General features: G+C 42.5%; 3 protein-coding genes across 3 annotated transcripts in view; 1 reads left to right on the forward strand and 2 right to left on the reverse strand.

Annotated features, from left to right (window-relative positions):
* Positions 1-21,581: 21,581 nt before the first annotated feature.
* tmem175 (transmembrane protein 175) lies at positions 21,582-29,000 on the forward strand. Its single transcript, XM_061259613.1, has 10 exons — positions 21,582-21,899; positions 22,398-22,436; positions 22,547-22,644; positions 22,929-22,980; positions 24,082-24,117; positions 24,762-24,845; positions 25,155-25,319; positions 25,538-25,616; positions 26,121-26,256; positions 26,898-29,000. Exons 1-10 carry the CDS (start codon positions 21,711-21,713, stop codon positions 27,565-27,567), a joined length of 1,548 nt encoding a protein of 515 aa, XP_061115597.1. The 5' UTR covers positions 21,582-21,710; the 3' UTR covers positions 27,568-29,000.
* Positions 29,001-30,059: 1,059 nt separating this feature from the next.
* Positions 30,060-51,225, reverse strand: cds1 (CDP-diacylglycerol synthase (phosphatidate cytidylyltransferase) 1). The gene is made up of 13 exons (XM_061259614.1): positions 50,725-51,225; positions 39,684-39,835; positions 39,405-39,501; positions 38,029-38,126; positions 36,996-37,135; positions 35,837-35,895; positions 35,338-35,420; positions 34,749-34,836; positions 34,280-34,348; positions 33,703-33,855; positions 33,002-33,121; positions 32,816-32,919; positions 30,060-32,580 (listed from the first exon to the last, which is right to left on the reverse strand). The coding sequence occupies exons 1-13, from the start codon at positions 50,791-50,793 to the stop codon at positions 32,454-32,456; spliced, it is 1,359 nt and encodes a 452-aa protein (XP_061115598.1). The 5' UTR covers positions 50,794-51,225; the 3' UTR covers positions 30,060-32,453.
* Positions 51,226-52,172: 947 nt separating this feature from the next.
* Positions 52,173-72,089, reverse strand: part of wdfy3 (WD repeat and FYVE domain containing 3) — an 80,711-nt gene continuing 60,794 nt past the window's right edge. The window contains exons 43-65 of the mRNA XM_061260110.1: positions 69,398-69,566; positions 68,795-68,958; positions 67,240-67,388; positions 65,254-65,374; positions 65,046-65,131; positions 64,663-64,743; positions 64,251-64,305; positions 64,030-64,149; positions 62,900-63,017; positions 62,702-62,808; positions 62,285-62,438; positions 61,800-61,891; positions 61,462-61,674; positions 60,832-60,979; positions 60,350-60,504; positions 59,395-59,553; positions 58,720-58,899; positions 57,911-58,093; positions 57,523-57,616; positions 56,984-57,289; positions 56,455-56,566; positions 55,478-55,675; positions 52,173-54,592 (exon numbers count right to left, since the gene is read on the reverse strand). Of these exons, the coding sequence (XP_061116094.1) occupies positions 54,472-54,592; positions 55,478-55,675; positions 56,455-56,566; positions 56,984-57,289; positions 57,523-57,616; positions 57,911-58,093; positions 58,720-58,899; positions 59,395-59,553; positions 60,350-60,504; positions 60,832-60,979; positions 61,462-61,674; positions 61,800-61,891; positions 62,285-62,438; positions 62,702-62,808; positions 62,900-63,017; positions 64,030-64,149; positions 64,251-64,305; positions 64,663-64,743; positions 65,046-65,131; positions 65,254-65,374; positions 67,240-67,388; positions 68,795-68,958; positions 69,398-69,566 (3,285 nt within the window). The 3' untranslated portion in view covers positions 52,173-54,471. The remainder of the gene's footprint in view (positions 54,593-55,477; positions 55,676-56,454; positions 56,567-56,983; positions 57,290-57,522; positions 57,617-57,910; positions 58,094-58,719; positions 58,900-59,394; positions 59,554-60,349; positions 60,505-60,831; positions 60,980-61,461; positions 61,675-61,799; positions 61,892-62,284; positions 62,439-62,701; positions 62,809-62,899; positions 63,018-64,029; positions 64,150-64,250; positions 64,306-64,662; positions 64,744-65,045; positions 65,132-65,253; positions 65,375-67,239; positions 67,389-68,794; positions 68,959-69,397; positions 69,567-72,089) is intronic.

Raw genomic sequence — 72,089 nt, forward strand, 5'->3', positions numbered from 1 at the left:
TTAATGTGGTTTTCATCAGACTGTCACTGAACCCAGACATATTTTCATCTCTGCTCTGAGGCAACATCACATTGTTTTCCTCAAGGCTCCATTTCCCCATAACATGTATCAAACATAATATTTTCTTGTGAAATACATTGTGAGAAAAAAATGGTTGAGTATGTTTTGTAAAATTTTATGATAATAAAAAGATCCACGCACACTGAATACTTGCAAAAAGTCACCTAAATTTATTATTTGTAAAAGCAAGCTGAGTTTTCAGTCCATGAACCTTGATCCAAGCTTTACAAATGCAAAGGAGTGGGTCAAAGATTCTGTATGCAAGGGGAGCGCTCCACCCAACAATTAATTCATGAAAACAAATTAAAGCAATCATGCCAAAACAGAAAAGTAATTACAGTGCTGGTTCTGAAGAAGCAATCTGTAGTGAAAGAGGTGTTGCTCTCCAGCTGGTGTGGGTTTATGGGATTACGTGTTTAATATTAATATTGAAAATGAGATGAGCTGGTCCACTCTGTGCCTATGACATCACAGAAGGGACACAGTGTTCTGGATCACCGTGACAACGTAGGGCAGCTTCTGACTCTACCTGGCTCTGCCGTCATCGTCACGGAAACTGTTACATGACCATGCAACATCATCTGAATCACCTTTTTGGAGTATTGAGGGCTCAGAGGTACAAGACTGCCAGTCCCTTGTGTGAGGAATTGAGATGGATTTGCAAATGCAAAATCCTGTGTCTGGTGTTAACACACCGTTAAGAATATCAGTTAAGATTCAGGAGTTGTTCCGTGAGAAAGTATCCATTTAAATTCCATATGTATTTAGTAAAACATACTATATCCAGTCTGAGCTTGAAATTCCCTCGAAGGCTTCCTGGAGAAAGTCAGAGTGATTGAAAATGGGAATGACCCTCAGAAGCGAAGCTGGCTCATAAATTCTTGGCATATCAAGCCAAACACAAATCTGGGGTGTCATGTCTTGTTTGACAGAACAATCCTGCGTGTGTTGTGATTTGTGGGTGCAGCTGACATCGAGGTCCAGGGCTCTAAATTCCCAGACTCCTCTCTGTCCTTAAACAGCGGGATACAGAGACGTTCTCCCCTCTCTGCCTGGCACCGCTGACACTCGGGCCTGGCACACACACACACACACACACACACTGCCCACGCTAACACTTACGGCTGGCACACACACTGCCCACTCACAAAGAGCTGGTACTGAGGCACAGCAGGGGGCCTTCTCTCTCTCTCTCTCTCTCTCTCTCATTCTCTCCCATCTCTGTCTCTCTCTCTCTCTATTGTTCTCTCCCTCTAACTGCCTCTCTCTCGTCTCTATCTCTCTCTTGCTCTCTTGCATGCTCTCTCTATCTCTTACATACTCTTTATTGCTCTCTCTTTCTCTTTCTCTCTCTCTGCCTCTGTCTGTTTTGCTCTCTTTCTCTCTCTCCCTCTCACTGTTCATCCTGTTGAATTACAAAAAAACTGAATAAAACAATGAGGCTCAGAATTAGTGGAGTGATATTTTTCAATGGGCTTTGGTGGATAGCCCCCTTTCTGTGGACCCAGAGACCCAGCGTTGGTGAATGAATGGCACTCTCTCTGGTTACTGCAGCTGATGCAGTCTGATGTTAGCGATAATTACAGAGAGTACAGGAGCTGCTGACTCACAAAGACTCAGCTAAGACCACAGACAAGAGGACGAGTGGGGGATTATAATTTTACTTTCATTATTAGAATGCTTTTGTGGAATTAGAAGAATACGATCGGGATTCAGATGGTGGGACACAACAGGAAAACAAAAAACAAAACAAAGGTTTGATTTAATTAAGTAACCCCAATTACCTCGGCCTCTGAATTAGCCAGGAAAATACGAGTAGAGCAATAATGCTACCTCAAATGGCATGATGTTGTGCCATAGCCATTTCATTAGCATATGTTTAGGGTATTTCCCCCCAGAACGGCTGAGAGAGTTTGACGGTTTGATTTAAAATGAGACAAGCCTGAATGAATTAGTACTCACTCTCCTACAGTTCTGTATCTCTGTTAATGGACAATATCACTGGCTCGCCGCATAAGTGCCTCAATCTGCCTAAATGAAAGGTTGGCATGTGGCGATTCATCGTTATGCAAATCGATTCATGCGTCACATCTACGCAGTTGTATCATGACGTGTGCATCGCAATACATTGATGTGTCAGTACTCCCCTAATCTTTTGTGATCTTTAGACAAATGTAGGGTAAACAGCAATGAATCAACAGGCACAACTGGCAATTATAATTGAATAAAATAATACAATTCTATATTCCCTCCAGTATGGGCTATGACGACACTGGTATTTCTGAACTTGTTTGAGAATCATTCAAGCCATTCTGCTTGTCCTTTTTCTTGTATAAATGGCAACAAACTAGTCGATACCAGACACACGATTACAGGGCCCAAGAGAGTAGTTAATAATGTAGAGGTGGGAGATGTTTGCTCTTGGGATTTTCTGTTTCAGGACCTGTGGAAAGAGGGGAAATATCAGTCAGACACTTACCATTGCTAGGAGTAATTATCATCGCATTGATGAAGTGTGTATGCTTACTTTGCATCATCCGAAGGCTCATTAAAATACAATACTAATTCTTCTATCTGTTTTTAATATTAGGCCTACATTATGATATTACCTGCACTTGGTTGTTACACTTTAAGAGGAAGGTTTGAAGATTTCTAACCAATCCAAAGCAATTTCCTGATTTTTTTCCTCCCCTAAATGCAAGATTTCCCAGGACACTGAAAACATCAACAGGGCAATGGTTTTGGCCTCCTCCAAGATTAGCTCTTTCCTTTCAGGACAACCTGGCAGGCAGGGCCTGTGGTGTGTGTTCCTCACTTTGGTCTTTTCTTACCATGTTCCTGAAGGTGTGGATGGGGGATGGAGATATCCTTCAGCTGTGTTTCTCTCCCTCACAAAAAAAGAATGAAAAATCACCCAGCCGAACAAAGGAAACACAGCTGAGCCCCGCCGTGACCTTGCGCTTAGACCAAATCACCCTCACGGAAAGTCATTTCACACACCTTTTCATTTTCCCTCTCTCCAGTGCAGTCAAACCTAGAGCAAAAGAACCATTAAATAAACCCATGGGGAGTATTCAAAGAAAGTCCAGCCAACATACTGCATAGGATTGAAATAAATCCTCCTCAATATTGTTGTTTTCTTGTCTAAATTAACCCTCTGACACGAGGCGAGGACAGCAAGCTGAGGACAGGAGTGTCTATCTGCAGCCTTGTTCAGCCTTTGCCGGGGCGTTCCTCTGGGAACTCTCCCCATGGTTAACCACTCCGAAATCTCCTCTACAGGACCTCGGCCTGCTGACCTGTGTCTCACCCCTGTTTCTGCACTACACTGGGGACCAGCCACCCACAGCCTACTATATCCACACACACCCAGTGAAAAGCCCCATAAGCCTGTGGAGCTTCAGAAGGGAGGCACGTAGCATCAACGCCCTGTACACAGCTTCCAGATGGGGCTTATGAAACAACTGTTTCAGATTTTAAAAAATCAGATTAAAATCACAATCAGTTGGAATTACCTGGGAAATTGTTTCCAAACAAAAAAAAGCAATTTCAGTGAAAACGTGAATGCAGTCCGACAAAAAGGTTTTTTAGCAATTCAACGGCCACGTCGGAGAAGCCCTGGCTCACGGACGCGGCACTGGGCAGACGCTGCAGATCTGCTCTGATCCATCGCTGCTCACTTCAGTGTGGACGGATTAGTTTTCCGCTAATTCCGCTCGCGCTCCTTAAAGACACTCCCGTTGTCTCCCCACCCCCTCTCTCACGCACTCATGTCATGCCAAGATTAAAGAGCAATTAAGAGCCACTCCGCAAATTACAGATTAATGGATGCTAATGTGAGCGCGACCTACTTCCGTTACTCTGCCTGTACATGGATAATACTGCTCTCCAGCTAAAGGAGCCATTTCTGGGCAGAAGGTGTGCCCAAATAAGTAAGCAAATCTGGGCTGGATCTGGCCCGATGTTACCACTGGCAGTAGAGAATTGGCACAGATCCTCAAGTATCTGGGCAGAGTTGGACTTTTCCACCTGCTGCATTGATAATTCTATAACATTTTGCATTTATCTGTAATAAATATCTGTGAAATGACTGCCATTGCTTTCCTGTGCTTCAAAGTAGAAATAAGTCAAAATAGAACAGATGGTGTCTCTGCATAATATGTCTCCACTGCAGAACAGGGAGTGCAATACATAATGCAGCCACTGAAATGCATGATATAAACGATGAACTGATGTTTTAGAGCATTTATGAGACGGGTGCGTGGGGGTTGGACCCAAAATGCACGACTCAGAAACAATAGTAATATAAAGACCCCTCAGGGCTTTATTCGGGACGAATCCCAGGAGAGTAGTCAACACAAGCAAAGTCCATACACGTAGATCCAGCCAAACAAATACAAAACAAACAAAAAGCACGGTGCCGAGGGAAGAGGCAATCTCGTAGTCGGTAGGCGTGCAGGGAGGTCCGGTAGCAGGAGAGCTGTCAGCGGGGCAGATGAACAGACGGACGGCAGGCAGAGGCGTAGTCGTGGACGAAGCGGGAGTCGAAACCATGAAACAATCAGCGGGGCAAAAGTACAAACACGGTAGGCGGGGACGTAGTCAAGAACAAAACGAAGGTCACAAAACAGAAATCAATAATCGATGGTCAGTAAACAGGCGTGGATCGTAACGTGTAATCAAACAGTAAGTAATGCTCAAGAGTTGCGTGAAAAAACAGAGGCAGACAATTTCGCAGTGAGCAGTTGCGCGACAGGGCTATAAATGCAGGTGTAGACAGGTGTAGACAATAGTAAGAGCGTAGCAAGGAAATGGAAAACAGGTGCGATGGATGACAAGTTTAACAAGGAGATTAGTAATCGTTAGTAATAAACCTATCCTGCCCTAGCATTAGTACATTAGTAAATGTCATGCACGAGAAACATAAGGTAACATGAACACATGATTAGTCTTGTTAGTTTCTACCCAATCCTGATCTAGCGTTAGTAGTTTTAGTAAATAGACAAATCGAACATTAGGGGAGTGAAGGACAGAACGAGAGAGAGAGAGAGAGAGAAAAGGCGGAACGCAAGGTTTGCGGAAAAACATGTAAAAGTGTATGCATAACCACGACCAGTTAACGTAACAATAAACATACATTGAAACATAACACAAAGCGGAACTAAGACGATAATCACTCAACATAACCAGGTAATATAATCGTATGAAAACATAACTAGACATGACAAGAAAATAAATCGTAACAAGAAATAAACTAAACAACATGACAAACCTAGACTAACATAATACATGATAAGACACTACGTGACTAAGACAACATGAATAAACATAGATCAACATAAAACATGGTGAGACAGACCTGAAACGTGACAATTTATATGCCATATGAGAAGGGTCGGCTATTTGATGACAGGCAAAACTATTATAATGTTATTAACTAATTATTAATGTTTATTAGGACTTAACAACATAAATATTTCATTTGCTAATTATTGAAAGTTACTTTCATAGAAATGATCACCTTTTTAGCATAGCGTTTAGAACTATCCCCTCAGAGTGTAGAAGTGGATGAGAGGTAGGCAGACTGAAATTATTGACAGATGGTTTTTGGGAGAAAAACACACAGGACACTGGTCAGTAGTGCCATAATCAGTATTCATCCTTATCCACATCTTTGAGGGAAAACTCTCGGAGAAACCATCAGTCAACGGCACATGAAGTGCTTTTTATAAGGCTTTCACCACCAGATCTTACAGCACAGCCATTACGTGAATACAGCAGCATACATATTCAAAACGCCTTCAGGCAGTTCAAAACCCCTGGGCTCTCCAAAGTTGCCTTTTGACTGAAAGCAGAATTCAGCGATTGAAATTAAAGACTAAACTGGCAGAAAAGCACCTATTCCCCATGTCACCACCATTAACCATCCTTTTTAGAGCTTGTTGTTTCAGTTGAGATCTGTTGATACAGTAGCTATTTATAGATGCAATTAATAATAATAATATGATTGATGATTATGATGATGGTGACGATGATTATTATTCCATAATAAAGCCATTCTCATGTTACAAGATCTTCATCTGTAAAATATGTATGAGATGTTCATCTAAACCCTGCATGGATAACTTTGAAAAGTATTTAAATCAACACTCAACTTATTTTGAACAATGTGATATTAATATAGAATGAGTGCTTGCAGCTGAATTCCATAATCCAGTTCAGAGGTGACCTCATCTAATCCATCAATGATCAGAATAAGTACTTTTTTATATTACATTGTGCAAATATAATTCCATCCTTCCACCCTACCTTGATGAATACTGCTGCTTTTGATATCCATTAAAAAACTGCCAACTGTAGCCTACCCAGCAGTAGCCTATATATTATTAAACAACAGTGAGATTTGTTGTAACTTAAATACATTGAACATAGGTTTAATGAATATATATTATAAATGTTTACCAGCATTAGCAAATAAGTCATTTGCATTGCATGTAGTTTTCTCGACAGTAAAGTACAACAATCTCCCAGGAGTAGCATAGTGTCACGCAAGCATTTGTCATATGCACTGGAATGAACATGTCAATTGTTTAAATTGAGGGAGAAAAATTGCACAGTTGGATTAAAGAAAGTGTTGATTGTAAACCTGTGTTGCTCCAGAACATTTAAATGCAGTCCTGCAGGTAAGCAACACTGAATCTGCTACTACTATGTGTCAGTACTGTGCAGAATGTATGATATGTATATTATCATATACATATAATGTTACATATATCCTATTATAAATGTACAGTATATTATGTAAATTCATAAAAGCTAGGGAAAAATAAAACGTTTCATGATTTAACCAATCAAATGATTGAAAATATTTATAGTAGATTCCTACATTCTTCAGCTTAAGTCCGATGAGATCAACTCCCTGGAGGAATATGGGACAGATACATACTGCTCAGGGACATAATGTATCATATCATCAATGTAATCCCCATACTGACTGTACACTATATTGACTGTACTAAATTTCATTTCACCACCGTTTGCTTCAGGCTGGTTTGGCACCGACTTTCATTTTTAAATCCTGCAGCAAAGAATCATTTCTGCAAACTTTTTGGAAAATTCCTGCTGTATATTATAAACTCTACTGCAAGAAAAGCACTTGACACAGTAATGCAGTACTTTTCAAAATTGTCTGATAGGTAGGTAATCACATTTGAAGCAAGAAGTCATAGATCACCATGGATACAAACATAAAAAGAAAATTCCGGGAGAGTGAAAACACCAGGTCATCCAGCTGCCTATGGCAGGCCACTTCATCTAATTACCCTGCACGGTCTTGAAAGAAAAAACTGTATCCAACTCCATATCCATATTGCAACAAACTCACTTCTGGAGAGCCACAGGGTGTGTTGGTTTTTTACTTAAACTAATTCAGACCCCAAAAACCAGGAGGGTTACTGTAACTGTGTAATCAACTGCTTTCACTGATCAATTAAGTGCTGAGTGAGAATGAAAACCAGCACTCCCTGGGGCTCTCTGGGAGTACTCTATAACCAGCACTCCCTGGGGCTCTCTGGGACTATACTCTATAACCAGCACTCCCTGGGGCTCTCTGGGACTCGTATACTCTATCTAAGTGAGCTGTCCAGGTGTGTACAGTCAGGACGAGCAGGTCTTCCTCGGTCCAGGAAGCAGAGGATGATTGAGAGGAAGCTTCAGCTGGTCTGACAGTGAGACAGCGCCGACTGGTGTGATATCTTTGTGGCGTGGCAGCCTAACCATAATTTAGCTGTCATATCAACTTGAGACAAATGACCTCCTGAGAAAGATGAAGGCATGGCATTAAAAAGAGGGTCCCCAGTTTTCTGCACCAAAGACAGTGACGATTGGTTTTGCTTCACCAGTGGAATGGGATATTTTGCCTTTGCATACATGTACTGTATAATACCCATCAGTATAGTTTGTCAAGACTGACATCTGTGTCGTTAAGGTCTCTCATGTAAAGTAAATTAGCCTAGTGCACTGCACACAGACATTTAGGGTCTTTCTGAATGCAGACAACTCATTTTGGTGCTGTCGGAGGCAATTATAAATGAGATCTTTGGAACGGAAAATACTGTGGATTTAACCCCCCCAGCCAGCCGGAGACAGCTGTGAAGCGTTTCTTTAAGACTACAGGAGACACGGACAGCTTGGAACCTCACTGTTGGCGTCTGAGTGATTGAGAGCCGCTGTGTGTGGCAGATTCACTAAATTCATCATCCTGACATATTCATACGCTTCATATCTGTGCTCATCTATCTGTCCTGCCCATGAGGTAAAACCCGAAGTGGAAAAATCAGTTTTGAGTCAGAATTTCTGTTCTGGTTGATTTTTAACTGCCAGATTTAACTGCCTGAAGGTTGAATGGTAGACCTGAGATCTTGTAAAGCGATATGTACCCATAGCCGCATTCATACCCAAACTATTGACTGTTACCAAATTAGAATGTTCACTCATTGCCAAGCAATTGGTTTCATTGACTGTAGGTTCTCTCCTCTTGTACATAGCTGTAATGCTTGAGATTTTACAGTGAAAGGAATTTTCAAGCAAAATGTGAAATCCATCGCTGTGCCACCTCCATACTGTAGACCATGGGTGCACAGCAAGGGCCGATCCGCTTCAGGATTTTATGCCAACTTCTGCTCTTAATTATTTAATTAGCTAAATAATGTCTCTATCAGACATTTGAATATGCCCCAGCTACAGCTGCAGACTGCAAGTGTATCCTAAAGATTGTACTGTGCTCAAGAAGAAGAAATGAAAGTAAGTGGTTGGAACAAAACCCAGCTCACAAACCTGCCCTCCAGGACCCAGCTGTAGACAAACAATACATTTACCTCACACCATATGACCTCTTGTAGCAGGTGTAGTTTGTTACTGAATGCAACCTAAGTTAACTGATATAGATTGAATGGAATTAATGCAGTTGGGGGTCTAAAATCAATTTAGAAATGACCTCTAATATGGCTTGACTATAAAATATAATTATATTGACATTATTCGGAGAGCAGGGATATTGGTTTCAGAATCAGAGTAAAGATTATGTAATTAAATATCAAATATTAATCAACATGTAATGTTGAGCTGCTGATTTTGATTTTGAAGGCTTTAGTTTTTTTACAGTTCTGAAAATGAAATATGAAAGCTATAATGTCCCTGCAAATTCAGTGAGGATACAGTAAAGAGTGAGACTGTTTATAATTGACGAGAATATAGATTAGTCTAGTCTAACATAGAGGCTCCTCTTAGGACAGGATGAAATAGACCTACAACCATAAAGCTCATTGATTGGTGTCATGTCCTTCATTGTGAAATATAGCCTATATTTCATTTCACCAACAAAATTCATTTTCACCACCGGAGGTGCTACTTGAACCCAGTAGGGGTTAACTGAATATCAAAGATCAAAGTGTTGTTTTGTGAAGGGCATGAATTTGCACTTGGCATACAAATTTTGAATATGAAACAGCACTGCCTCATCACTCACTAAGGTCTGAGGCTCAAACATGGCACAACCACCCCACATTGCTGCAGTCATGATATATTTCAGGCATTTTAGTCAAAATGGAACCCGTGTATATCTTTATCTCAAAAAGAACTTGCTAAAAACTTGCATCCACAAAGAGGACGTTACATTTTGGCTCTATACACTCTAAAAAATGCTGGGTGGTTTCTGTAAACACATTGCTAGGTTGACATGCTGGGTCATAATTCTGAGTTGTTTAGGTTTGTTCGCTGGGTAACTTCATGTTCCCAAAAACGTTCCGGAATCCAGCTGCTTCACCACACGGCTAATGTAAAATGGTAATCAGAGCTAAGTCCTCAAAATAGCCAATCAGGCTTGTCAAGGGATTTTACTTCCACAATTTAATTAAAATGCATTTACACTCATTTAAATGCATTTTCTTGTGACCATTTGTTTTGTTTTGTGGGTTTGGTAGCTATGTGTTTCACATGATGATAATAATAACAATAATAATAATAATAATAATAATAATTTGTTTTGATGAAAGTAGTGATTAGACCCAATGTTTGGTTAAGATTGGGAAAGATTTAACCCCGCAATCTACTTATTTTCACTCAATGCATAGGTCATAATCAACCCCAACAGTCTGGGTTAAAACACTGGCTAGGTAAATTTACCCATATTAACCCATTTGGGTTATTTTCAGCCCAGCCAGTTTTAGAGTGTACAGCATTTCACTTAACATTCAATTACAATTAAATAAAATATATCTTTTGAAAATATATTTCACGGCAACATGTTCTTGTCATCCAAAACCACTTGTATTATGTTTTTTTATGTTTTTATCCTGGGTCAATGATGAAATTGTTACGACAGTGTACTCTGCGGAGGTGGAAGTTGCTGACCGAAGCTGGATAGAGAGAGGCAGGCATTCTCAGGACAGCCTTGATAGGCTACGGCAGCCAAGATGGAATCTGTGTTGACAGACCATAGACTCGTGTGATTGAATTGACCTCGGTCTTTTCGATTTGCGCGCACACGGCTAACACATACATCAATAGTATCATCGGAGCTGGGAGAGGGAGACGCATATTGTCAACTCAGCAGCTCATAAATAAAGGTCACACGAGTGCCTACACCCGGTGACATCCCCGCGTATGTCTTCTCACCGAATACAAATGCCGGGGACAAGGGGCAGCCGGAAAGGGAAATGCAAGTCGAATCCGTTTGCTTAGACACACTCCGAACTCCGCTTTCAAAATGTCCTCTGTGATGAAAGTCCCGTCGGACAAACGCAGCCTGTACTCTGAGCCTCTTTCAATCTCCTGCGCTGATGAAAAACACACGGACTTAACGTCCCGTTTCAGCTGCTCTGACATTATAGCGCATATTGAAAAGTGTAGGCTACTGTAATTGGAAGTCTGACGCCTAAAAATATCACTATGTACTCCAGTTCTGCCCTTGATATGAACACTGAAAGCTGATTGAGGCTTAAAAAAATGGGTTCGGATGAAGGCAGGTCATTTCCATAGCAGCGTGTGACAGCAACCGATTACTTCTGGTGTTCCTGGGGCCATGGTGTTCCAGGGGCACCTCGAACAAGTTCATTAGCATAGTCCCCCAGGACGGTGAAATAATGAGCACCTTGTGCTCACTATTGTATAGTGAGGCTTCATAGACCGTGTCATACATTGGACACTTGCTGTCTGTCACTGGCTTGACCAATTAAGACTTTGGGTCTCCTTAAGAAAGTGCCAGGATTGATTTAGAGTGGCAAGTCTCTGATAAAAACATACAGTGTCTGTATCTCTGCAACATTGTGTGTCAGTCCCAGAGTGCACAGAATAGCATGTGTGAAGCATACATCTGAAATAGACATAGCTACATTCAGCCTGCAGTCAACTGAGCCAGGGTAATGCCAGGGCCAATTAGGGACCACCCCACGAGAATACTGGCCCCAGCTGAGCTTATTTCTTCAGCCTTACCATTGGGTGAAACCACAAACTGGAACAGAACTGTACTGTATATAAACAAGAGGATCTCCCAGCAGACCTTAACATGAAGATTTTTTACATACTGTACATCTGGGTATGCCACAGTAAGCATTTCCCCATAACCATGGTTTACAAAGAATTCAAAGTGTTAGTTTCGTCTTCACACAGTTTGGTGAGATATTTTCAGTGATTGTTGATCGTGCCAAAATCTGTAAGGAAAAACATCTTAAGCTTGTATTTATTTGATTTATTCTGTTGGCTGAATCCAGTCCATAGAAATGCATTGCACATGTTTTTGACTCTGACACTGGTCTCACCCTCTGGTTTCTGACAAGCCCCGTCTGTTAGCAGTTAGCCAGTGAGTCTGTGTAATAAACACACAGCGTACAGTAAGGACACAAAGCTTGGCTCTGGCCACCAATGCGCGTCTGGTCTTCAGCTTTGACTGTAATTGATAGGGAAGACTCATTATCACCAGAACCTGCTACAGATGATTTGGGGCATTAAAGGAAGCAGATGAGACGCACATTGAGAGCGTCCTCTGCTGGATGCAGTTACTGCCCCTGTGGACACTGTCTAATGACTGTGATGATAGGCCCATCTGAGCTTGACCAGTCTGGAGGCAACATGGACCCAGGGCTATGAGTGAGGGTCTGTGCCTGTAGGACCGAACAAATATCACCTGCCACCCGGCAGCCGGCGAGATTAACCCAGGGTGAGGGAAGAGGGGGAAGCAGTTTGTATTCCAGACATCTTCATTTTCTCCAGGAAAGCCAATTAAAGTGCCTCCTCGTAGCCGAGGAAGATGGAGCAAAAAAGCAAAAATGTGATCTTTCTAAAATGTTTTTTTCTGCATCAGAATACAAATGAGAGTGGGAAAAAACAAATTGTTGAATTTGAGCTGAAGATAAGGATTCAGTGGCATGCACACAGCATAGTAATAATGTTGTTAAAACTCTCAAATGCCCAGTGCTAAATTGCCAGAAATTGAGCATTCCACAGAACAAAATCCATTTCTAAAATTGTTGACTGCACTACATAGCAGGGATTATATATTTTCTTCCAATTTGACTGCTGGTGCATGTAACCCTTCAGTTAATTTCTTTTCACAAAATCTTCATTAAAAAAGGTTCATTAGATTTCAGCAGTATATAAATACTAATTAAGTTTGTGTAACCAGAATTAATTATTGGATGTAATCTCAGGTTATTGACAACCTCATCATTTATATAATTTTGTATCTGCAGTACTTAATGTTTAATTCAGTCAAAACACATTTATTTATTCTCTTTTGATTTGTGCTGAGTATCTTGTGTATGGTTGAGTTTGGCTGGCCATGACTGAATTCTCACTGCTGGTGAAATCGGGTTGAAAAGGTTTACTGATCAGATGGGAAAAATATACCGAGCTGGTCTGAACTTGTCAACCAGCTGTCAGCTGTTTCAAAACCAAGCTTGAGCTGTTTCTTTTCAGCAGGGATTAGATTCCTCTATTGCAGTTCTCTCACAAAAAAGTGGGAACAGCACAAGATCAAAGGACAAGAGCGGTTTCCCTGCAGAGGCCCAAGAGGAAGAAAAATACACAGAAATGAAAAACTGCGCACAGGGCTGAACACCCCCTCCTGTCACCACATGCGCTACCTCAGCACAACTAGTGTTCAAAATCCTCCACCTAGTGCAGGGCTCGTAACCCTGGTCCTGGAGAGCCGCAGGGTGTGCTAGGTATGGTCTTTACCTTAAAATCAGCAACTGATTCAGACCCAAGAAACAAGGTCAGGTGAGCTAACTATGTAGCCCACTGCTTTGGCTGATCAATTAAATGCTGAGTAACAACAAAAGCCAGCACGGCCTGTGGCTCTCCAGAACCAGGGCTGCCCACCTCTGACCCAATGTAATGAAGAGGGATAGCGGGATCAATCTCTCCCTCCTCTTACTGGAACACAGTATAGGCATAGCTACAGAGCTCTGGCATGCACAGTGCTCAAAATCTTTTGCTCACATGGTTTTGAAGATAACATCTATCTGATGCCTAATACTTTCAAACATCAAGTACTGAAAGACAATTATGTGCTTTGCTTCAACAATACAATTTGGATAAATGGCAAAAATGAGAAGTGAGGTCAATAATCTGAGGAAGGATGCAGAAGTACAGTCACTGAGCACTCTATTAGGTACAGCTGGACACCAGCTTGTTAATGCAAATATTTAATCAGTCAATCATGTGCCAGCAAGTAAATGCATAAAAGCATGCAGACATGGTCAAGAGGTTCAGCTTTTTTTCAGGTTAAGTGTTAGAATGGGGAAGAAATGTGATCTAAGTGACTTTGACTGGGGAATGATTGTTGGTGCCAGTCAGGGTGGTTTGAGTATCTCAGAAACTACTGATCTCCTGAGATTTTCATATGCAACAGTCTCTAGAGAGAATGGCCAGACTGGTCAAGGCTGACAGGAAGGTGACAGTAACACAAATAACCACACATTACAACAGTGGTTTGCAGAAGAGCATCTCTGAACAAATTACGCGTCAAACCTCTAAGTGGATAGACTACAGCAGCAGAAGAACCATAAGTAAAAATAAGTCTTATGATAAATACCTAATAAAGTGCTCAGTGAGTGTATTATTGTAATCTTCAAGCAAGTTATATGATCTTTTCCTTATTAAAAGCATATTTAATATCAAAGATAACCCAAGTTGTGCTCGCTTATTGCACTCATCTCGAAGTGTGGTTGCTGTGCACAAACAGACACGGACTCCAAAGCAGTTTCCATCTGGAATAAGGCTCAGGAAAGAATGGGAGCAAAGCAAGGGAGAGGTCAAAAATCCAAACACTGAACCATCCCTCATAAACAAAAGGCAAAGCCAACGTATTTAGCGGCTTATACTTTTGGCTTCTGCCTCTGAAACACATTGGCTTGGTTTGTTGGAAGAGGGCCTAATGTTTGGATTTTGGCCTTTTTCATGCCTGCGTAGGTGACACGTGTCACCATAATACTCACGAAAGGACACGTTTCAGCTGCTACAGCATGTATCAGTGTTTATCACCATTTCAATTTAGAGTTAGCTGAAACTGCAATGTTCCTGTACTTTGTTTGTCTGTTTATTGTTATTCTTGATATTTATGATTATTTCATATCTGGTTTATTCTGATCCATTACAGTCCATTGCATTCGTCGTCCCCTGTTATGTCTATGTCTGTATATTTTTGAGCCATATTCACTCCCCTGTCTGCGTGCTGCACTATTCGGGTGGTTTCGGTTTTCCTTCCCATTCCTTACTTCCTGCTTTCTCGCCAGTTAATGTTTTGTAGCACTATGCTTACTAATAACTACTAAAATAGTTATTGTACAGTACTAATTATATTAGGACACCTAACTAATTAAGACAGACAGTAAGTACGTAACTAATTTACTAACATTATCTCCCGTTTCAATTCTGCTCTGTAACTCAGCAAAGTTTCAGCAAAGTTTTCGCACCTGCCTCTCGCTATCACTATGTCTCCTAACTCTATGCAAATGTCCACTCCCTAATCTGGAGCCGTCTGTATTACGTGTTGATCTACGTGTACCCAGTTCCGCATTTTCATTTCCCCCTTGTTATTGTGTCATTACCCTATTATGTTCTTCACCTCAGTCCCGTCCCCCACCTAGTTTGTCACCTTCCCTCAAAACCTCAGTCTCTGCCTTGTTCATTGTCAGAACGTTGACCTTTATTCAGAGCTGAGTTACCAGTATGCCTGTTTATTGAAATTCCTTACGACAACCTTTTGCCTGATTCCGAGGTTGCTTAGCCCCTTTGTTTTGTTTGCTCATCTGATTATTTGGTTTTGGATTTGATTCTTCTACCTTTATCGACATCGATTTTGCCTTTCCCTTATGTACCTCTGCCTTCTGATTTTCTGGATTTTTGGCCCCTGCTTGTATACTCAAAAAAAGTTTAGGAAAGTTCTTAATCAACCTCTAGGTCTCCATGGGAAAAGTCTAAGCAAACCCAAAGCCCTAGTCATGCACAATGCATGTGTTATACTGGTATCAGAATCAGCTTTCTCTTCCTGGTTTTAGTATCTGAAACACCCACAAAACATTTGCAGACTGCATTGATGGTCAGCTCTCTGTGTTAACATGGACAGTGGCGAAAGTGTACCTTAAGTATACAATATCGAAGGAGAGGGAAGAGGGATCAAGGAGCAAAATAACTGGTAAATAACTAACAACTAATTTAGAAGATCAAGAAGGATCAAGATCAAGATCAAGCTTCTCAAAAGGTGTCCAAAGGCTTTTGGCTCGTTTCAAAGTGGCAGATTACATGGGCCCATAGGTTTATATTTAGCAACCTCATCCGATAATTATGCAACATGTGGAAAATCTTTTTAACAGCTTGGAAAAATTGCAGTTTGGTCCTAATACTTTCTCTCACAGTGCTCATGACGGCTCATGCTCATGTAGGAGCCAGGGTTGAGTGCAGAGTTCAGACACCCGGACAAACTGGTTTTCTAAATCATTAAGTCAACAATCTATTAAAATGCATAAAATGTTAATGATAATCACTTCATCAGAAATTAATGTTCTTCCCCTGCGGGTGGATCTTTGTACTACTCAGCATGAATATTTTCAATAACGCTCCATGATGCCAGCTCCCCCATCAGCACCCACAAGTGCCCATTAGTAGCACAGGGTGGACTTTATATTCAAAAGACTGTCAGGAAAAATCCAGGTATTCTAAAAAGACTGAAATATACATCCCCTAAGCCGCCAGGGAACAAATCACTTTTTAAAAGAGTCAGTATTTAATTTCCATTTTTACTAATAGTCATGAGGGTTTTTTTTCTTTTTGTAATACACAATGTATTTATAATTCAGCCCTCTTCTGTTCTCTCTAAGCTATGACAACCCAGTTATAAACTGGGTTAAGGCACTTTTACAGGATTATTCCTGTGTTCTTCTCATTGAGTTTATTGTAGTTATTAATAATACTCTTCACTGATCACATTGTCTAAAGCTAGTTGTCATTCATGGACACGACTTTCCATCGTAAACCTATAAAATGCAGCACGCCAGAAGCAAAGTAGTTATATTCATAGAAGCCATTCAGTGAGGCATGCTGCAGAAATAAACAGTGAAGTTAACCGTTGTGTTACTCTGATGTTCAGTGCCTTATAATCCCGCTCTGCTTAGGGCGGGAGTGCAGCCGTTATTTTAGAATCCTGGCGGGCAGCCTTTGAAGCTGGATGCATTTAGAGTGAGTGATTGATGGTAAAATGGACTTGTGTGTATGACAATGTTATGAAATCCTGTATGCACGACTATGTGTGGTACTGGGGCCAACTGTAGACACTGTCTGCAGCAGACTAGACAGAGTAAATAGCGATTAATTTAATTTAAAACTGTATTGAGTGGATCCTCTCATTGTTAAACTGGGCTATTATGTGCGGTTTTGTGGATAAAAATGTTTATGTTATAACAGGCCAAATTCAAAATAGGTATTCTTCTCTGTGTTCAAAGGACTGCATGCATATAACTTGGCTTTGCTCTAATATTATGTGTAATGATAGAGCACTGTACTTCATACACCCATCTCCCCAGGAGTACTGTTTAGTAATTCCTAACCATTTCATTACGGTATGCTTTTCTGTTTCTTCCAGGACTGTGTCCCACTGTGTATATGGAAATGATTTTCCAGTCAACTGTCACATCTTTCATTATTTTGTCTCCATTATTGTATGTTCATTTAGTTCAGATATTTCTCATTCCAGAGCACAGCAGCTTTGACAAATCAGGCCCCAAAGATGTTGAAGGTGAGCAGCTTCACTTGATAAATGTGTCCCTTTGGAGAGGTCAAATAGATTTCTCATTACACAGCGTCACCTTTGAAATGTTTTTTCCCCCTTCGGAATATCTTCTCATGTCTCTCTCCAAGTTCCTCAAATTAAATTATTGAATGAAATAATGGGAGGAATATCAGTTGGTCAGACCCAGGCTTGCGTCCAACCCCGGGCATCAGGAATATAGAACAGCCATTCCCACATGGATGGATTCCAGCTGTCTAACCCTGCCAAATGGAGCCCTCTTTCCCTCCACAATACTGCCACCAATTATGCAAGACTGACATCTATAGTTGACATCAGCACAGTCAGGATTCAATAGCAGATAATGGGCCACATAATGAACTTTATTATGAACATTATGAAGTCTACTTCACTCAATCCTCATGTTGAATGTCGTTCAACTTCCTCAGTGAAACACCATCTCTTTAGGTAATTATTCATTTGGTATAATGTCATGTACAGAGTGTGCTCCAAATACACATGGTAACAGTTGGTTAGAGCTGTAAGCATACTCGAAGGCAAACAGTATTTGACTCAAACAGATGAAAGATAGGGAAGACTCTTAGTATATAAGGCAGACTCCCTTGGGGTTGGCAGTGTCCCAGTAAAGTTATCTCATAACATTAGGCATCACAGTTTCCTTGAAGTCGTGCCAAACACTTCCTAAAACATTACTTGCATTCAAATGCAAGTCAGCCATCAGTAAAATCCATGTAGGCATTCATCAAATGCCTTATGCTTACCACCATCCCCCCCGGCACTGGATACGCATTTGCTTCCAAAGCCCCCAGAGCTTACAACTACACTATCTTCTCTCCATTCCAGTTTTGTGCCAGAGAACTTATACATTTTGACCTTTTTTGCGGGTGGACTTTCAGTTGGGTTTAAAGGGGAAAGTAAACACGTTCTTAATTGACATGTGAGACAGTGTGAGATAGAAGTGCTGTGTTGTCTGCTTTTGTAATCGTGTCCTGCAATGGGACTCCCATATCCCTGTGAGACCCAACTGCAGGATGGCATCTGACTGTCCTGAGGGACGCAGGCCTGTCCATATTTTCACCCCCCATCTTTACTGAGCTTGTGTGGCTCCACGTGTCATCGTGAGAAGAGGCTTTAGGCTTGGGAGAGATGAACTGTTCCTCTCTGAGGGACTGGTGTTAAACCAGAGCTAAGCATTCTGAGAATACTTCACCTGCATACTGTAAAGTCTCTCCACAGGGACCCCAGATCCAGGTATTTCATGAGTTCTGACTCAAGCCCACCTGGTACTATCAATGAAGTTGACCTTCCAATGAACCAATGAACCTCTGCTCGAAGAACAGTGGCATATTTACTTCATTTATGTATTGTGTGTGAAGCATTAAAACATAGCTGGAAATTTGCTAAAGAGGTGAAGGTTAAGCACTGTACCCCACACAAGCATATGGTGGCTGCGCCCAGTCTAAGAACCAAGCATGCAGTTAACAAGCCTATCTTTGCAGCCTCTATATCACACCAGTGTATTTACAATTCCAATGCATATCATTTCATATGCAAAAGAAACATGGCATGTAATAAAGGTTTATTAGACATGTAACGTGTAATATAGTCCAAATGTGTGCTGGAACCATATTGACCCTTTTTGACTTTCATAAGACAGTTGGTATTATAAACTCTAGTAGAATGTAGGTATGTATTCAAACAGGTGGATAGACCAGTCCAGATGAGGAAAAGAAGTGCCCACACCACGATCTGAGATTTGATTTCCCACCCCACTCCAAAAAGAACATAGATACAGATCCAGGATCAGAAAAAAAGGCTAAATAAATCAATTGGATCCCCTGTAAGAATTAGTTATTGAAAAAGCACTAAAAGACAACATTGAAGGCTTAATCTTCGGAGATAGAAGAGTGCGCCTCGAAATCGCATTTTCACATTTTATACTCATTAAGCATCCCAGCTTAGCGTGCCCAGATGATAAACATCACATGATCTTAATGGGGTCGTTTGTATTCCTGCGCTTACAGAAACTGTCACACATTTTATCCCACGTACATGATTCACTGTACACAAGCACAACTTTTTAATATGCATTAAAAAGGGAATGTACACATGGAAGTACACATTAAAAGAATCATTTAGGAAAATCAAAAACATTTTCATATAAAATAATTTAGTTATGAGATATGAGATGGTAATTAATATGCCTTTAGTAATTCATGCTAAAGGCATCATCAGTATGAATATGCTTGGGCATGTGCAAAGGAACATGGGAAAACTAAAATAATTATAAAAAATTATATTCTGTCCAGCTCTGAGAAGTCATCCTGTGGTATAGCTACTGCAGAACAGGTGTGAGCCTTCCCAATGTTTACTGGCTAACCCCATCAGTAACACTGTTCCATTAGCACATGAAAACCTCATCAACTGACGACGTCTCATTCTCAACATGTACAGTCCTTTAAACCCATTTCAGGAATTAATAAGGTGATGTCCAGCTTTTTTATAATGTTTGAGCAGGGACAGTCGTGTACAGAACAGTAAAGAAAGGCCACTTTAAACATTGTGGGGTCAATGTCTGTCTCCAAAATCTCACATGTGACTGATTTGGAGGGCGGAAGTTGGCAGCTATTAGTTGCTAGGCGACAATCCCATTTTCTTATTGCCCTCTCTTTTATTAGTGCTCTTCAGAAAGGGTAAAATTGAGTCCTTATGGGCCTCTCTTAGCAAATAACACTTTTCCCTTTCATGTCGTGATTGGTTGGCGCAGCAGAAATGTGACTTATAATAATGGCCATTCTGAAAATAACAGGGCCATTAAGAAGCCTTTCTGATTGAATCTGAAAGGCTATGCCCTGGAGTAACAGAACAAAAAAAGACATGTACAGTATATTTTCAGATGTGAAATGGTGTATTTGCATGCACGAGATGAGGTTGCCATTGATTAGACTACGACAATGCACAACATGTGCAGTGTACCTGATTTTGTTTACAGTTTTGCTAGGAATCCATGGAGAGATATAAACTGCGCCTTTCCGCTTTGCTCAAAACGAGCAGATTGTCAGTACTGTTCTTTGCAATTGACTTAGCAGCCAAATGTTTTTGCCAACCATAAATAATGTACAATCTATCTGTGCTTCCATTCTGAGGCTATAAAAATGCTTGTTCTTTAATATTTATTCATGTTAATATGTTTGGCACTGACTGTAACTAAATTAATAATTACCCAGAATACCCTGTTAGAATGTATTCAGTCAGCTACAGTCTAGCCTGGAGATATAGTTAAGTGGACCACTAGTGATTTGGCCAGGGGCAATGTCTGTGCAGCCCCCCACCAACCCCCCCCCCCCCCCCCCTTCATTCAGACAGCACAGACCCTCCGAGAACCCCCCCCTTCAAGTCATGGAGGGAGAGATCTGTTCCTATCAGCTTGTCTCAGTGGGCTCCCCCAAACCATTCAAGGGAGCAGGATCCAATCAGCACATTATTAGCCTTTGCCCCCTCCCCCCCTTACCCACCACCCTAACTTTAAATGCTACAGCAGCAATTTCCAAGCTTATTGGAGGAGTATTAATGCTATATTACAATTATCTGAAATTGTCCCGATTTACTGCTTCTGTGAAGATCGTAGCCTTCTGTGTTCTCGTTATTTGGGAAACAGCATCCTCTAGTGGTCCTTAGTAATTCCAGAACAATAATTACTTTCCATTACCCCATTTATTCCAGGTAAATTTTAAATATGTTGCAAATATGAATTTATACCCAGTGATCGTGAATTATCTAAAATATTCAACAGGTCTGAAAGCACCTGCTTTAATGCAGTGATGTCATTTTGAATGTAACCATAGTTATTTAGCGCTTTTTTCTAAAGGTCAGACAAATTAAACTTTAAACAAGAAACACAGCTGAACACTTTCTGGTCACTAAAACATGAATTATAAAATGTGGCTATTGACTTAGGATCGTGATATTTACAAGGGCCTTCATACGCTTATTTCTTTGATAATCATAAACATGTTAAATTGCAAGTTCCTCACATGCTTCCTATCAAGGCCAAAAGGCTCGGGCGATGAAGACATTTATATGGTGAAATGACATTTATGAGGGAAAACTGGAACTGAAGTCTTGTTCCAGTAATTTAACGAGTGAGTGCTGTATAGTTTTAATGGCATCATCACCACGACAATTCACCTGGCTCTTTAAGCTGAACATCACGAGGCTTTGATTGTGTCATTTCCTCCAAGAATCCTACTTCCCTGTTTTTGTATCAGCTAGGAAAAAATGTCGGCGGCATGCTTGTAGGTATACTGTACATCATGTTGAGAGTTTAGGTGCTTTCTGAGCGATCGTCATGGCGGAGAACGACAGAGAAATAACTGACTGCCTTGCAGAAGAAGAAAATGCAAGTCGGGTTTATGCAAGTACTCATTCCCATTTGGAGTCTCTCACTCCTTCGGACCGGGACGGAAACAGCACGCAGTCATCCCACCGTCTTCTTGCTTATAGTGATGCGCTTCTTTCTATTATAGCAACGGTTATGGTAGGAAACATTTCTTGAATGATTAGTTATAGCCTATATATTGTTTGATAAAGCATTGCATCGAAATAATTTGGTAGGATAATATCAATGTAAGATATGTGATTTCTTGGGGAAAAAAAAACATTTCTAATCGCGTAATTGTTTTGCTTACAAAAAACACTTGTTGAAACATTAATAGTGTTTGTGCACGTAGGCCACAATGTGTGGCAAGAGGCACAAGGTGTAGGTTGCATGTAATTACGTTGCAACAAAAGTACTTGCTTAAATGTGTGTGGTTACAGCTGTAGCACGTATTCACCTGTGCAAAATGCATTTATGCATATTATTTGTGTTACCCATCGCAGCCCTGGGCAATAACACTGTTTTTCTCTTAAAACTGTTTTTCCTTATAACCAGCCTTCGTAGGCATGTGAGCTTTTGTTCCTTTTCAAAAGTATCAATAATATTTGTGTTCTTGGAGAGTAATAATTTCTTTTTCAATATTATGCTCATTTTCAGATATTACCTGTTGCACATACTAAAGTTCAAGATGATGAGGTAATCAGTTCTGTTTTACAAATAAAAACCATCCTAAAAGACAATATATTTCGAACCTCCGTCATATCATGTATTGCCATGTCTCTCTTTCATCTTCTTCTGTGAATTAGGAATTGAATGAGAGTTTGCAGCAACTTCTTACTACAAAGATTGCTGTTTACCTGATGACATTTTTGATCGTCACAGTTGCATGGACAGCGCATATCAGGTAAGACATATCAGGTAATAACGTTCAGGACAACATGCGATCTTAAATGTTGCTGTAATGATGGCGATAAAGGACCCGATTTATCCCAAATTTAAACCTTTCTTTTCCCCTAAATGTTTATCTTTGCATACTGCGAATAGTCAGTGATTCATTTAAATAAACCAGTTTTATTGCACACACACACACACACACACACACACACACACATTGCCTTAACAGCAGATGCATAAATACGCACATTTTATTTTAGAGACGTTTTGACACACATCTACTTCCTTTTGTAGATTGTTTCAGGTAATTGAACAAATTGACGACTGCCTGGCGCTGTTGAATCTAGTAAGTTCCACGAAAGTGAGATTTTCTCATTATTACGCAAAATACTTAACAGTGAACATGTGATGAAAATGAATGACAACAGGACATCATTTTTATACAGTTGATCAAATTATTTTGTGTTTTTCACTAATCAGTCAAAGGGGCTGTTTGTAGGCATTGAAGTCTTTTCATAATAGGAGGATCAGTGGTCATTACATTACCTTACATTTTAATTGGCAGACGCTTTTATCCAAAGCAACGTACAAAAAGATGGTCATGCAATAGTCATAGAATATGACTGTCACTGCACTACCCTTTAAGCAGGACTCTTAATCTGAATTGCCACAGTAAACATCTAAGTGTATAAAAAGGATGCTATATAAAATACATACAATCAGTGGTTTGGAGGAAGCTAATGAGTAAGTGTCAATTGAGAGCAAGCTTCAGAGTTTAAGGCTGCAGGTTTACAGCCTAAGTGTTGCACCTATGAGTGTGGAATCTAAACCTAAATCGCCTCCTAAAATATACAGCTGCATACACGCTTCATGAAATAGACACGCGTATAATCTGAATGGTCAAAACAGTAGTAATAAATATTCTTTGTATAAAAGATGAAAGCATAATAAACAAAGATTATGATCTTATATTTCAGGTAAACCTACTTAAGGGGTTAGATAAACGAGTTATACTTGTTTTGCAAGCCTGTCATAGACCGTCACATCCAGATGACCCGTGTGCTTGATTACTCCTGCATACAGTAGCTACTTTAACCCCAGCAACTGTTGAGAAATTGTTCCATTGTGCTTAAAAACTCTTGGCCTAGAGGAGATTACACAGTTTTATTTTCAGTCACAATGACACACTGGGCTAATGGCCAGCTTGACCAAATGGAATTTTCTGTCGGTACACTGACAACAAGTCTCTCTCTCTCTCTTTCTTTCCCACCCTCTCTTTCATTCTCTCCCACCCTCTCTTTCATTCTCTCTCTCTCTCTCTCTCTCTCTCTCTCTCTCTCTCTCTCTCTCTCTCTCTCTCTCTCTCTCTCTCTCTCTCTCTCTCTCTCTCTCTCTCTCTCTCTCTCTCTCTCTCTCTCTCTCTCTCTCTCTCTCTCTCTCTCTCTAGGCATGCATGATGCTGATAACCTTTCTTCCATACACAGTGAGTATGACTAATAAAGAGGGGGACTGGTGATAGAGGAGCCTGACCTTTGATATGTTTACTGCATGCCTCAACCACCATTAATGAAAGAACTGCATTCTTATTTACAGGGAGACAAAGGCTCTGATCTACATTGGATTTGATAGGCAGAAAATAAGTGTCTGTAGTGTGAGTAGAGTCTGCACCTTGAGAAAGGTATTTTGGCAGTGGAGCCGCCCTCAGATTTATGACCGGTGTTATAAAAATAATTACAGTGCAGTAGATCCAGTAGAAGGGTGTGAATGAGACTCGATAAATCTGTGAAGTATAAAATGAATAAATTGAATTGTATTTCTCTGACTGGGTGCAGCTGCATCTTCCCCCAGCCTCAGACTCTCCCTGGAACTGTGGATAAAACGCAGCTGTAGCCCAGTTTACAACAAGCCCGTGTTTTTAACGGGACTGGAATGTCAGCATTCCAGGCTTCCCGGAATCTTGCAGATCTTGGTTCCAGGGCCCTGCCTCAAATACCTGCACCTGAACTACTACTGCAGTAGAGGAACATTCACTGCACACTTTGCACGAACACAGAGCTGGAAAAATGCTTGCACATATCGGTTTGAATGACTGTGTTTGGAATGTGTTTGGAAATCTCTCCTCTGTAGTTTTCCTTGATGGCGACCTTCCCAGAGAAGACCTTGGGAATCCTGCTCTTCTGCACCTGTGTCATCGTCATCGGCATGATCCAGGTAAGGCGTTCAGGCGTGTTTCCATGGCCAGGGTCCAGGATATGTCTCAGGGCCACATTAGCATTAGAGTGGCTGGATCTGCCTGATCTGTTTTCTCCACAACCATCTGTGGGCTAATTCATGTTCTTTTTCGAAATTTTGAAAACATTTCAGTTGTGCAGTATTCGTAGGTTGACAATAGCATTTTTGTTGATTTGTGATTTCCACCCTCCCCCTCTCAGTTTCCCCAGGTTAATTCACGTTTAGGGCCCCTGAAATGGGGCCCCGGCTCTGACCCGGTTCTGACCAGGCCCCCCTTCCCTCCCGCAGGCTATGATCGTGGTGTATGGATTCAGCCGTCCCTTCCTCCTGAACGAGCAGATCCAGTTATCTGACAATCGGCCATTTTATAAGTGGCACATCCTCAGGGTCATCTCGAAAGTGCCCGCCCTGTGCTTGTTCGCCATTGTCTTTTCCTTCATCTTCACTCCTGTGGTGAGTATGCATTCCTCTGCTCATTAAGGTTTTATCTCGAGGCAAATCAATAATGATTATTTATCAGCAAATGCCTGTTTTGATTCAAACCTGCATTGAAAACGTGTCGTAAATTTGATCGTCAACTCGTCATTTTATGACTGACAATGTTCTGTTCTATAAGTCCTTGGTTTTTATTTGCTTTTTTATGTGGACTGAAATTATTTTTTGTCTTCCAGTCATATATCTTGTTGGCCATTGTCATATTCCTTCCCTACATCTCTCAAACTGCGAGATGGTGTTATGGCAAAGCCACCGGTAAGAGCCGCAATGCTGTAATCCCTTTTTGTCTATGGATATGATGTTTACTTGCACACAAATTAAAGTTTCATAAGTTTTTATTATTAGAATTCTTCAGGTGGAAAAATAGTCTTGTTGTTAGACCTGGTTTGACTTGAATAATGAATAATTTCAGTTTTTGAGTGTGTACTGTGTTATATGTTGCATATTCTAAGATGGCAGACAGTACCTAATGAGTTGGTGAGGATTAAATCAAGTTCTGAAAAGCTACCCTACTGTAAAATCCAGCTATGTCAGCTCGAGAATTGAGCTGGTCAAGCTGGTCATAAGATGGTCTAGCTGGGTACAGTATGAGGTGGTCATAAACTGGTTTAGCTGGGTATGAGCTGGTCAACCAGCATGGCTGAGCTGGTCGTGAAGCTGGTCTAGCTTGGTATGAGCTAGTGCTGGTAGCTTGTCTACCATCTGTTTAAAAACCTAGCTTTAGCTGTATTTTACTGTAAGTTGTTTTGTTTTCTTCAGGTCGGCTGGAGCAGCCGGTAGACTCTGTGCTGTTCTACAGCTACCACCCCAACGAGCCGCTCAGTAAAGATCGAGTAGAGGCTTTCAGTGACGGGGTCTATGCCATCGTGGCCACTCTCCTCATTCTAGACATATGGTGGGTTTTCTCACTCCACATTTACATCAGCTCTATGTCAAAATAGAGAAAATAGAGAAAACTCTGTAGAAATAGGTCATTTGTCACGTGACAAATTGGGTTTCCTGAATTCCACTTGGCAGGGCATGTTAGAAAGAAATGAAACCATTGACCATTGTGTTGACTGCGTTTTCAGCAAGCTTTGAATTTCATGAAAAAACAATATTAGCGATTCTTAATGGCATTGAGTAATCACTGAATGTGTTTCCTGAGAGTAACAGAAGCTCTGTGAATGGGCCCCAATCCAGAGGCTCAATTGACCACAGCATTGGGCTGTGTACATTTGGGACTGACCCTGTTGTAGTGGGACAACCTTTATAGACCTCATAAATCCCTGTGCTGTGTGCTACACTGCAAAAAGTCTGTCTTAACAAGTGTTGTAAAAAATACTAGCTTGTTTTAGGTTAATGTTTGTTTAACAAGTGAAATGTTCTCATCGCATTGGCAGTATTTGCGTCTAATTATTTTAAGTCTAAATAAAAGGCTTAAGTACTTGTTGAGATGGACTTGCGTTTTGGTTTTTGCACAGTACAGAGGCTGTGACAGTGTGACAGCCCTTATAGACCTCATGACTCTGTGCCGTGTGTGTGCTCTGGGTGCAGTGAGGACAACGTCCCGGACCCTAAGGAGGTGCAGGACAGGTTCGGGGGGAACCTGGTGGAGGCGCTGAAGGGCTTCGGCCCGGAGTTCCTGGCCTACTTCGGCTCCTTCGCCACGGTGGGGCTGCTGTGGTTCGTGCACCACTCCCTCTTCCTCCACGTCACCCGGGCCACCAGGCTCATGGGGCTGCTGAACACCTTCTCCCTGGCCTTCGTGGGCGGGCTGCCCCTAGCCTACCAGCTGACCCACAGGTTCGCCCGGAGCTCACGCAACGAGCTGGAGGCGGTGCAGATCAGCTGCGTCATCATCTTCCTGGCCGGGCTGTTCCAGCTGGCCATCTGGGTGGCGGCCCTGTTCTCCCAGAGCTCCACGCTGCACCCCTACGCGCGCTACGGCGGGCGGGAGCACGCCTTCATGTTCGCCAAGCTGGCGCTGTACCCCTGCGTGACGCTGGGCACGTACACGCTCACCTGCATCCACAGCCGCTTCAGCGCGTCCATCTTCCACCTGATGGAGGTGTCCGTGCCCCTCGCCTTCCTGCTGCTGCGGCTGGCCGTCCGGACCGCGCGCGGCCTGCTGGGGCTCCTCCTCTCCGCCGTGAGGGGCGCCAGGCGGGGAGGCGTCCCGGAGAACCAGATCTCCCGCCGGCCGCTCGGGGAGGAGGAGACCTAGCTTGGGTTGGGCGGCGCGGTGCCGCAGTGGATAGCGCAGTGAGAATGTCCTGGGTTGCTATGTGTGGAGTTTGCATGTCCTCCCTGTGCCAGAATGGGTGTCCTCCGGGTACTCTGGTTTCCTCCCGCAGTCCAAACACACGCAGGTTAGGCTACTTGGAGGCTCATTAACATTGCTGCAAAAGAATATCCACGCTCACTCAACTTACACAGTATAAGATATACAGTTTCTATGTGTTAGCTTGTCAGTCAAAACTTGTGTGGTCCAATCAGAAAGCTTAGCGCTCCATGGCTAGTCATTTTGGGCACATAGTGGCTCGACCCATTTTAGGGTCCTTAAAATCTCACTCTCATGTGACTTGCTGAGTACTAAATACTAAATACTAAATACTAAAATGCTAGTGCTTTGAGTGGCTTGCCTTTTAATGCCTTCTGCGTTCTGATTGATAAAAAATTTTAAAAAATGATGGTGTTCACCTGGATGGAATTACTTGTAATTATTTAATTTATTTTTTTTATGTTTAATTTTAATATTTTTGGGTGTGAGCTGAATATGTGGAGAGGAGTATACCTACTGGGTTAGTAAGGTATAAGTGCATTTATATCGGAGTACTTGAATGAAAAGCTCCATTCCCAAATGAAAATGCCACTTCTATCGTTAGTTGCAGATGGGTATGGTATATATTTTTTAATTACTCATTGTAAGTGCCTGTATATGTGCCTGTATATTTTCTGTAGTGACCAATATGAGCTTATTTACAAGTCTGGTGTGGGAACACTCCAGTAAGAATGTGTAAACTCACCGGAATGTATTTCTTATTGTGAGCCAAGCAGGGAACTGACAAATGATTGCACTTCTTTTGTAAGAAATGGTGGAGGGTATTTTGCACTTTACAAGTTTAACAGTAAAAGTACAGTTTGAATGCCATAATGTTTTGATAACATTTCAAAGCTGGTGCCAATAGCAGTAAGTGTGTCCACAAGTGTAGATTATCATCACCAGATGCCTTCAGTAGAATACACATCTGTCCACAATGGGGCGCTATCACTCACAGCCCACAGACTGCAATGGCAGTTGGGTAACAGAATCATTTGATGCAATATTTTATTTCTTTAAATGTCCATGTTTTCATGTAACTAAATTTACTGCCATTTGACATGTTATTTGAGGAGTTGGGAATATTTTTCAGACCATTATTTTTTATTTTATTAAGGTTTTTTTGGAATACATATGTTTTTTACACTGGAATTTACATACGCTTCACTCCGTGGGGAAAGAACTGTGTCGTATTTACATAATAAACGCCCCGAAGCTGCTTGAGCTGGTGCCTAAACCACAGAAGAAGAATGTGTGTTATGTATTTCTAACTTGTTTGCCGAGTGTATTCTTCATGCCAGATGCCACAGAATAAATATTACACTGGTGAAATGCGAGGAACTGTGATTTAGCCATGAATGTAGATCAATGTTGTGTGTGCAGAAATGCTCTGATGAGCTCCTGTGACCATACTGAGCACTGTGCTCAGATGGGGGGCCAGGTTGTGCTCAGGTCAGGTGTAAGTGATATTTCAGGTCAACAGGCTTCCTGGCAACAAGTTAAACTCAGCCACAGTCAATCTGGGTCACACTTGACACACAGCATGCAGAGAAGCTGCTTCACAGGGCCAACTGATGGGATATTTCTGCATGTAATATGATATGCCAACTGACAATAACACAAAGCTGCCTTCTAAAAATAACCCCCAAAATGGGTTTGGCAATCGTTCAATATGAGTGCTATATGAATGAACTGTAGTGTTCTGCTGTTAAGAAACAGTTTTCATTGACTGGTTCATATCAGCCAGTGATAGCTCATGTCATAATAAAAGTAGGCAAGGTGTCATTATAAAAGGACCATTCTTTTGGCTCTTTGGTTGTGTGGCCCTGTTCAAACTGTGTGTGAAAGATCAAAATAGACACCAGCTGTTCCCTACATAACATCAGCACGTCAGCATTTACTATCCCTAACCACACTGCTCTATTAACCCTTTATGGTGTGAGATCATATGAGATTAGAGTGTTCTTGACCTTCTAGAGTTCCTGAATCCTGATGTGAAACTTTGGCCAAAAAAACATTCCAAAACCCCTACTTTTCAAAGGAATAAGCCCATGTAGCATGCCTAGGTCTGGGACACATTCAAAACTAAAGGGGCTCTACTGTATCTATCTCAGGATTGTGCTCTGTGGCTTCTGTGGCCCTGCTTCCTAATTCAGCTTTTTTTTAAAATGTGGGGTTTTTTTGTGTCTGGAAACTGTATAATCAGCTTTTGCGTAATAGTGAACCTTTCAGCTTGACTTGGTGGTAATGCTGATTAATGAAGGCAGAGGTTGTTCCTCTGTATCCTCTCTCCAATGTATCACATACTCTTAGTACAAGCTCTGAATTGCAATTGTGCCTATTTGCCACTGTAACACACTGTGAACGCACTCACAAAATTAAATGAGAAATCTAGATTGTAAATAAAAAATATAATTTATTCAACTCCATGTATAACCATCACAGTATTTGAGATAATATATAATTATTAATAATTAATAATAATGCATGTAAAACATGTTTTACCCATTATGTCTGGTGTGTTCTTGTACTAATGACAATCCGACCCATTCCAAATGCTAGATATTATAAAATCCTGAAAAGATAATAACAAAACAAAACAAAATACCATAAATTATATATTCCCGAGCCCCTAATCTTTTACAGTGAGGATAATATGAATGAAATCTAATTCATGTAAACCATCAATAAATTAGACCACATTTGCTTTTTTGCATAAATCCTAAAATAATTTACTTATAAATTTGACCCACTATCACTATCTAGATATCTTAAGTCTATTTTAGGCTCATCTGATGTGGCAGTTTGGGGAGAGGCCTATGGCCAGATAGGAAGTCGTTTCTAGATGTGTCACCATCACTACACACATCTAAATATATCTAAATATTACACAATTGGAGTAAATATGTACTGGTCCCAAATCCACAGCCTTGGTCAGGGGATGTTTTTTATTGTTAGGGAAAATACATTTAATTTCACAAGACCTATGGACTGATCTATGTAAACACTCTGAAATAAAAATGAAACAATCTGTGGTTAAATCTGGAAGCGCTAAAATATTAATATAAAATGAACAAGTAAACGATTTGTCCCTTAGTGCCCAAAACTGGAGCGAAACAGGTTTTTTCCCTTCGGACTAAGAATAGGGGAATGAAAATCTGTAGTTATGTATGCATGTAATTTATAACCATTAAATAAATGATTATTGCCAGGTAACAACTCGTTATTTTATATTGTTCTGTGGTATGTATTCATCCACGACCTGAGTCATGGTAACAGTAGAACGTGTTTAAATTGGTTAAAGCTTAAAGTCTAGGAACAGCCCATCTACTAAGTTTTTCATTTAAAAAAGAACAGTAAAATACATTTCACCTCCATGTCACTTTGGTAAGCCTTTGCAAGCTGAACGGAAATTCCGTCCCATTTTTCACAATATCAGCCACACTCGCATCAAAATACAGTAGTCCATTTCAGTGATGCGGGCTGCAGTATCTTCAACAGAGAACCGAACGTCTCAAACTTTTATGTGTCTACATGGCATCATGTAACGACTTCCCAACCTGGAAACGACCACTGAAAATGTGAATTTAAGAGAAAGTAAAAAAACAAACGAGTCTAAAAAACAGACAGTGCCAGTGTACGGTGACAGAAAGCTAAGACAGTTTCCCTTACCTGATTACTGTGCATCTAAATCAAACTAATTCACTTGACAGAAAAAGCACACTGTCTCACCTCCATCAGGGGTACAGAGTTAGTCAGTGCACTCTCAAAAGCTGCCTCACACCACAACACTAAATATCCTCCTCCAGCTCAGCTAGCCAAGCCTAAGGAAGCCTTTTCATGCTGCCTACCATAAAACCACATTAAAAATCCCACTTTTTTTGTTGTTGCATATTTTTCTAGTTTTAAAATGCAGTTGTCACATGTAAAATGCAACAAGTCACATAGGTATTCTTTATATTATATATTATTTATATATAATTATGTACAGTAATGCATGATAGGTTATATACAGTATAAATGCATACGCTACAGGTGTATTGCATGTTTATATGTGTGTGTAACATGTTAAACACGTATAAAACACACATAGTGTAAAGTTGCATCAGTGTGCTGTATCTTTAGTTTTGCATTATACAGTACTGGAGCTTTGGACAGCCTACCTCATTCACTCAATCTCTCTGCTCTAGAAGCCCATCAGCCTCATGGAGAGGGGAAATGACACATTCGGGAGCAGAGACCTACGCACATCTTCATCACCTCATCCTTTTTTAAGACCGTTACTGTTACCACACAAGCTGCTCGACACGATGCACACAGTGTGTGTAAAATGGTGAAGCCGGAACCTCGGTGTCTGGCGCAAGAGCAGACAGGGTTACACAATAGCGCAAGGTCCCTACTGTGGCTCCACTACCCACACACAGTTAATCCATGCAACCTTCAGAACGCACTTCCTCTGAGCTCTGAGCCGGCGCATCGTCTGCGTACGGACGGAGCTCCGCTACACCGTCCTCTGCATCCATTCAGTGTGGGCTTGGGTCCTTTCATCTGGAAGACACTGTGTTTGCGGTGCTGCAAAGCATTATGGGTAATGCTTTCTGAAGGATGGCGTGCCCCACAGCCTTCTGGGATTTTGAGTTTGTCATGGCGGTTCCAGGGCGGAGTGAAGTCTGGCTGTGTTGCCCAGGTGACCCCTGACCTCAGACGCTGCAGTGTATTAATGTTCCGTCAGGGTAAATAAATAAACTCGGGGGAGGGGGTAGGAGTGCGGGTTCTGTTGTTCACTGCCCCTACGCTCCTGTAGGGGGCAGCATGCCAGCCTCTCTGAGGTGCGAGCGCAGGGTGCTGAAGATGCCCAGCTGCTGTTCTGGCTGCAGGGCAAGCAGCTGCTGAAGGACCTTGCTGGGATTAGGGCCCCTGGAAGAGAAACAGGGCACAGTCACACAGTGATTCCCCTGGCCCCACCAGGCTTGGGTCAAATACGTCACTGTTTTTAATCAAATACTTCTCTGTGCTCGACTGTTTGTCTGGTGCAACTGAACTAACCAAATTTAGCTTGTTTTTTAAGGTACTGTTTGCTTGAATATATTACAATATTTTCATAATTTGACTGAATTATTGACTGAAATCCTTGTGGAGATTGGCATGGCACCTGATGAAGCTGGCGATGTACACATGGACGAAGGTGGCCATGAGGTACTGGCAGTCGAACCGGTCCATGATGCCCCCGTGCCCTGGGATGGTGTCGGCGAAGTCCTACAGGAAGGAGAGAGAACCAGTCACGACCGTCCGGCTCGGAGTCTGGGAGGGGCGGCGGCCAAAAATCCTGTGCGCTCACCTTTATCTTGAAGGCCCGTTTGAAACCGCTGGCGAAGAATCCGCCGAACGGACCAATCAGAGAGCCGAAGGTGGAGAGGGCGATACTGTGGATCTGGAACGGGTAGAGCTTCACTGTTTTCTGCACACACAGAGAGAGAGAGAGAGAGCGAGGGAGGGAGACAGAGGGGGAGAAAAAGAAAGACAGTGGGACATTAACATTTGTACAAGAACACAGCACACATAATGGGTAAAACATATTTTCTTATTAGTGTGATTGCGAAGCAACACACTACTGTTATTTGAAAGTCAACTTTATTATTATTATTCTGCCGGTTTTTTGACAGCCTCCCACAGTTTTTGAGCTATCAACAGCAACCAACTGGAAGACGTCTGGGATGGTCCCAAATGGAGAGATTGTATTAGCAGTAGTAGCATCGATTTGCCGCAATCACACTCCGCATTTTACCCTGGTAAGGATACCAACATTGTGAATGTGTTTGTGTTTTATGTGTTGTGAATTTCCTGATAAGTACAAGAATGACAGCCAAAAACAGTTCTTGTATCCCTATATGAAACCTTTACTGCGCTTCAATTTATGAGTGAACCAGTGCAGGTGTGTGCAACCAGTTAGCTCATTCAGCCAGGGTAGCTGTTGAAAATAGAAACCTGCCAGTGCTCAGTGGAAGGACTGCTCAATGCAGCGTAGCGTTTGACCTTTACCAGTCTCAGAGTGCTCTGCACCAGGGACGGGAGGGTGTACTCCTGCAGCACGAAGATCTCCGAGGGCTCGCACTCCACCGCAAAGCGGTTAGTTTCACTGTCGTACGCCACAGGGCAGACGAAGCACTGGTACTGCGCAAACAGGTAGGAGAACTGCAGGCACAGAGCAGGAAACAGGAAGTGTTCAACAGGAATTGCTCAACAGGAAGTGCTCAACAGGAACAACTCCTCAAAATCAATGAATAATAATCCACAAATGTTTTTATTAATTACATTAGATTACGTATTCTTTTGGCAGGATTTTTTCTCTAGGCTGACTTGTATACAACTGAGTAATTTACAACACCATTCTGTACTTAAGTTTGTAACAGTTTACTTCCTGGGATTTTAACTTCCAACTACCTGGTCATGTTGCAGCTAGTCCACAAGCACCATACACATGTTGTGAAAGTCCTTATAAAAGGGAGCATTAGAGGGCTTAATGAACTGTAAAGAAGCACTGTAAAGGAGAATCACGCAGTAGTATTTAATCATAGTCTGTGGAACAGATTGGGGCATTTGGCCAAGCACTACTCACAAGGAATGCAAAGACCACCGTGGAGAAGAAACCTCCAATGAACCCTTCCCAGGTCTTCTTAGGAGAGAGCTGTGAAGAGATTGGAGAGAGTAAATAATGACAACAATGTTGATGTTGAGTTTAACCCAGCTCCGGGATTCAATCAACAATGTCTTTCACCTTCTTAAAAACGCAGGTTTGATTTTCCTCTTTACTTACAATGTGGTGAGTTCAGGTGAAAGCAAAGCTTGCTAAACTGTGTTTCTGAAGAAAAAACGTGACCACAAGTGAAGGAAAAGTCTTCATCACGTTGTCTATGACTCTTCACCGATTGTCCAAGAGTACTCTGCTGTGCTCTGTTTCTTATTGTCATGGTAAAGAATTAACACATGCACAAAAACTGTGCTTGGCCTAACCGCTTTTTTTTCTTCTATGAATTCAATCAAAAAACTACTGCTCTTAAGCAGTAAGTAACTAGGCTATGCCTTACCTTAATCAAAGGTGTTTTTCCAAAGAAGAAACCAAAGACATAAGCCATGATGTCATTGCAGATGACAAGGGATGCTGGGACAATAAGCCTATAGTACACACAAACACAACACAAGTATACATTACTGTACAGCTGTCAATTCCATGTGACAGCTAGGCTTTGCTCCTTCTATGGAATAACTCAATTATTTTACCATCTTGTGTTACTGGAATATCACGATTCATCAAACTGTGTGTGTTGAAGTAACAACTTTATTTTCACTTATTTGCTTAACCCTTTAAGGTGTGAAATCACAAATATGCGATTAGAATGTTCTTAACTGAACATTCTAATGCTGCTGTGACAATCGCTGCTGGGAACTGAAAGCAACAGAGTTCTAGAACACTTACTTAGAATTTTGAGGAAAGCAAATCCTCAAAGGGTTAAATGTGTCTCATGACTCAGACGTTATGCCTGGGCGTGTTTAGGAGTATCACCATGCTGTGCAATCAGTACTACATCGAAGCTATTTACAGGGCTGCCACAGACAGACTTTACAGTGGCTGAAGGTTGAGACAGGCTTATCGCGATGAGCATAGTTCCTGCTTACCAGATCATTCCTTCAAACAGGTTCTGTATGACAAGGTGAGACTGGGCTACCACAATCAACAGTGTCACATGGGTCCAAGCAAACTGGAATGGCAAAGACACACACATACACGCCTTCAACACCAGAACGCACCTGCACAACCGAAAAACACTGACACTAAAAATAAATAAATGAACACAGTGCACAGGACTACAAGGCTGACACATCACACCAGAACAACAAGTAATGACACAAACGCTATGCTGATGACCGTACTGCTACATTAGCCTACAGAAAACACAATGCAAACACATAACAATTACAGCTGACTGAAGTCAATGTTTTGATTCATGTGAATATTATGGTATTAAATCAGTCAGAGCTAAGCATGCTATTGCAAAACAGCAAGGACATATGGTTAGAATTTGATACTGCACAAATACCCCAAAAATGCCCACTGATAGCTGTGAGGTGAGCCCCACTGGTTAGTACTGGCCGTTACATCATCGCAGGTACACACCATATAAAACTGCAGGCGGCAATGTTTCTTCACTAAACTCAGAACAAACATGCAGAAACCTGCAAAGAGCAGATAACATGCAGTCAGTTTCCTTCCCAAGGGAATGAAACGAAACCATTGCAGTTATGACAGTTTACACTTGAAGGACAGGTTTCTGAATCCAGGCCCCATTCTTGGATAATAGTGAGCAGTGGAGACCAGAATCCGGCTGACTAGAGTTCTAGACCTTTCCGTGCCATCCTCGGGCGTGGCTCCCGCAGGTGTACACTGAGAGCACGTTCAGCACATTCATAACTGTCTAACCACGCTCTCCTGAAAGAGTCATCACAAAAGGCTCAATTTGTAAGCAATCGTTGATTTTGGTCTGCAATTCTCATGATTATCCAAGATTATCGGAAAATAGGGTCTGAGTTCAAAAATACCGAACCTTTTGACACTTCCCTGGGTAAAACTTAATGGATTAAACATGTACATGTAAGTAGAGCAATGCTAGTTAACAATGGATAGACAGAATCCACTGCTGTATAATACAGTATGTGAACCAAAACAATATATAAAGGTAAAGCATTAATGATACAATGGGGCATTTTACATTGACTTAAACTCATGTGCAGTCTGGTTCTGTGAATTTTGTATTAGTGAGTTGTTAAATTCACCATAAAAACAGGGCTTACAATATTTTACTTTCATATATCCATGTTAAGACTGCATATGTAACAAATAACAGTGTACACAAAAACATTTGTATGAAAGCGTATTGCATTGAATCGGAATAATATATATATATATGTATATTTTGGCTTTCGTAATTACAAGATATTCTTCTCTTATTATAAGAACAGATCTTGTCATTTTGAGAAAAGATCTCGTAAATTAGGGCTTTTTTTTTAGCTTTTTTTATTTTTCATTACCATGCAAAAAAAGACAAGGAATTTGTTCCTCCAGATTTCATGTCCTTATATTTTGTGAAATTACGAGGCACAATAACATGTTACATCCTTACAAAGGGCAATGTGGCTAATCTATGGGAACCAATGGAAATTCAGCCAAATTGATGCCAAAATTCAATCATATGGTGAATCAGATCCTATTGGCAAATTCCACAATTCTGTCAGCCAGTCAGAGACAAGCCTTCGTATTGGGGGAGGGGCCTGCTCACCAGCCAGGTACACGGCGAAGGAGATGAAGCGATGGTAACGCACAAGGAACTGAAGAGGCTCCTCCCTCTGCACAAAAGCGCCAAAATAATCCGCCACCGTCTCCCCATAGAAGAAGTAATTCACACAAATCAGGAAGTACCTGCGATTCAAACAAACGCATTTACAAACCACCATTTTCTCCCTCTCATTTTACCTGACAAATCACGACTGCAGGTCCAGACCATACACAACATGCTTCTGGGTAACCTCCGGGCCATAGGCAGTTAAAGAAATAGTGTAGACTTGACAAGCATTGTCTGGGATATGGCACTCAGCTTATATTTGTCCTTTAGCAAAAGCTCAACACATGGTTTGTATTTTTATTTGTTTTATCCTTATTGCATGGCACTGTGGAATGAGTAATGATATTATGCAAATGTAACAGTGAGATTACTTAAAAACCTCAGGACAAAATGAGGGCTTTATGATGAGAAATCCATTATAATGAACCTGGTCTGAGAGAAATAAGTAGACCTCATATAATAAGGGCAATGGATCAGTCTCACATGGGTCAAAGCTGGAGGAAAACCCCACCCATGTGGAGGTTCATTGGCTGAGAGGATTAGAGTTCTGCATGAGTCAGAGGCTGGGTATGTTCACATTTGCTTGGGGATTTAGCTGAATTACCCAGGGAGCTCTTGGCTCCTCAGTGCTATGCATATTTAGATTCTTCTTCCCGGTCGGGGTGTGTGGCAGGTAAGAGTGAGAGGACTGTTGGAGACAGGGTCAGAGGACACACTCCCTGGGAGTGTCAGTTTACACACTGTTCAGTAAGGGATGGGCAATGAGGGCCGTATCTGTTTCTGAATTTCAGACCAACTTCTGCTCTTAATTATTTAATTAGTCCAATCATTTACATGATCTGTCATTTTCAGCTACATTCCGGGATATAAACAGCAATTGATAAATGTTCTTGTCGAATGTTATTGTGGTGTCATTTACGAGCCAGGATAACTGCGTACAGACCTGCCCATCCCTGGTCTTAATGCTCACCAGCTCAGTGTCCTGAACCACTTGAGCTCGTAGGAGTGGTAGACTCTGTACCCGATGGTTATTATCTCCTGGAAGCACTTGATCTGAATGCTCATGACCTAAAACAAAACCAAAACAGTCAACAGTTCAGCGTTGGAAACACACTTTCAATTCTCCAAAGGTCGAGGTATGTCAGACAAACAAGAGAAAAGTGCAAGTTATGAAAAAGATTGATGAAAAATAGACTAATACAGAAAAATATTATATATAATATATATATAAAATATTAAAAATATTATTCTGAATTTGTGATTACTTCCAATAGTTTTACAAAATGACTACTTTAGTATTCATAGTACGGGAATATTAATCTGGAATTCACTAGAAAAAGATGAATTATTGAATATTGTCGGCATGTAGACACTCACGCAAAGTAACAAAGTATAAATGCACAAAATAGGAAATATATCTTTACAGTACTATGGATGCCTGACATGATGAATATTGAATTTGCTTATTATAATGAATGAAAGGGTAAATGGGTGTTACTACTGGAAAGCAAACAATCAGAGCCCTGCCGGGTCTTATTGACAAAACAAACTGAGGTCATTGACCGTATTATTTGAGGTCAAGCTGCTCTCCCAGTGAGAACAGTGTTTGTGCTTTTCCGCTATGCTACGCTAATCAGGCTAACTGCTTCAGTGACACCCAGGGCATAGTGATGCCTGAAACAGGATCTGCACTGAGCAGTGACCAGGCACTTTAAAAATATCCTTCCCCAACACAGACACGAGGCAGCCAGGAAGAGGGAACGTAGGGCTACCAGACTGAGGTACGAGCAAGAGGAACAGGTCCATTGTAGCCAATCCCCAAGTGTGTGTGTGTGTGTGTGTATGTGTATGTGTGTGTGTGTGTGTGTGTGTAAGAGAGAGATATAGAGACACAGAGAGACCAAGAGCAAGAAAAGAGAAGAGACGAGAGGGGAGAGAGAATGTGTATGCGTGTGCCTGTGAGAGAATGTGTGTGCGTGTGTCTGAAAACGGGAGGCAAAGAAATGGGGAAGAGAGAATGTGTATGCATGTTCAAGTGAGGGAACGTGTGTGTGAGCGAGAAAGTGTGTGTGTGTGTGTGTGTGTATGTGAGTGAGAGAAGGGGGTCCATGTATGTGAGTGAGAGAGAGTGGGAGTGAGAGAAAGATTGTGTGTGACTGTATGAATGTGCATGGTGGTTAGTATTATTCAATTAGTTAGTATTAATCTTCATAATTTCCGACTGTCAAAACTTTTGTCATCATGCCACAGCTCACCAAATCACAGCTTGCACATTAAATGGTATCTCTTCAGTTCCTTCAAGGTTTAACCTGGCCAGAAAATGACCGGAATATTCCGGAAACCTACCACCACTAATAGCATGATGGGTCCCAAGTAGATCACAAGGAACCAGCCAGAGATCATCGTCAAAGACAGAATCCCTCGTATCCACCAGTTCTTCCATCTGCAATAAAAAATGCACACGTTGGGCTTAATTTCACAGAGGTGGAAAGTCCAGGGGTCAGAAAGTAAAAGTCCTATCCTGAACACATGAACTCAGCCAGATAATTTCACTCATTAGTTCTACCTCCTGGCTGAACATGCTAATTATTAAATCGAGGTGACTTGCTGATGGTATGAGTGTACCTGGAGGACAGGCCTTCCAGAGCCTTGTTGAGACATTCGGGGGTGCTGTCTGCGGTCTGGGGCACCTCTGGAATTTCCACTTTGGGCTCCTCCTCTCCCTCCACCTCTCCATCTCCCTCCATTGCCCCGAATAAACCCTCTCCATCAACCTCCTGCACAGCCAATGAGAAACAGGGATCACAGCCAATGAGGAAACAGGGATCACAGCCAATGAGGAAACAGGGATCACGGCCAATGAGGAAACAGGGATCACGGCCAGTGAGGGAACAGCAATAATGATGCCGCACTCCTGGTCCTGGAGAGCCACAGGGCGTGCTGGTTTTTGTTTTCGCCTTAATGTCAGCAACCGATAACAACCCAAGAAACTTGGTGAGGTGAGTTAACTGTGTAACCCACTGCTTTCATTGACCAATTAAGTGCTGAGTAACAACAAAACCAGCACACCCACCAGGACCAGGACCGCTGTTCTAGTACAAGCTCCCCAAAATAACAGGATCTTTACTGAACAATTGTTCCCTTATTTTATTTAAACAAAATGAACAAATATGTAACCACTGGGGGTGCAAGAACAAAAACAAAAATTTGAACGAGGAAGAAGAGAAAAGGGAAAATACTTTCGATCTTTTATTTCTTTTAAAAAATAATGTGAGTGACATATATATGTAATTTGGTCCTCGGTTACTTTACAGCCTGCGAGAATTTCGATTGGGAAAGGCCACAGTGATGGATTTACTGACTGACTGATGAAATCTGTGAGACGATACTCAGGGATCAACCTTCTCATATCACATTTATAGGAATTATCCTGTGACCCTCACATTCATATTTTAATCAGTGTACTTCAATGACAGGCATGTCATACACAGGGCTAAAAATAGTCAAACAACTGAATATGGTCTGCGACTAGCTACCATTTTGTATCTTGTACCAATCTTCTCTTGCCGACACATTTGAAAACAAATGCACACCAGGTACTTTTGCTCAGGATCTTTAACAGCAGGCTCATAGAGTCCTATTGGAAAGCCACTTCATTCTGAGATTTTTATTTGATCAATATAACAAGGTGTGGATGGCAAACCAAAAAGACTCAAGACATAATGAGAAACACTTCAGGACCTGATCTCTCAGCGTAATCGGCCCTGAAAATAGCAATATTTACATCTGCCTGGATTCTACAAGGAGTATCTAGAACTCTCTGGTAATCTCAGAGCCAAGAAGGGGAGCACATAAAGGAACCAATGACATACATGTATACTGAGGGCCAGTTGTATTGGTCCAATGAAAAACACTGGTAAGAAAATATATCATCAGTCTTATCGTCATGTATTCCCACAGAATACAGGTGGAATATAGTTTTTACATAAAAATGTTTTTGTTATTATAATTAATGGTAATGGGAACTGCTGTTTACATTTCTTTCCCGAACAATTTCTCATTTTTATTTTGAACAGAAGAATAAACACAGCATGTTGCAAGGAACATTTCACAATGTGGCCTTTGATTTATTACGGTCCATGTGTGGTGATACGTGACCAGTTAAGTACAACTACAGACTACAAATAGCCTAGGCCACGTCAAAAATAGAACCATTGGCTAACCCAGTTTACCCTTATTCAAATGAATACGGGTCCTTCATACACTCAGTGTATTTGGCCTAAGCTGTTTTTGGCACGTATCGACCAAGCTTCCATACTCTTCTAAAGTAAGCCATTTAATTGCTCTGTAAAAAAATATACATAAACCATGTAAACTAAATAAGACTACTTCGACTAAGCTGCCAAAATATATCCTCTGGTACCAGGGAAGTCTCCGGGGAAGAAGGTATGTCATAACAGTTTAGAAAAAGCCCTTAAAGTTCCTCTCAGAGCAGGTTAAGTGTTTGAGAAGAGGTAACTGACGCTAGCAAACGAGGCAGAAACACAGGGAGAAATAAGCGGCCTGTAGAACAAGAACTGTGGAAATGCCAGAAAGGATCCTCTTTCAAAACATGGGCAGCTGGCAGGCCAACTCCATCTACAGCTGCCAGAACATGGCCTACTGTACAATCCAACACACTCTGTGTACAGTAGGGTCACTACACAGTCCAACTCCAGGAGCGTTGCACAAAAGTGTTTTAGTTAAACCTCAAGATCTTATTTCTTTTCTTTCAAGTAGAAAATATTAGCTTGTTTTAAGATACTGTACTTCTTAAGATACTGTAATTCCTATCCCATTGGCAAATATTGAAATGAGTCAAATTGTCTTACACACGGCAATATTTTCATCTTATTTCGCAAAAAAAGTCAAAGAAATAAGGTTTTATGTCTCATTGAGAGAAACATGATTGTTTATTTGAAACAGTCAGGGTGTACACATAATAATCTGAAAGTTGCTGCTGATACACAGCTGCTCCTGCATGGTCTGCATTGTAACCCATTGTAACCCATGGGGCGGCCTGTAGCGTAGTGGTTAAGGTAAATGACTGGGACACGGAAGGTCGGTGGTTCAATTCCCGGTGTAGCCACAATAAGATCTGCACAGCCCTTGAGCAAGGCCCTTAACTCTGCACTGCTCCAGGGGAGGATTGTCTCCTGCTTAGTCTAATCAACTGTATGTCGCTCTGGATAAGAGCGTCTGCCAAATGCCAATAATGTAATATAATGTAATAACAGTAGTCCCAGAGAAACCCGGAGCCCTCCCAAAACAGTTTCTGGGTTTGCAGTAATCTGGCTAACTGGGTAATCTTGTTTTGTGAAACAGGACCCTGATCATTGGGTGTATCTGCATTTCATGTTCATCCTCAGACAGTCTCCTCATCTGACATGGGAATGGCTACATGAGGAGTGCTGACGCACGTCAATGATGACAACAATTTGGCCAACTGCAACTGCTGACAGAAAAGCTAACCTCAGGTTCAGTCCATTTAAAGGTCATTCTTTTACAGTCTTTTATGGTTGATGAGCTATGCAGTGTGCTGAAAAGGAAATCAAGGATTCATAAGCACAACAATGGAATGAGCATCAGAGGAAGATTAGATGTTTTTATATGAGGTAAGACGTGTATTGTTCTTCTTGTATGGGCATAAATGTCTTTGCCAGGCAGGAAGGCAGTTTTGAGGTGTTCATACATGGGTGTTTTGGAAACACAAATAATCTTTCTGGGCACAGTCCACAGAAGATTAGGTTTCTGCTATTTCAGAACATTTCTCCCATTCATGGCACCCTGCCCTAAAACCATGCTAAATATGGCCAACATCAAGAGAGGGAACTCCTTTAAAATTAGTACAAAGGTCAACTACTGTCTGCCATCGCTTCCCATCTATAATTAGCACTGAATACCTCAGAAATTAAGACCCAGCTTAGTGGAGAACTTAACCCCAGTGGTGGAAAGTACAGGGGTCAGAAAGTAAAAGTCCTGCCACGTGCTTCTTCCACCCATGAACTGCAGCCAACTGATTTCACTCATTTGTTCTACTTCCTGGCTGGAGAATTATGCTAATGAGCAATCCAGGTGATTGGAACAAAATCGTGGGCTGGTGTGGGTGCAGGTTTTTGTTTTATCCCAGCACTAAGACGCCTGATTGTACTACAAGGATATTCAACTCCTCATCCTGTGGGCCGTAGTGTCTACAGGCATTTGCTTCAACTTGTACGCTACACCACCTATGTCTTCCTGTAAGAATGAGATAGGAGCTCACAGATAAAATTAATATCTGCATCAAGGTCGAAGGTATTTAAGCCATTTTAAGCCAAACAACCAGTGTGTTGAAGGTTGCTGCACTGCAACATAGTTTTGATTCAGTGTTCCCGCTGAGACATTCAATAGACTTTTACTGTTCTGCAGTTAGTTTTTGTTGACTTTGACGAGTCCATGCATTGTCCCGACTTTGATTCTCCTGAGAAAGTGGGCACCCACACATTGGGATAGGATTGGACACCCCTACTACAGAGGAAGCACTTGCATAACAGCAGCTGGTTACTGTAACTGGTTACTGCTTAACACTCTTTCTCCCTTTCATACAGCTCTTACCATGATACTTTTCACTTGTCCCTGCACATGCATAAACAGTAGACTTCCACACCTCATGTTTTTCCTTTATTTTGTTTAATTAAATTAATTTGCGAGTTACACACATTGGCTAGCTATGCTTTTCATATCCCCCCCGGGCTAAAATGTAGCCTAAAATTTGTTACCAGGTTTTGGGTAACTTAAGTTCTGTTATGTTTGGAGTCTTCAATTAATTCATAGGATTTAACTTAACTTTCTCAACTAAGTCACTAATATGTATTGATGCTAGATTACATTTTTAAAGAGGTTTTGAAAAAGATGGCAATGGCATCAAGCAGGTTATGCTTGTTTTCTGAAAGTAAAATCCTGAATATCAACTGCTAGCAGCAGGCTGTGACTTGAACAACACACCTTCAACTTTCTTCAATCTCTTTCTTCAATCTCTGCTTTAGGCACCCATACATTCTCCACATACCCTCTCTGCATCAAGTCCTAATGCTCACATGTGCACAATGTAACCAAAGCCAATCAATTAGGCTACTCATTATCATTCAGTATCTGATCATATGTAAAGGCACATACCTTCCTACATTATCCAAGGAGGGCCGTTCCAGACTTCTGCTCTCAATTATTTAATTAGCACAATCATTTACATGATCCAGGGAAGCCAAGGTAGCCAGGGTAACTGGTGGCAGGAAAATCCTGCATACACACTGGCCCACCAGGACTGGAATTGCCCATCTCTGTCCTACAACATTCAAAATGGTATTTTATACTATAATCACTGATCTACTCTAGTATAAAACAGGAATATTAAACATGTAGCCTAATGTATTGAGTTATAAAAGGTTTCCAGTGTGTATATTGTTTATTTTTTTTGAAATTTAAATATACAGTAAGAGTAGAATGTGCTGCACTTTGATTGAACCTGGGCCTTGTGGGTTCAAAAGTATTCAAAATGTGAAAATGGTTGAGCCCTTAATGTACCCTTAAACCTGAGAATGACTGGACTGGAAAGGAACACTCCAACTCATCATTGCTGATCGTGTGGAATTTCACCTGACCACTGTGACCCAGCACAATGAGAATCTGCAAGTTTTACATCCCATCAAAACTCACATCGCCGCACAGAATTAGCCTATTTATTCTAGATCAGGGCTGCCCAACCCTGTTTCTGGAGATATGCTGTCCTGTTGGTTTTCACTCCAACCCTAATATGGCACACCTGACTCTCCTAATTAGCATCTCAATGGGATCTCTAGCAGTGGAATGAAGTGTCGGCCTACGTTATTAGGGTTGGAGTGGAAAAACTACAGGACAGTAGATCCCCAGGAACAGGGTTGGGTACCCTGTCGTTTTAGATTAATGTTCTAGGTTGAACTCACTAGAACAAATGTAACCATGCATAAGGGTGTGGTACAATGTACACTATGACACAGCTGATATTTGTCTAAAAGGCCATTTCAGATTTCAGATTTTTCAGGCCATTTTCAAACAGTGGCCAAGATTCAGCAGTGCTAAAAACAACAGCACAGTCGTTCAGAAACGTACGGCACGAGTGCCGTCTCCTAGCTAAAAATGTCCTGTCCACAGAGCGAGGAGCTTTGCAGTAAGGCCCGGTAATCAGCTCCACGGGAATGAGAGCGCTAATCCCGGCAGGAGGGGAAAAACACGGTCCTGCTCCAACGCCACCGCAGACAGCCTGCAAGTCCACACGCACCCAGCACTCTCCTTCATTACATTACATTAATGGCATTTGGCAGACGCTCTTATCCAGAACAACGTACAGTTGATTAGACTAAGCAGGAGACAATCCTCCCCTGGTGCAATGCAGGGTTAAGGGCCTTGCTCAAGGGCCCAACGGCTGTGCGGATCTTATTGCGGCTAGACCGGGGATTGAACCACTGACCTTGCGACTGACTGACCGATCCCAGTCATGTACCTTAACCACTACACTACAGGCCGCCTTCACATCTCTGCAACAGTGCTTAGCACAGACTAAAGCAAGCCCTGCTGTAAAATCCAGCAAGATTGAGCTGGTCATGCCGGTCATAAGATGGTCTAGCTGGGTATGAGCTGGTCAACCAAAATGGGCAAGCTGGTCATTAAGCTGGTCTAGCTGGGTATGAGCTGGTTAACCAGCTTGTGCTGGTAGCTTGTCTGAGCAAAACATAGCTGGTCAAGCCATGTCAAGCTGGTCAACCAGCTACCAGCTGTTTCAAAACATAGCTTGAGCAGTTTTTTCTGAAGGGAGGCTTCCATGGAGCTTGATCATAAGCAGGATTCCTGGGATTCGCTGTGTTTTCATTGAGGGAGTTCTGACTGGGCCGTAACCCGGCTGGCAGTCCGTTTACATGCTCTGCAGAGGTGGTGAAAGAGAGGCCTTTGGAGGGATTCTTTCTCCTGCAGCCCACAGCAAGCTGAACGCCGACTCTGTTCACAACAAAACCCAGGAATTTGAATGGCCGGAGCCTAGCAGGCTGGGCCAAGCCACAGAAACCACTGTCCAGTGGATAAGACAGCAAATAGCCCTGTGTGCTACAGTGAATTAATATATAGGACAGACAGGAGCCTACTGTCGCTATCTGTAGACCAAAGAGAAAGTTATCACATATGCTTCAGTTACTCAACCAAAATGTCATATTCTGCTATTCTATGTTAGCCTAACTTACTTCTTTCTTCTTGAATTGTGTTCCAATACTTACTTACTCCAATACTGAGGATGAAAGAAGTGGGCATATTTGAAGTATACAGTGAACATGCTCGTTTTGATTTCTGTTCAGGTTGACAAACTAGTGCGGCTTTAGGGATTGTGGTTAATGGAATTGCCCGGTTTCCAGTGTGAAATGCGAGTCAGAAAGGAAAGTGTCTTAGCCAGTGAGAACTTTATCGCCTGTGTGAGACTGTGGGTGTGTATGGGCGTGAGCGTTCATCCTTCTGCCACATTAAATATCCCACTGCTATTTTAAGGCCAGCCTCCCACTAATCCTCTCACACATACAGATCCATACCTGTCAATCCACAGCCTCCAGTACTGAACACACTGTACAGAATACACCTGTTCCTGCTTTCTGAGTGATCGTATAGAAGCACACACTCAAATGATCAATGGTTTGAAATGAATATACTTTTATATGATATCTAACTAGGTCATGTGATGCCAGCGGATGTAGCCAAGTCTGAACTGTCAACAGAATGAAATCAAACATCCAGTCAAATTACAACTAGGCTATATTACAATTAGTAGCCTATATTTAGCATAAGATAGGCCTATGCAGAACAATATATCGCCTGGTAAATACATAATTGTGTTCTCAGTTTAATATAGCATATATTTAATAGATTTGAAAGTAACAAGGACGGTTTGTGGGCAAATGACAGATGGAAAGGCATCATGACTAAGCATGACACAGTGTGCACACTCCTAAACAGACCTCACCACACGCGTTGACTCATCGCTACAGATTGCACTGATTAGCCTGTTCTTCTGCGTTCTTATCTCATTCTTCCCCCTAACCTGCTAAAAGCCCTGATTCAGTCAACTTCTGTGCTTCATACTCTACAACTTCTCCCTCGTCCTTCTATCACAAGTCAGCCTTTCCCACGTGAACACACCACATGCTCAAAGCAGCACAGGCTACATCTGAAAGGGAACGAGAGAACCGAAGAGAATCAAATAGATGGATAAGATATGTATGCAAGGTGGCATACACCATAGGATTGAGCAAAGCAAGTGACACTGTGCCTATTGTGAAAATATTTCCTGTAAGAACAACTGCTAGATGGGGGAAATATAACTATGCCTGTGTATGCAAGTACACACTCACACACATACACACAATTGTTTTAATAAATGCATGGTCTTGCAAGTTTAGCGGAAACTACACCTAATTATATAAGGAGATATGTATTTTTCTGTATATATGTAAATTGCACCATAGTGGTAACCATACTTAATTATAAGCAATTCCATGCTCATTTTATCCTGTCAATAAGACACGTACGACTTAGCTGCAGTTAATGTATAATGAAATACTGAAAATGTCACAGCATTTGACTATTTGGCATCTGGGGTACAACTTAAAAATAATAATCACTTGCTTTCCTCAACTAAACAGATTTTATTGTAACACAGTTTTAACATAAACATGCAAATTGTTGTATCTAATAGTAAAACTATTTAACATGGAAAAAAAATAAGATTCCCAAGTCATCCATTTTTTTTGTCAAAATTCAAGATTATTGCAATGGAAAGGATGTTCCACATATTTTGCTATTTTATTAAACAAATACGGTACAGGCACACACGGGCCTACTTAATACAGACAGGAACTCCAAAAGCACTGTAAAGACAATGGAAACTCATGGAGCTCTTTTCTTAATACCCACAACCTTCCAAATAGGCTGCATCATTTTTTATCTTTGCACAGGTGATAAATGACACAGCCTAGTCCCTCAGACTAAAGGGACGGCAGACAGCCTACCCCCCTTACGATCTGTGTCCTCTTTATTCACACAAGGGGAAAGGGTCAATTACATAATTGCTTTGGAATCAAACACTTTTCAGTGCTCGATTGACCTTGCCTGGCCAACCAGGAGAACCAGTTCTGGTGGTCTCAGTCTCGTTCTAAGGAGGGGTTTGCACTGAGGTTCCAATACCTTAGACAAGTATTTGAATCCAAAACAATTACGTATTTGACCCAGGTCTGGTTTACAGTACAGAATACGCCATGGTGGGGAACGGTACCCCTGACCACATGGGGGAGGCAGTCCTATTGCTACTGCCCTATGGACTGAACAGCCTGGCCTTCTGTCCTTCAGCCTCAGTAAGAAAGGGCTTGGGACTGCTGTTGGAGGTGCCGCTGGTCTCCCATGTAGATGGCTAAAAAGCTACAGCGCAGTCCATATGTATTTGGACATTGGTACAATTTCTGTTCTTTTGGCTCAGCACACTGGATTTGAAATGAAAGAATAAATGTGAGGTTCATGTGCAGACTGCCCCCCTTTAATTTGAGGGTGTCCATATTGGGTGATGGGTGTAGGAATCACATCCCTTTTTATGCATATTCCTCTCCCTTTTAGGGGACCAAAAGTAATTGGATGGTTGGCTTCTCAGCTGCGTTTGTAGCCTATAGTCCGGTGTATTCATTTGCTTCCTTAGTGCAGGTATAGGAAGTCATTACTATGCTTTTGAAGCCTTGGAGTCTGTAAAGCATACAGACTGCACTGTATCTAGCTAAGAAAGAAGCTGAAATAAAAGAATCCTTAACACCATGCAGGCTGACTACACTTAGTAGGCTATGTCTTTTTGAGGTCTTTGTCCCAGTAGAAGATTGTGCAATGGATGTGTTCCGAGAAAAGGAACTGGCCCTGGAAAAGAGCACACCCTTATTCTGTCCTGCCAAATAGATACATTTTTCATCCTCATAGCCTAAACATGTCTAAAAGATTTGGTCAAATACAGGCCCATAAGGCCTAAACTGTGGGGTCTGTATTTGGGTCATAGTTTTTACACATTTATTTTTCATTATAAACAGATCACATTTCACCCAACAATAACGATTCCAAAGTATCCCAAGCACACGTAGAATTGGCACAGGGAACATTTCTATGCAGAATGGTCACAACAACGTTTAAAAACGAAAATCAAAGTTTCCTCACTTGTGTTTTGAAACGACAACAACAGTACACAAATTATAAACTCAGACTGTCAGTACAGGACAAATGTGACGTGACAGGTTATATCCAGTTTCACAGACTGGTCCCAGCAAAGTTAAAAACGCGGGTTCTCTCTTGTATAATGTATGCTCTCAGCTGCTTGTCATTAGACTCCAGAGCATTCATTACATACTGGAACCAAACTGTGAACTGAGACCCGCACGATTTGCTTATCTGTGGACTCCCGTTTAGTGCCGTGTGCTTGCTATTGGCTCAATACGGAGTGAATAACACCATTCTCCGCTGAAAAAAAAAAATGTTGACATGCTATCACTCTCACCCTGTGTCAAAATGTGCGCAACAGTGCAGACTCTTTAAACTTCCTTGAGAACATATTATGGTTTGTGGGAAACTGTTTACAAAATGAGCTACGGCCACACGTTGACAATGCAAACGAGGTAAAAATACTGCGGGTAGTTAGCTAATATTCAATGCTAATATTCGCTTTCCATTTGAAGGCTGAAAAGATACGTTAGTTAGCTTTGAATTAACTAAGGTAACCAACCAGGCTAGCTAAGTAATTAACACCAATGAAGAAGGAGCGACATTCTGTTCTGTACACCGCCGCGGTGATAACCGTGTCTTATTTGAGACAGTAACCTATCGAACTTGGTAGCTATTACCATAAACTAACACGCAAAAGATAAGACGCATAATTCCATATTTCAAACAACCGCAAAACTACTAAGCTAACGTAACTTACATTGCTACCGTTTTAACTCCTGCCTAATTCAACAGCGTAACGTTCTATGACATTGCCACAGGGAGTCACGTTTGACTTGTTCGTTCATGTGGTATGCTCTTCCTAGAGAAGTCCAAGTCGCTGGACCTGTAAATTACCTGTACAGGTGGATTATGCACTGATGTCAATACAGCAGTGCTATTCATTACGATAAGTTACGACATTTGTTACCTCACCAAATGTACGTTTAAATTAACCCGAAACAGATGAGATAGGCAAAGTGAAACGGCCATCAAACAGCTAGCTAGCTAACAAGCAAGCTGCTAGCTATGAACGTGGGCACGTCATTGACTGAGCTGAAGCGGAGCTTATCTAATTCTAACCAGCAATGTCACAGCCAGTCACTACTGCCAGTGTAATAATAGCTAAACTAACTATAAACACATCCAGCCACTATATTACAATGAATAACAATAGAATAGCAACGGAAAAGTAGAGCTCTTTGGTCGGAAACAATCAATACTGTTAGCTACAGTACTTCTCCAGGGAGCTAACGTGCGCAGAGGACGTGGCTAACGCAAGCTAAATCAGCTGCCTAAAATAACTTATCCAGCGAGCAGAAGCAAAACATTGGATTAAGGCGTTTAAACCTACCTTGTCACTGATGTTTTCTGTACTCTCAGGGTCTCCGCCTCCTCCTCCTCGCTTTCTAAGCTCCGTCATTTCTTCGTTGCTAGCTAGCTAACTAGCTAATAATTTCTCAAAAATCACAAACCGCAGGCGTGATTGAAAATTACTGTCAACAGTCGTAATCCGGTTAACGCACAGGTAACGTTAGCTAGCTAGCAAGCTACTGTGCAATTGGAAAAGATAACCAAGCAGTCCATTTAAGTAGCCAATCCAGATTCTACAGATGAACTGTCAAAATCCTCATGTTCCAGTAAGGTTCTGACAGGTTACAAGAGCTGCAGCCTTCGCTTGGTAGAGATGACCTGTTTGGGTGGAGATCTATCCTGCCCTTATTTCACTCCCCCTCTGAATCGGGACTCACCCAACAGGCAACCAATATCTGTGTGTAGTTAGCCAGCCCTGTAGTTTGGTCTGCTGTCGGGGTAACGCGGTGACAGGCGCCACAGCGACACTGCAGTGAGCAGGACGGCGTGGATTCAGTTTGTGTCAGCAGTTTGACCAGTGTTGCTTTACACAACAAAGCACATTTCCTGGCGTGGCGATTGACATTGTAATTGAATTACCTGAGCAACAATCACTGTCCTTTTGAGACAGACAATCTCAAAAGGACAATCAAATCAAATAATAAAGAATAATGTCACTTAATTTGAAATCAAAAACATTTTACTGAAGCCGGCATGGTGTTGTCGATGAGAGTGTTTGGATAAAATTGTAGAAGTGTAATTCTGAATGAAAGCTTGTATTATTTTTAATTGTTTATTTTTTATCATTCTTTAAATTAAATGCAGTTCACCATTGCTGTATTGTGCAAGCAAGAAATCTGTGTAATCAGGTTTTTTTTTCTAAATGGTTTGTCTTGTTTCAACTGATTGCTTTAATTATTTGATTATATTTATACTCTATACTTTATTTGTGCTCGGAATCATTTTATATGAATAATGCTTTTTTTGTAAGACACATTAGAAACTCTTTGTTCACATCAAATTAGGCAAACTGATAAGGGATAATTTGGGTTGACATCCTCAGTCATATGAAAGCACAATATTAACTCACAGCAAAAGACATCAGCTAGGACAGGGGTGCACAACCAAAGGCTGATCTGTTTCAGGATTTTGTGCCAACTTCTGGTTTTAATTATTTAATAGGCTCAATTATATCTTATCTTACATGTGTAGGAGTACCAGCTACAGCTGCAGACTGCAAGTGTATCAAGTACAGGCTTGAACCAGGGTAATTTATAGAGCTGTCAGCAAATTAAAAACAAGGTAATTGGTTGGAACAAAAACCAGTACACAGACTGGCCCTCAAGTACTGGAGTTGTGCACCCCTGAGCTAGAATGACCATCGCTGAAGAGCAGACATCACCCCACTTAAACTAAAGATACTGCACCGTAAAGAAAAACAACAGGCTCTTGGTGGTAAACAGCAGGGGTTTAATAAAAAAAAAGAAAAAAAAAGAATTTAAGTACCAGACTATTGCATTATAGTTACATATATCTGTTGCATTACTCTACTCTTTTTTTAAATTGTACTGACCACAATAATACAGTGAACACTCAGCTATCACAGATTGCACACTAGATACTGTAGTAATGCAGTCTAACACAAGACCACCAAAAATTGTCCAAGAATTAGACCTGCCGTTTTGTTTTTTTCATATATAGTACAAAATTCCACCCTTGGGAACACATTTTCACTGCTCATTACTGTACACGCATCTGCCTTTCTGATCTCATAACTACATTAGTTAATGCCTTAAAAAACAGACCAAATAAAGGAAAACAAGGTTTTAACATGTACAATGCTCTGACACAGAAAGTCAGCTGTGTTATCAGACATGCAACAAGTAACAAAACTTGCTGAAATTACAATCGTTAAAAAAAAATTAAACCAATAAAATTGCATAAATATTTCATACAGTTTCACTGTAACCTTTACACCTTTAAAGTGATAAGCACATAAAATAAGAAAGCATTCAATAAAATTATGGTTCCTTAGTTTGTACATAAGAAGGTGCAACACAACTTGGGTGACCTTTCCTATCTGGGTTTGGAATCTGCCTCTTAGTAGCATGTTCTGTTAGCTCAATATAACAATCACACACTACATACAGTACATGAAATAACAATAAAAAACAACAATAATAATAATGAAGAGTGCATGCTAGCAGAGTAGGGTACACACTTTCTATGGCTGTAAATCATAAACCGGTTATTGCACTTATGTTACAAAGAAGAAAATATTCATGAAATATTTGCATAAATCAAAGTGGTTATTACTAAAGCAGCATAGACACAGATTGCCCACAGTACCACAGACAAAGGACACACGGTATGAGCAAATAGGCTTGTGCAGACAAGACTTCATGGTGTGCACTCAATTTCTCAAATATCCACCAAGCAATCCGTCCTGTCCAGTTTTACATCCACCAAAATCCAGTTTTACATGTGCCAATTGGTTCTCTTTTAATATTCAGATTGGTCGCATACATTTCTGTTGCTTTTTCAGAGTCTTTTCTACAACCACAATTCAAATGGAAATGATTATACAGCAATATCTGCATGTAAGTGGTGTAACAGTTATATGCAGATTAAAAAGAAACATTGAATAATATATCTGAACTCGTTCCATTAAATATAACTCCGTTAAAGACTTGATGAGGTTTTAATGACCTATGTTACAACAGGTTTACGCAACCTTACAATAAATACAATAATATTACAGATAATCACAATTACTGGCAAAAATGTATTAAAGAATGTAACAGACAAATGAGGATATCAATAAAGATAACTGTAACTAATCGCTTATCCATCAAGGGAAAAATACACCGTTCATGTATTTTTTCCAAACGTGCAGTGACCATATGGTTGTGCAGAAAAAATGACATGATTGAGTAAATAAATCTGATTCTGTGTCCAGTTGGAAACAGCAGCTGACCTCTAGAATAATGTAATTCTTGAAATGAAATTGAAGAGTAAACCACAAATGACAAACATTTCAAATCAACTGATATGTTTCAGTCAAGGGCAACAAGGTGGAAAATTGAATAGGCATGCCCTGCATCCTGCAGTTTAGCCAAGAGGGGAAACAATAGTATATTTTTAAAGTTACTTAAATTAATTGATGGCAACATTTAGGTACTGTGAGCAGCCACATGGATGAAATGTAAAAATGTAAACAAAAGAAAACAAAAGTAAATGTGCAGCTAACACACGCTTTAACATTCATCGCCCTGACCTGTCCCCCGTCATCTTTAGGTTTATACCCAGGAGTTCCTATGATACAGGCAATATTGTTTTTAAGTAAATTTGAGTTAAAAAGGCCATTATATAATGTATTTACAATATAAACAAATTTAATTGGAGGCCTACGACACTGTTCTAGAGTCTAAAAAGCCAGTGACTAATATGGATGGGAGGTGTTTGGTTGCAATTAAAGAGGAGAGACTACAAAACAAAAAAATCAAAAACCACCAGATTATTTCAAATGTATTTTTTTTCCCCATCCCCTCCCCCTCTTACAGCTCCTACTTCTGCAATACGTTTACGGAACAGTGAACATCATTCGGTGAGTGATCCCTTTATCAGTGCTTTACACAAGCTAACAGGAAAGTGTTTGGGCGGGGCCAGCCTGCAGGAGGAGGCCTGTTGGTCAGATGGACAGGTGTGGGACCGAGGAGGCATGGCCTGCCAGGAGAGGTGGTGAGGACTAGTTTCTGGAAACTTCCTCAGACCCACGCTCGTGCTGCAGGTTGTAGTAGCAGTTCTGACACACCCGGACAGGGGAGGAGATCTTCAGCCGCTTTATATCCGACTGGAAACGGCTGCACCTGGAAAACCGGAAGAACAGTAGAGTGAGATGATATCCACGCTGCTCCTACATAATGCCTGAGGCAGGATGGTATAGGGATTTCTTTCACAAGAAATGTCCTATTTTTGCAAAAATGCTGTTTCATTGCTAACAAACAATTTAAATGTTAAACCCTCAATGCTCATGAAGTCATTATCTAGGCTATCCTTCATCAAGGCATTATGAAGATATACTGAATGACAATGAACATTTATTGCCAATGATGAGTGAAGACACCTCTACCTACACAATTAAACATGCAGTAGAACACTGCTATGGGATTATATCGTATTCTCAGGGTGTTGTTGTAAACGAGAGGTGTTAACTGGCCTCTCCCTGGTTAAATAACAGTCTCTGTCTATAATGAAAATGTTCTGTCAGTGACTCAATCTAAACCAATTAGAATGCTTTGTAGTTTACACTGATTGATTTGTTAATTTGAGTGATTGACAAGAAATAGCAGCTCCACCCACGCCATGTCTAAGAAGCCTCACACTTGCTGCTAAGGCAAGTGACTTCCATACCTTGAACCGTTGCTAAATTGCTCATGGAATGACAACTTGGAGGCTGCTGGCATGAACAGGCGTGTGCGTGTTTATGCCAGCAATCTCCTGGTTTGAGGATGGTGGAGACAAAAAAGCTTCAAAATGTTTTATTTTGTGTAAAATGTGAGCATGTAGGCCACCAATATCACAACAACTCAACTATAAGAAAGCAATAATGCACGAGAGGCTACATATAGTCAAGGGTAAATGGCATTAGGCACGTGTGTGTGGGTGGGTTGTTGACATTCCGTGAATTTGTGGACATTCATTTGGGGTTGCATCAGAATAAAATGTGGGAGGCCCTGCTGTGGTGTTCTTACTTCTGGCAGAAGAGCTGGCCGCAGTTCCTGCAGTGGTGCCGTCTCTCGGTGAGGGAGAAGCGCACGGTGCAGCCAGAGCAGCTGTCCCCGCCCTCGTCCTTCACCCAGTGATCCGCCGCAGACCGGCCCGGCTGCTCACTCACCGACCAGCTGAACACCCGGCCCCGCCCGTCCCCAACCAGCATCTTACTGTGGTCCCTGCAACACACCACAGTGACATCACTACCCTGAGAACACACCCACCAGCATCTTACTGTGGTCCCTGCAACACACACCACACTGACATCACTACCCAGCCCCGCCCGTCCCCAACCAGCATCTTACTGTGGTCCCTGCAACACACCACAGTGACATCACTACCCTGCCCCGCCCGTCCCCAACCAGCATCTTACTGTGGTCCCTGCAACACACCACAGTGACATCACTACCCTGAGAACACACCCACCAGCATCTTACTGTGGTCCCTGCAACACACATCACACTGACATCACTACCCAGCCCCGCCCGTCCCCAACCAGCATCTTACTGTGGTCCCTGCAACACACTTCACACTGACATCACTACCCTGAGAACACACCCACCAGCATCTTACTGTGGTCCCTGCAACACACATCACAGTCACATCACTACCCTGAGAACACACCCACCAGCATCTTACTGTGGTCCCTGCAACACACACCACACTGACATCACTACCCTGAGAACACACCCACCAGCATCTTACTGTGGTCCCTGCAACACACACCACAGTGACACCACAGTGACATCACGCCCCTGTGACATCACAACCCACCCCTGCCTGTCCCCCACCACCATCTACATATTTCGGAGACTTGTAATTACCGACTTTGAAGGTCAGAGTTACGAGCTCGGAGCATTCCAGTGGTTACTTTGTAGCAAACATTAGTAACATGACGGCTGTCAAAAAGCTTTTTTTTTTTTTTTTTTTCTCATTATGAGTTTGCATCTCTGCCTACTTTGAGATGGCGAGGGCGCTGATTTCAGCAGGATGGGTGTTGTCTTTGCGGTCGAACGCTGTGTGCATGGTAAGCTTGCTCCGGAAAACCAGCTGACGCTCCCATCTGTAGCCTGGGGCGGGGGAAAGGGAGGGAGGAAGGAGAGGGAGAGAGAGACAGCACAGCACAAACACAGATTATATTTACTTATGACAAGCTCTAAAATGGGATTCATTTCCAAAAGATCAATGCAGATCACCTAACAGTCAAATCACCAGACACTCAACTTTAATGTGCCATATATTGAGTTCTACTCTATCAGCTAAGGAAAGCGAGCCAGGATATAAATAGCAGAATAAAGGACCAATAGATTAATATCAGGACAGTCTGTCCATTCCATTTTACTGAGGGTTGGGGGGCTGTATGTGAGGAACCAGGCTAATGCAGTTCTGGTTTATGCTGTAGCTGTAGCTATGCTACAGTCCCTGTGCTCGGATATATGAGTACAATCAGGCTAATACAGCTACAGCTACGATAGAGTATGTCCTACCGGGTCTGAGCTGGCTGTAGGGCCGGGGCTCGGCTGCAGGGGGGTGTGGGGGGGCCCGCGCTTGGCGCTCGGAGTAGTTCACAAAGACGAAGCCGTCCTTCTCGTCCAGGCTGAGTGAGTCGGACCAGCGCCGCGAGTCCTCCGAGCCGCTGTCCCAGGATGCACCATGTCGGGCGGAGGAGCCCTTCGGGGCGCGCTCGGGGCGGGGGGGTCGGCTGTGGGAGGTCCCGGGTTCGGCCTCCTGGAGCACGCTCTGCTCCTCGCCGTCTGATTCGCTGCTGTCCTCGTCGGGAGCCTCGCGGCCGTCTGCGGACACACCCACAAGAGTCCGCCATTTTACGCACATCGATGACTCACCAAAACACACCGACCACAACACCATTTACATCTAAACAACCAATACTGACCACAGCCAGGCTAAACAACAGCACTGCTTACTATCTAAATGTAATGGGCATACTGTATATATACACTGTATTTGCATGCATTAAGTGTGCTGATAACACTGCGCTGATACGTGTTTAAGGGAAGGGGGTTACCGATCTTGTCCTCGCTGCAGCAGTCAGGAGCTTCAGGCTCAGTGGGCTCTGGAGCGGGAGTCTCCAACACCTGCAGGAACTCCATCCTCCAGAACTGAGGACACAAACACAGCACTGACCACTGCTGCTACAGACACATACACACCATACTGCCCTCTACTGCTACAGACTAGGAATAGAATCATTGAGAGCTAAGGGACCGTCTCATAATTAAGCGCAGAATCATTGAGAGTTCAGGGACTATCTCATAATTAAGCACAAATTTGTTGAGAGTTAAGGGACCGTCTCATATTTAAGCACAGAATCGTTGAAAGTTAAGGGACCATCTCAGAATTAAGTGCATAATCATTGAGAGTAGAGGTTAGGAAAGGAGGTTGAGGGGTTTTACCCTGACGACGCCGTCGGAGTGCCCGGTGACGATGGCGTTCTGCGTGTCCCACTCGCTCATCTCCGACACACAGCAGCACAGGATCTGCTGGCTGCGGCCGGTGAAGGTGTTGACGCTGGCCAGGGGGCTGCCGTTAATGCTCCACACGTGGATGTAGGTGCCTGCGCACGACACCACGTCTCCCTGCGGATACACACACACACCAAACACGCACAACATACACACCGAACACACACACACATACACACACACCGCACACAAACACGCACAACATACACACCGAACACACACACCAAACACACACAACATACACACACACCAAACACGCACAACATACACACACACCAAACACGCACAACATACACACCGAACACACACACACACATACACACACACACACCAAACACACACAGACAAAATACACATACCAAACACACATACATACCACACATACATGCACACGTGTGCACATGCAGACACACACACAGACACGCACACATGCACGCCAGCACACACACGGAAATCTTTGTCATTACCTGAGCTATGTGCAAGCTTTTATGTTCTTAATTGCTGGCTTTTTTGCGTTAGCTTTGTGTTAAAAATCGCAGTTTTACCCTCACAAGCCAGGCCACTCATTGATTACGCCTTTCCTGATACTACCAAACTAATCTGTTAATCTGTCAGTTTGCAGGACACACTATGAAATACACATACCCTTTTTGAACCCAACAATAAGCCTATATTTATTACTAATATGAAGTCTAGCATGTGTAACAGTCCCATGTCTGTGAGATAGCGCACACACACACCGTGAGCTCGTTGATGCAGAGCGCAGAAACGGGGGCCCGGTGGCCCCTGAGCTGGGTGACGAAGGACAGCTTGTTCAGGTCCCAGACGATGCAGGTGCGGTCCCGCGACCCGCTGACCACGATGTGGTACGCAGACGACGCCGTCAGACACGTGACCGCGTCCGTGTGCCCCAGCAGCGCCTGCCCAACGACACGCCGTGAATAACCCCATCCGCGTTCAGCAGCTTTTCACACTCAGAACCAGACCAGGGGCGTATCACCAAGCAGGCTCACTGAGTTAGCTGGATAAGGTCACCGAGTGAAACCCGGAAGAGGTTTTTTTTTTATTTCAGTCCACGTTCCACATTTTACTTGGTAAAAAGGAAAAGACTGTAGAAAACGTACTCTTCTAAGGGGTTAAGTGAAGCTGTAGACCCCTGACCCAGTTTCAGTTCTAAAGGTCAGAAGAGCATTCACAGCCTCTGGCTCTTCACCGTTCGCTGGGCTCTCGTTAGCAGTTCCTCTCTCACTGTATAAACTCAAAATTCTGGACCGCAGGCTACATTCTGCACGACAGGTCTGGACTGGACAGGGGCTTACAGGGCAGCTGTGGTGTGTGTGTGGGGTGCAAGTGTGTTCATAAAGGCAGAAATTCACATTGGAGACACAGAGAGGGGAGAGAATGAGGCAGGTTACCTGTTTGAGCGTGAGTGTTTTGGCCCTCTCTTTGGAGGTGCCCATCTCCCACACACAGATAGCGGTGCTGGTGCCCCCTGTAATGACCAGCTTGGGGTTTGGGCAGATGGCACACAGAACCTGACCCCATTCGGACAGGCACTCGTACACAATGACCGCCTAAAGGAAGAGAGGAAGAATACAGCCATTGTCATGGACATGAACCTCACAACTGACACAGATACTGCTGTAACACTACATGAACACCAGAGGGCAGTAGCATGCCATCAGCATCAACGACTTGCTGCTGATAGAAAATAAAGATAATTTCCATATTTCTATTATTGCCACCTCCAAAGAGGTGTATTTTTGCACTGTTCCTATGCACCAAAAACCAGCTGGAAACAATAACACTTTATCAAAACGTTTTTAGAAGACTGATAAATAAGGACAGGAAACTGTTTAAAATCAAGATCAAAGAAACATGACAGGACAAAAAAAAATAAGCTTATATAAGCATGGGTTTACTGAACAACAACTTTAAAGCTCTGTTAAACACATGGGTCAGCACCATGAACAGCAAAGTGTGAGTCACACTTCCCAAGGGTAAGACCGTCATCCAGCAACTCTGACGCACTAACACAACAAAAGAGAAGCACTCTTCATATAAGAAATAAGATAACAGTCCTTGGAAAATTAATTAAATTGTAAGTGACTAAACTTTGTGCAGTATGATTCATATATTTTATGTGCAGTATGACAGAATATTGTTATTGCCTCTTTTCACCTGAATTATAAAGGTTGGTGATTCAAGCCCTGGTATTGCCAGGATAAGATCAGCACAGCTGTTGGGCAAAAGCCCATAACCCCGCATTGCACCAGTGGGGACTGTCCCCTGCTTAGTCTAATTAACTGTAAGTTGCTTTGGATAAAAGCGCCTGCTAAATAAGGAATTATCATAATTATATGGGCTGACCTTGTCGGACTCGTAGTTGGCCAGCCTGCAGCTGAGGTCGGCGAAGCCCCAGGCGAAGGTCTTGTTCCAGCTGGTGGGCACCAGGACCCTGTTCTGCTCCACAGCCAGGATGCCCTTATCCGTACACACGATCTGTCCCACCGGCTCCTTCAGCTCTACAGCGCCACCCAGGGCAGGGGAGGGGAATAACACACCATTAGGAGTCTTGCCTCCTAACCATATGAAACCAGTCTGAATTCAGCTGGTGTTTTGCTTGTGTGCTTTGTTTTTAGTGCTGTTTGACAGTCACATTTTAGATGCGAAGCACCTCGTGGACCTGGCTTGTAGCACACAGAAACACACACACACTCAATCACACTTAGTAGACTGAAGATTCTCCATAAGGGGAGCTATTAGCACTCACTATTGGGAGTGGTGCTTTGCATCACTGTGTGTCTTTTTTCATTAAATACTGAGGAAACCGGATGTTGGATGTGCCCTACCTTTGACGGGGGCCAGAGAGGGCCGCAGGTTGTCCAGGTGGTGGAAGAACATCTTGTCTGCGGCTGAGATCATGGAGGCAGGTGTACACGGGGCATCTCCATTGGACCTGCTGCGTACGCGCTTGGGGGGGTGGGGCTTCTTGAACAGCTGACACAAAGACAGGAAAGATACTGGTTAGAGGCCCCGTCCACCAGACTAAATGATTGGCAGATTCGGTAGCCACCAATCGGTGTGCTCCTCCCATTCTTGGCTCTGCAAACGCTAATGCTACCTGTTTGGTGGTATGGCCGAATGTCTAACACTAATGCTAACACTACCTGTTTGGTAGTCTGGCTGAATTTGTAATGCTGATGCTAACACTACCTCTTTCCTGATCTGGCCGAATTTGTAACCCTAATGCTAACACTAATGATAACGCTACCTGTTTGGGGATCTGGCCGAAGTTATAACGCTAATGCTAACGCTACCTCTGTCCTGATCTGGCCGAATTTGTAACCCTAATGCTAACACTAATGATAACGCTACCTGTTTGGGGATCTGGCCGAAGTTATGACGCTAATGCTAACGCTACCTCTTTCCTGATCTGGCCGAATTTGTAACCCTAATGCTAACACTAATGATAACGCTACCTGTTTGGGGATCTGCCCGAAGTTGTTGATGAAGCCAATGGTGGCGGTCTCCTTGAGAGGGTCGTTGATGTTGTAGATGTCCACCTGGCCCTCGTAGAAGAGGTGGTGGAAGACGTTCACCGCCTCCACTGCTGGTGCCCCCTGCTGCTTGAAGCCGAAGATCAGGTCGATCCACTCGTGCAGGTGCGCGCTAACGTAGTCACACTCCAGCGCCTGAGGAAGAGCAGAGCGCATTACTACCACTGTATTACAGCTGTGTTAGCTAACGTGCTAACATGCTCAGCTACCATTTTACAGCTGTTCAGAAGAAGCAGTAGTTTATCGTTAGCATGCTGTACCTCTCGATGCACTCGGATGAATTCTCTGGGGTCACCTTTCGCCCACGGTGGCAAGATCACATCTCCCAGCCTGGTCCCGTTCTGTTTGCTTCCTACAACCGTCAGTAACAACCAATAATTAATAATATTACAGAATTAAAAACAGGAGAAAAGATCTGAGAATCAGTTCACATGTACAGTAAACTTTCAAGAAAGTCCACCCTGTTTTTTATTTAAATACTTTGTTTTAATCAAATACTTCTAGTTTGAGAGGCCATACTTACTAAATAGGCCTATATTTACCATAGATGTAATGTTCATGGCTGTAGACAACGGAAACTTTGTGAATTTACCTTATCTAACCTGTTCTGCAATTGTTTAGAAACAAGTCACTTTAGAAAAATGCAATGCAATGTAAATTGCAGGCTTATATTGTTACGTCAGCTATAAACTGTGGAAGTCTCCTGAAATTAATGAAAAATAGAAATAATGAGTGCTGTCATCACCGAGGTCGAAGTTGTTTGAATTGAGCAGGAACTCCGGGAGGTAGAAGAATTCGGGGATGAGCTCCTTCACGTCAGCCATGTTGTGCTTGGAGGCAGAGAGCCAGGCTTCCTGCACACTGTGGAACATCCTGTCCGCCAGGTCAAAGTGTCCACCCTGCAGAAGGAGCGTGTAAGAAACGCTAGCAGCTCTATCCTCAAACGAGGGTAGCCTTCTTCTGACAGAATGGAAGAATCTCTCTCCTGCTCTCACAAACAATCTGCATTTTGAGTCAAATTCACGTTTACTGCTTATTGATAAATAATTGTCTATCGGGAGCTTATACTTAAAGGGTTCCATCTGCAGATAAAATTCTTGATCTCAAAACTGCGAAGTCGCATAGAGCACGGTGTAATGAGGAACTCTGGGATATTTCTCACCTGTAACCGGAGGAAGATCTGAGTAAAGGGCTCCATGCGGACAAGGTAAGACGCCACAATCATGGCTGAGGAGTAGTGGGTGCCGTAGTGGTAGGCTGGGGTTTCACCTGGAACAGACAGCCCGTGTTGGTGTGGGTTTTTTGGGGGGGGGGGTGTAGGGCCGGAGCGAGAGGAACTCAAACCTGAGGGTGGACTTACCATTGGGGTCCTCCCAGTCCTTGAACCTCTTCTTGTACTGGGTCAGCCTGTCCTCTGTCTGGGCTCCCATGGGCTTGGACAGGTTCCGGAAGGTCTTGGGGTTACTGAGGTCCAGTTCCTGTGAAGTGGATCGCTGCGTAAACATCTGATACTGTCACTGAGTTGCACAAATAAAACCCCCTTTAAAACAAACCGCCACATCACCGCAGTACAAGTGCGGTCCATTTCCTGTGACAGATGAAGATCAATAACAATATTAATATCTGACTGCTCTGTCAGCTGTTACACAGAGCTAATCCGACCATCAGTCTAGCTGTATACAAACGATTCCAGTTCAGAGAGACTTCAGGTTGTGTAACAGTTACTCAAATAAAGAAAGAATTCCCTTTCTGGTCAGAGCAGACCATGTTTTCATATCACAGTACATCATTAATTTTCATTAAAAATGATGACTATGTTCCCTTGACAGGTTTGTGTAATAACATTCTGACTCATCCCTTTTAATAACAGCTAGATTACATATGCCCAGAAACAACTTACAGTCCAACTGTCAGGGGAAAGAGAGGGAGAGTTAGGGCTCAAGTGATAGAGGAGAACACAATAGTTTTTTTAATGTCTGGGAGAGTACAGTGCTAACGCAAGACTTTGTCTAGCAGAACTCAGTTCAAGTCACACTGACCTACTGGTGACTCACAGCTGAGAAGTCATGAGCGTATTTGTCACAAAATGGCTGCTGTGCGCGCACCAGAAAAGATTAGATTACATTTTATTGTCATTGCCAACGCGTCTTCTGCATCTGACCCATCCTAGTTCAGTAGGAGCAGTGTGCAGCCACAGTACAGCACCCAGGGACCAACTCCAGTTCTGAGGCCCATGCCTTGGTCAAGGGAAATGGCAGGAGTAAACCTAGGGGCAATTTAAACTGTAACATGAACCTAACCTGCATGTATTTGGACTGTGGGAGGAAACCAGAATACCCGGGGGAAACCAACAAAGACACAGGGAGAACATCCTGGACTGAAATCCAGGACCTTCTTGCTGTGAGGCAACAGTGCTATAAGAACGGCGGAACACAGGCAACTAGCTTCATAAACGCAGTCCTTTAACACAGAGCAGGCTTGTCCAGCTACCTCAGAGTGATAGTCGGCCAGGATCCAGGGGAAGACGGGGTACTGCATCAGGTCGTTGTAGGATCGGCCGGCCAGCGTGTTAAGGTGCATCAGGTACTGGAAGTTACTGATCTCCCCTCTCTGTGTGCGGAAAGGACCGGCGTCAGCATTAAACATTCGGCAGAAATGCAGAGTCACTCAGTAAATAAATCTCGTCTAGAGAGAAGAGTCATCGTGCCCACCTCCCATCTCTGCGTTACCGACTTCTCACCCACAAGGGTGCTCAGCAAACCAGACCTGCACGAAAGAGAAGTTACCATGTTACTATATCAAAGCCATGATGACCATTGAGGACACCAAGGTTAAGTGTTTATTTCATGTTAATTTCTAAAGCCTATATTTGATTTTATTATTTATTGTGAACATCAGTTGCAATTCATTAAGGAGGGGAACGAGTGGTCCTTAATATCTTCTCAAATTTAAGCCTAATCTAGAGGCCAGTGTACAGCATTAAACCCTGAAATGTCCTCAAATAAAATGACATTGAAAGGGAAAAGCGCATATCCTAAACCCCCACCCCAACTCAGCCCACCCCACCTCACCCAAATCAATTGACCTCTATTGTTTTTAGATCCTAGCGACTGGAGGACCTACCCCTGTTCCACGCTGGTGTTGGGGCGTTGCCCGGATACAGACTCTGAGCTGTCCGCTAATGAGGGAACCACCGCCAGGAACCTGTACACCAGGAGAGGACCCATGTTACATTTTACACAGGGCGAGACACACACACACACACACACACAGGTTGTGTAACTTTCAACTTGTAGGTCCGGGATCAGCAACCCACGGTCCTCAAGGGCTGAGAACTGCTGGTTGTCCACCCTCCCTTTACCTGGCCAACCAGTAGCACTAATTACTCAGGAGAAAATCAAACCAGGGCTGGATTTGGTTTCTTGGGCCAGAGTTGACAATCCATGCTGTAGACTGTAAGTCTGATATACTGAAAAAACAGCAGTGATAACAGTAATTTTCCGTACCTCTGGTAGACTTTGTTCCGGACTCCTTTCTGGAACGCCAGGAGGTAATTCCGCCCATCCCCGGAAAACACTTCTACGGCCATGGGCTGGAAAACGTGAGCAGAGGGTGGGGAGTTTTTGAGGATTAGTGGAGGAGCTAAGACTGTGGAGCTGAGCTCCAGGTGGCGGTGCTGTGCTGTGATGTGATTGGCCAGCGGCACATCCTCACCTGTAGCAGGTAGCGGCGCTTGTGCACCTCTTTGATGTCCTCGTAGGCGAAGATGCTGCAGGTCCTCTTCAGCTGGCTCTGGCCCTGCCGCGCACCCCGGGGGATGATGGCCTCGTGCATGCTGGGATACGGACACACACAGGCCAATAAGACACCAAGCAGTTTGGTGTGCTATCAAAAAATGAACCCTTAAAATTCTTGACATTTAATACAATAAAAGCTTTGTTAAGTGTTAAGTGTTTAGGGAAAATGTTGATGGAACCCAGGCCTCTGACTGCATTGGGGTGAACAGAAAGCTCAACCACAGATGGGATCCAGAGATTTTCAGCAAATAAACAAGCACTTCTTAGCACTTCAGTAACAGCACATTGTGTGAGTGTGGCTTTAATCACGTGCTGTGTCACTGTATGTCCAAACAGAGGAAGAATTTTTATTTGGAGTATATTAACTAAAGTTTATGAATAAATTATATTGTGGTTGCTTCAGCAGTTGATTAGCTGTTACCAGAAGACTTTAGCGAGCTTTAGCATATTAAAACTTTACCAGTGTAACCTTATGACCATTAGTCATAAGGTTACACTGGTAAAGTTTTAATATGTGTGTTTATATAATAAATGTAAAATGGATATACAGTTTTCATCCGGCAAATATGTTACTTGCAACACGTTAGATTTAGCTAAGCATGTTTTTTGTGGCTTGTGATACAGTATTTTATTACTTTGCAGTGCATATGGATTCCAATAGAATTACCTTGCTGACTGGCTTCACACACTCTTTTCATGCAAGGTTATACATTTGCATTAACGTATGATGCCTGTTTCATGTGATACTATTGATAAATGACCGGTTATTATTTGGATATTATTATCCAGCTTGGAGTGTCCTATTGGCTGCAATAGCATCACATATACTTTTACTATGTGCCCTATTGGCTGAAAGAACATCACATCGTCACAGGGCGTTATTTAGTTGCCTATGCTAATCTGTCCCATGAAACTAAATATTTGGAAGTTGGAATATTTGGAATTTCAAAATGCTTTCAACAAGCACACTGCTCTGAACCAAGCTGAATTTTATGAAGCTGGAATGGCATGTCTAGCTTAAAAGGTGTAGGAGGAGTAGCAGAAATCCATCTGGAAAGAGAATTAAAAAATAAGTAGGCAAGAGAACAGAAAGTGCAGTTGCTGAGCAACCGCACTAATAAGAGTGCCATTGTTGTTTTTGGTTGACTGAATATCCACATTGCACATTGTGGGTATCAAAGAAACACACTGCTGATGTGTTTTGTTTTTAACATTTTGGGTTGGGTTAAATATGCTTTCCTGTGTTTGCCATTGTTGACTGAAAATCAGGAAAAGCTGGTGCTGCTTTGATTTAAACCATCCTGACAAAAGCTAAACAATCAAAATGTGAGGAATTGTTTATCAGAGGATTTCCCTGGTCTTATGCAAACTGTAAGCATCAGCCAGCTCAAATAAACGTATAGAATGAGATAAAATAAATAAATCAAAGGAAATTGTATAACAGAGCCCTTGTGTCAATTACATTTTCTTGCAGTAAAAACAGACTCCTGATGTACTGCAGTGAGGAGTCAGTGGATATCAGACTCCGCTGTACCCCTGATGTACTGCAGTGAGGAGTCAGTGGATATCAGACTCCACTGAACCCCTGATGTACTGCAGTGAGGAGTCAGTGGATATCAGACTCCGCTGTACCCCTGATGTACTGCAGTGAGGAGTCAGTGGATATCAGACTCCACTGAACCCCTGATGTACTGCAGTGAGGAGTCAGTGGATATCAGACTCCACTGAACCCCTGATGTACTGCAGTGAGGAGTCAGTGGACATCAGACTCCACTGAACCCCTGATGTACTGCAGTGAGGAGTCAGTGGATATCAGACTCCACTGAACCCCTGATGTACTGCAGTGAGGAGTCAGTGGACATCAGACTGTAATCCACGCCCCTCTGGCCGAGGCAGGTCTCACCTTGCGGGCAGCGTGTCGATGTCGCGGATCTCCCGGGCGACGGTCATGGTGAAGCCGTCGATGACGTAGAAGTGCTCCTTCCCGAACAGCAGCAGCCCCTCGCTGGTGTCCAAGCCCTGGACCCGGGCACAGCGGTACATGTGCTGGATCTGCGGGGTCAGAGGTCAGCCACAGGTCAGCCAGAGGTCAGCAGAGTTCAGTCCGGTTCAGTCTGGTTCGGTACGGTTCAGTTCAGCTTGGTACAGTTAAGTTTGGTTCAGGTCGGGTCAAAAGATTTACTACATTTTTTAATTGATTCAATTTACTCAAGAGGAAAGGTAGAGCTATGGTTCTGGTTGAAGTAGCTAACACAAATCAAGAAGGGAGGGTACATATAAAATTGCAGGAGGAGTAGCCAAAAAATTAATACAATTTCACTTACTTGAAACTTCATGCACACTTGGGCGAATAAGAATGTTAAAAAGCTTTCATTGTTATGGCATATCTTCTGATATATTTAAACATCAGTAGATATGCCTTCACAATAAAGGCTTTTTAACATTCTTTAACATTATTATTCAAGCAATTGTGCCTGAAGTTTCAAATAACTGAAAAGATTTACAGTTTAATAAGGTGAAATGTGTCTTTGCTTCAAAGACTCTAATGATAAAGATCATAATAACCAACTAAAATTGAAACGGCAGTGGAGATAGGGAATAAATGTAAAACTAATTTTCACAAAATAATGATTTTCCCAGGTTTTGATGAGCTCAGATGTGATATGAATGTGAAGTTCACAAATTATGACAGAAAACCACAGATTATTTTTAAAGTGAAAAGGCTTTGGAGCTCCCTTCAAACCAAAAGCATGACCCGGAATGATAAAAATCCAAAACAGGTGACAAACACAGATTTTGAAGCCCATTTCCACGTGCCACTATTAAGGCCTAAGGTGGAGCCACAACTGTCTCCAAAATAGTGTGGAGAGGGTATGAATCTCCCTCACCATGTCCATTAACACGACAGAGATCAACACAAACCAGGACCCACCATCATTTTTAGGCACCAATACAATCGCGGAAGCACAATGACCCCCTGCTGGAGCACTTCCTCTATCTGCTCTTCTGTTGTAGTGCCAATCGATGGGGTGCTGGGTACCCACCACATCACGTCTTCATTTCAGCTCATGATTAAGCACAGAGCTGCGGCCTAAAGTGTGATTTACTTTCTGAGCCCAGGACTGAGCCATCCCTGAACATCACACCACACACACACTCTCACTCTCTCACACACTCACACACACACACCATCCCTGAACATCACCACCTCACACCACACACACACTCTCATTCTCACACACACTCACACACACACTCTCTCTCTCACACACACTCACTCACACACACTCTCTCTCACACACTCACACACGCACACACACACACATTCTCTCATAAACACTCACTCACACACACTCTCTCTCTCTTACACACACACACACACACTCTCTCTCTCACACTCACTCACACACACTCGCTCTCTCTCACACACACACACACACACACACACACATACACACCTTCTCCCCCTCCTCCAGCAGCCTCAGCAGGGCCGTGTTATCGGTCTTCTCCTCCTCGTCTCCTCCCCCGGCCTCCAGGATCTGGTCGGGAGTGGGCTCCTGGCCGTCCTCATCCCCCCCGTCTGCTGTGGAGCGCGAGCGCTTCAGGGGGGCCTTCACCAGACCTGAGGGTGCAGGGCAGGGAGGGGGGTCACACAAAATCCAGCTCAGACATTTCCACACATTCACAGCCTTTCTCTTTACATGACATCAAGGATTAAAAGCTAAAAACCTGTTTCCAGACATAAACTCAGATGACACTGTGCTTCTGACAACAAAAGAAATAACAGCACTCGAGTCTGAACACCACACAGCACTAAACACATCAGATAAACACCAAAAAAGGCCACGGATATACTTAATTTTCAGAAACCATGCTGATTAAAGAATAAGGCTTCAAAATGGCATGCTGGTATGAAGCAATCGGTGTTTCCCATGAGACAAATGCCCTTTGATAGGTAATTTATTCAGTGATGAACAGTGCATGATAGCCCTAGCCACCCCCACCACCCATAAACCTGTCCTTCTCCTCTGACCTCTGAACTTTGACCCGGCGGGGCGTACCTTTGACCCTGGCGATGGTGTCCTCCCCATGCTCAGGTTCGTGCAGGGCGGTCTCCCCCTCTGAGCTCTGCTGCACAGAGTGCTGGTACATCCCCGGGTTCCCCGAGAGCAGGCGCATGTAGTACTCCTTACTGTCGTAGCTGATCGCCCTGCGGTAACGAGCCGGCTTCTGTGGGGAGAAAATCCGTGTCAGTGCGGTAACAGCACCAGACCTGGCTCAAATACGTCATTCTTTCTGATTCAAATACTTCTCTGTGCCCCATTGATTTACCAGGTACAATTGAGCCAACCAAGAGAATCTGAAGGCGGGCTTTGCATTTTAGAGTGTAAGGCTGTGTCTGGAATTGCACACTCGTGTACCTGTGCACTCCTGTTCTTACAACTTACAAGCGCACCAACAAGTCAACGACTGAGAATGCAAGAACATAAAAAAATCTGTTAATTTGAGATGCACTCGTACTATAACGTCATGTCTCTTCTGACCATAATGTGACATGCATCCGACAAACAGCAGAGATTGAAGTGACAGTGACAGTTAGCTAGCTAGCTATGTTATAGCAGAAAAACATATTCGTTATATGAATTTTTGGTGAACATATGTACGTATGTTGGTATATTTTCATTAATAAATACAAAAGGGGAAAATGCTTAGCTGTACACCCAGTGAGCACTTCATTAGGTATTTATTAGACCGATTCTCTGTACTTATTGGTCCTCTGCTGCTGTAGCCTATCCACTTAGAAATTTGATGTGTTACAGTATTCACAGTGTTCAGAGATGCTATGCTAAACCCAACTGGAAAAGTACTGAAATTCGGTTGAGCTGTATTTACAAAATGAAGAACTAAGACACCCAGTGGAGACATTTTCAGTCTCTTTAAATCTTACAGTGTTTTCTAAAAGGTTTGTGAGACTCCCGGTGGGAGATTTGAGTCAGACAAACAGTCCTGTAATACCCTCTCCGTTGGCACACACAGATGAAAGCATACAGACAGTTGAAACCATGTCAGTCTGCCCCAGCACAGCAAGTGCTGAGGTCTGAAACAGTCATGCACATAAATACCATATACGGTAATAACACTAATAAAACACTGTACAACCATTAACAGGACCCTATCCTGAGAAAAACCCCCAACAAGCACCTTCCTCAGGCTGCTATCAGCTGACAACATGCCATTTAAAAACCCTAACAATGTAAAAATTCAACTGAATTGAACTGAACTACGGAATATGCAGGCTAGCAAGCTAGCAGAGCTTATCCCTGACCCAAGTGTCACAAGCTTCCGCAAGATTAACACTCGAGATCAACAGTAATCGCCTGTACGTTGCGCTTGTGTGATATTACAGAACAGTAAGCACTTGTACCGTTGTTTGAGAGTCTGCATTTGTTTAAGGAGCAAGGCCTGCAAACAGCCTTTGGCAAAGCATCAAGCAAGGCAAGCATTTCAGGGTAAGAAGCTTACAGACACACAGTGGGCCCTGTGGGAGATGACAAAAATACAGCTAATAAAAAAAGAGTTATTTTGGTTTGCTTATGTATGGAAAAGGAACAAAAATCTGATTTGACTTGTATTACGATCTTAATTTCAAGCAGAATTCTCATTGTTACTGTGCATTACCTGGTGCAATACAATCATCAGCTCCTCTTGCAAGACATGAATCTTAACTCCAGAGATGATCTTAATTTAGCATGATGCAGCAAGGAAGGTCAAGAGAGAATTAATTCTGTTTTACAGAGGTAATGTGGAGAGACACAATGAAAACAACCCTGCTGAATAAAATAGCTCATGCTAGGTTTTGAAACAGCTGGTAACTGGTCAACATGTTTTTTTTTTTGATAATTTCAGACCATTTCAGACTAGCTCCCAACTTGACATGGTTTGACCAGCTCAGGCTATGTTTTAAAAAATCCAGCTTTGTCAGCTACCAACTCAGACAAGCTAACAACACTAGCTGGTTCACCAGCTCATACCCAGCTAGACCAGCTTTATAACCAGCTTGGCCATGCTGGTTGACCAGCTCATACCAGACTAGACCAGGTGATGACCAGTTGAAATTTATCTTCAGCTGATACCCGGGGAAGGAGAAACAGGTGACAGGTGAGGGGGTACTGCAGGGGAGTGGGGGGTGAGCAGGGGTATGGAGGGGTGCCAAACTGGATCAGGGATGGGGGAAGTACAGAGAGATTTTCCTTTCATTTATTTGATCATTTATTTGACCTTTAGTCAGTTTATTTCAGCTGGCCGATGGGTACAGTTTGTATAAGACCAAGGAAATCCTCTTATAAACAATTCCTCACATTTTGATTGTTTAACTTTTGTCAGGATGGTTTATGGGCATTTATGGGAACAATGGCAATCGCAGGAAACCATGATTAACCAACTTTACAACGACTCAGACCCACAATGGCCATTAAAAAACGGTGGAAATAGCTTTAGACTTTATGTCTTGAAAACATCACTTTAACCTACCTTGAACCTTGGAAACCAAACGTGTGTTCAAGACAGTGAAAGTTCAAAACAGACACTGCTAAACAATTTTAAATGAACATTCCATTTAGTTTGCCACCAACGCCTTTATAATACAAATGGATGGAACTTAGGTCTAACAATGCTAGCTAGCTGATTACCTATTTAGCTGGAATTAAAAAAAGGGCAAAAGCAAATATTACTTTGATTAAAAAATGATTGTCA

Source organism: Conger conger, chromosome 11 (genome assembly GCF_963514075.1).
Source record: "Conger conger chromosome 11, fConCon1.1, whole genome shotgun sequence".
NCBI classification, from domain to species: domain Eukaryota; kingdom Metazoa; phylum Chordata; class Actinopteri; order Anguilliformes; family Congridae; genus Conger; species Conger conger.

Excerpts from the sequence above, each read along its gene's own strand:
- cds1 (XM_061259614.1), bottom strand. The coding sequence starts at position 50,793 with ATGACGGAGCTTAGAAAGCGAGGAGGAGGAGGCGGAGACCCTGAGAGT. Across the intron at positions 39,836-50,724 it reads CAGAAAACATCAGTGACAAG|GAGGTTGATGGAGAGGGTTT; the intron begins GTAGGTTTAAAC and ends TTGGCTGTGCAG. Across the intron at positions 32,581-32,815 it reads TACATCGCCAGCTTCATCAG|GGGCCCTAATCCCAGCAAGG; the intron begins GTGCCATGCCAA and ends TTTCTCTTCCAG.
- tmem175 (XM_061259613.1), top strand. The coding sequence starts at position 21,711 with ATGGCGGAGAACGACAGAGAAATAACTGACTGCCTTGCAGAAGAAGAA. Across the intron at positions 22,981-24,081 it reads GCCTGGCGCTGTTGAATCTA|GCATGCATGATGCTGATAAC; the intron begins GTAAGTTCCACG and ends CTCTCTCTCTAG. Across the intron at positions 26,257-26,897 it reads CTCCTCATTCTAGACATATG|TGAGGACAACGTCCCGGACC; the intron begins GTGGGTTTTCTC and ends CTCTGGGTGCAG.